Source organism: Atractosteus spatula, chromosome 2 (genome assembly GCF_055471065.1).
Source record: "Atractosteus spatula isolate fAtrSpa1 chromosome 2, fAtrSpa1.hap1, whole genome shotgun sequence".
Classification (NCBI taxonomy): Eukaryota; Metazoa; Chordata; class Actinopteri; order Semionotiformes; family Lepisosteidae; genus Atractosteus; species Atractosteus spatula.
This window is the reverse complement of record NC_142707.1, coordinates 30,338,891-30,399,838: the sequence shown is the minus strand read 5'-3', so window position 1 is coordinate 30,399,838 and position 60,948 is coordinate 30,338,891. Positions and strand designations below refer to the sequence as shown.

Genomic DNA, 60,948 nt, shown 5'->3' with positions numbered 1-60,948 from the left:
GTGATGCATTGAGAAAAAAATCACTTTCATCTCAAGGTTGGATTTATTTTATAATATTAAAGAAATGGGCAGAAAATACCACTTACAGTACCTGTAATTTAAATCCCACTTTAATTAAAAATAGACACCTAATAAAATATAATTTTAACACGAGCAGTGAAAACTAGGCACATTGGCTTTATTTTGGGAAGAGTTCAATGAATCTGGATAATAAAACAATGATGAAGACTGCAGGTCTATCTTTCTGAGGTCCCTCAGATCAGATTAGATTGTTGTTGTTACCATAGAAACAGTGAATAACATGACACAGCTGCCCCAGATTTGATACAGTAAAAATTAAACCTCCAGTAGGATAGATACACACTGGGCATTAGCATTTTTATTTTCTATTTCTTTTCAAGGTACATTTGTCTGCAACTTAAGAATTTTGGATTTTAAAATTATAACTCCAAATCCTTTTCAAAGCACATAAATTATAAACATTGATTTGGTCATGGTTCTAAAAAACAGTATCACCTTAAATCACAAAATGATTCAATCAAACCAAGAGAGTTTCGGCTTCTGGCGTGCAACCAACAACATTTAACAGTTTTCACACAGTGAAACCTAGCTATGGTAAAAATGCAGCTCTTTATAACAGTGAAGGTTAAAATGGTCTTGGTGGTTAATGGGAGACTGGCATGCTTGTACTAAAGCAAAAATTGAAAAGCTGAAAATGGTATATGAACTCCTACTGTATAACGTGTTACAGACTTTTAAAGAACAGCTACAGTACATGTGATGGTACTGTTCTTAGCTCATTCCAAAAATAATCCCAAACTTAGCTGGTTTAGCTGAATACTTGTTACAACTTGTTCAGAAGGTGCACACTTATTAATCAAAATACATTTTTCATTGGATATTTTTTTTTTCTTTTTATGGGAGCTGAACTACTACCCTGACCATTTACAAGTTACAAATACAATATAAAACCTGTGAAATATTCAAATAATATTTACAGTAGGTTGTGTATCTAGGACTTCAGTTGAACCAGCCTCCAGAGAGACAGTTAGGGAAAGGTGCTTATTAATTTTCTTCAGCACATTTATAGTACTTTCTGAATCACACCTTGAGGCATTCAAAATTGCTAGCTATTTTTAAGCACTGTATATCACCACTCAATTTGAAACTGATAATGGTTTCCATTAAGGCTTAGCTCGCAGTGCCCAAGAAGAATAAGAAATTGCAGGAAGGTTCATCCACCAGCCCACTAAATCATTAAATACCAAATTTGTGCGCATTTAAAAACAATATAGTACAGTAAATAAATGAGAATTTCCTGTTCCAGCCATTTTGGATGTGGGCATGACATGTGAATTATACAATACCTTACACTTCACATTGTCACAAACAACATTTTTAAAACATTTCACAAAAGTATGGCACATGCAAGCAACCACCAATATCCTCTAAATCCAATACAGGAAAAAATATACATACTGTACAACCCTACATGCCAACTTCATCACTTACGGGTAGCAAAATCATAACAGAACCACAAACTACAGTATGTACAGTACAGAGCTGGTCCTTGGCATAATGAACTAGGCGACTCAACCTCTAGCCCTTTGTCACTTTCCCAGTGACAGCCACAGGAGCACAGAGGAGCCTTTCAAAGCAAAAAATACAACCTCTTCTTCAAAATGGTTTATTTCAAACTCGAAGCCAGCAACACAGTTGTTATTTATAAGACTGTTTTCCTGATGAGGCCTATAAAAAGAGGCCCTCTACAGTGTACTGTTACGTACGTAAACACAAATGTCAGGGAGGCACCCAAGTGATTTTATTTACTTTGAATGTATTTTGTATTTATGTACAATGTACTGTTCCGTACATAAACACAGAATACATTCAAAGTAAATAAAATCCCTTGGATGCCTCCCTGACATTATTACAATACAGATTACTCCAAAATTTTAAAGAAGAAGCGAAGTTACCAGATATGTGCTAAAGCAAAGTGCGACTGAGTTGTAAAACAGCCCTGGTGGAGACCACATTGTGTTTAATTCAAATTCTTTTTTCGCCACATACTATACTTGCTCCAATGCATGTAACGTAAACTTTTCTTACCTAGACATTTTTATTATGGGGGCCATGGCAGCTTTTTACGTAAAGTGGAATTTGAGTAAGTCGAGTTGAGACTGACATCAAGAGAGGGCTGAGGGCTACAGAATCCAGCAATACCAGATCTCTACCCTTTTTCATAATTATGATGATAAAATTAAGAACACAAGTTTAACATACTGTATAGCTTAATGCATGTGTGCAGTGCCCAAAGGGTCAGCTATAGTTTTCATAATAAAAATTCTTGCTTTAATCATATTCATTTTTTACCATAATGTTTTTAAACGTCACTTAATCAAATTGTCAGACCTTTTATAAAGTTGTGCTTCTGGAAATGTCTTTGATGGAGGTTTTTCTGCTTATGCGAGTGAATGGGGAGCAAGATGAATTAACAGCTCTGTGAAAAGAAAATGCCAGCTATGCTTATTCCGCAATACATTTTTCACCTCAAACACCTTCATTCATATTCTGCAATTTCTCCAAAAACTAGGCAAGGTACTGTACATCTCCACTTCACATGATATATTTAAGTGAATACCACTGCAGATTAGCAGTATGCACTCAAAGTAGAATTTAATATTCTCACAACAGGGGGTGACTCCTATTGCTTAAAATTAAAATATTTCATTTTTATGGTTTGTCAGACTGCCTGATAGCCTTGTTTTTTTCTTTCTACTGCTAGAAGAAAAATACTGTTTTCTTATTAAATTAATATGTGTCTCATGTAGTGAATGTGAGGGAACAGTACATTTCATTTCCTTTTTAGAGAGTGTTAATTCAGAGGTTTGTGTAAATTGATTATTTCTGTGACTTCAAGGTTGAAGCATCTCTCAGAAACCTTTACTCCAAATCATTTCAACTTGTCTTAAATTACAAAGACCTAGAGCACATCCTGTGGGTACATTGCTGTTTTATATTAGTGAAACATACAGTGCAGTATTATCAAAAAATAGTAATACCACACATTTGTTGCCAGTGCTTTATATTATTGCAGACTTAATGCCTTTTAAATTTAGTCACATGTTTAGACTGCATATAGTTGCTGAATATGGATTATCTTTTGAATATTCAATCCAATTTAATTTCTGTACAGTATGCAACAGTAAGGCAAGCCCTATGAACAGGTTGATAATGGAATCAATTTGGAAACTCATCATGTTGAAGGAATTTAGTGAAGTGCAGATTTTACCAGCCTTTTTTGGAGATCGGGATTGGGATTTTTATGAAGATTAACATGCCTTTTCTAATGGAGGTTTTTACAGTTATTCAGAAAATTAATTTTCACAGTAATTCTCACACCTGAAGAAGGCTTAACAACACAATATTAGCATTTACAGCTTAACCTTTTCAACTTTCAAACTTTCAACTTTCTTTTTCAGGGTTGTCCTTACAATACTGCCAAAGCACACAAATACAGCTCTCTGCTCAAATCTCTAGTTTTATTCAGGAATAAAGAATTTCAGTTTTTAAGTTGTTCAACTTTTAAATTAAAAGTTTTCCATATACCTTGCACATAATATTTTTTAAATAAAGGTTAATGTGCAGCTGACATTGTAACTGTATTGCTGCAAAATAAAGAATGCAGAATGAATTACAGATATATCACTAAACATCTGAGGTATGGCTGATCACAAACAGATCTGTTTTTAACATGAATAATGGTGAAAGGGAGATGTTACAGAGATGTACTGTTGGTGTCAAACACTGTTGACACCAACTGTTGAGATGTACTGTTGGTGGTCTTTGTTTGAATAACCAGATGGATCTACTTACTTCAAAAAAATGTGTAAGCCTGTTTTTCAGTTTGGGACACCATTTCATATTTAATTTTTTCAGCAATATGCATGTTTCAGAGTTTTTCAGCAGAGCTGACTTTCAATAAAAATGTTTAAACAGAAATCTTAAACTGAATGATCCAGTTACCTACACCACTGCACATACAAAATACATACAGTAGATGTACTTTATAACACAATTCAAGTTGCATGACTCAGCTCATTTGCAGAATGAAAGGATTTTTAGTACTTTAAGCACAAATTGATCATTTCTTCTGAACTCCATTGATTGGTTTCAGATCTTAACCTTGGCAAACCTACTGAAGCTTAATTTTCTATTGGAAAAAATTAATCAAATCGAGGTAAAAGGAGAAGAAGAGCATCTGTCAAAGCCTTATGCTTCAGTATTTGACAGTGTAAAATCACATTCCCTGTGGGTCTGCCAGAACAGGATTTTGCTGTGCAGGAACAATTTGTAGAGTTTTGCTTTTAAGTCTGCATACAGTCTTCGTTATTTTAAAATAGACATGTACAGTATGACATTTAATATCATAAGCTTTTGCTTCACATGATTGTCATCTACTGTATGTTAAGTATACTTGTTTCCACATCTCAGTCAACATTAGAGTCATTGATGTTTATTTAGTATGATGTGTGACTTGTTTCTGAAGAATGGCAGTTCTTGATAGCTTTTGTTGGCCCACAAAAGAAGGATAATTTGATACAATAATCATTTCTCCAGTGTGCTACTACTGTATACTTAAAATGATCTTCTTCTCCAAGCACAACTGTCAATAGAGTCTGCTAATGCAGGAATGTTAATATGCATTAAATCCTTCCAGAATAGAGGTTTTGTAACCCTCTGTTACATGTTAACATGAAGGCTAATATATTAATAGCATCCAGAAGTAAAAAAAATGTAAAAAACTCCAAAATACTTTAATGAGATTAAATACATTCCTGAAAATTTTTGGGAAAACCTTCAGTCTTTGTAAACAAACTGGATGAACAGAAGGTAAACCGAATGATGCCTATAAACAAGGCTGTTTGACATTCTAAACTACTACTGACTGTTTAAATGAATGATCTTTTTGATGCCAAATTCCAGTTTGATTTACGAATAAAAAATAATATATCACACAATATTTCAGTATAACAAATATTCAGCATTTAGTATGAATAGAAAGGTGTTTAATATCCATAAAAATGGTTTGAAGTTTTAAGGGTAAGTTGTGAACCCTTTGTCCAAATTGTCTACCTTGTTCTGCAGATTTGCATCACTTAATGTGAGATTTTGTGACACATTAAAACTGTTGAAGCCAAGCAGTAACAAATAGCCTTCATGGGGTAGACCAGAAAATCTCAAAAGTGTCATGAGACGTGTGACGGTATGACCACATGCAGATAGCATATCAGAATCCAGTGCAGGCAAGAACTACAGTACAGAGAAGTGGGTGACAGGACACACAGCTGCAGAGAACAGCTGAGGACACAGAAGAGGGAAGTGAAGGGTGGATGATCCTAAGCAGACCTTTTTCAAAGCCTTGTTAACAGAGGGCAGTTATTTACTAATACCAACAATAGAATATAGCCCAGTGTTATATACTGTATGTACTGTAAATGTTCAGGCACAGCATGCTGTTGTATTGTACAGTACTTTGTGCTTTTGTTAAAAAGAATAAATCTGTTTCCATGCAAATACTGTAGGACCAAAAGGGAAGTGGTTTCCCATTATGAAGCTTTTTAATCTTATTCCAACCATCCAGAAGAAATAATATAATGTATTTAATCCTCTCCATCTTGAGGGAAATCAAAGGAGAATTGAAAAGCAAACATTTAGCAGAGTCATGATTTTTGTTAGGTTGCCTGAGGAATAACATCTAGAAAGTGAATAGGATTTTATTATGACATACAGTTTACATTATAGGAATAGTGTGAGCAATATAAATGATTCATTATTTCCTGTCAGTATCCAATATAATTACAATAAATATGCTTTAAAATAAATATTTCGTTTTTACTATATACAGAGAGTCAAAGCAATTTATAACTACAACACATTCACAATGTTATTGGAAAACATAAGAAAACCTTTTTGTAGGAAGTGCACTATCAAATGTATTGAATAGACACGACATAGATAAATTCATTTTCCTGATTAACGTTTGTCATCAATAAGGCTGGACAACTACAGTATGAAAGCCACAAAAGTATGACAAGCTACAGTATACATCTGCAACACATGCTTTGCACTAGGTTGCAGATCCTGTGTTGTGGAGTTCTGTTCTCCTCCTCTTGTAGGGCCTGGACAAGCACGTGTCTGTTACCAGCCTCTGAGACTTTAATGTTACTTACATGGTCCAAGATCATCCTATGAATGCTCAATAGGGTTGTAAGTCTGGGCATCGCATTCTGATCCTGTACGAAAACTGCTGTTACACAAGTAGCAAGAGGTTGTTGATTCTCCTGACAGAATTTGGTAAGGATGTCATTAATGGCAGGACGTAATATCCCAAGGCTTGTTCAATGTAGTGCCATGCAGTCAAGTCACCATGAATCACTACAGATGGACCATCACAGTTGGAGCTCCCTAATGATTTGTCAGCTGTACACAGACCAAAACAGATTTTCTTTTACAAATTTTATATTTCTGCAGGTCTGTGCCACATTTGCTGATATCCATCAGAGCAGTTTAGGTAAACTGTAAAGCCTTTATTCATCACTTAAAAAGACATGGACTCACTGCTGGTGGATCTACCTGAGATTTTGCCACTACATTCTGATGCCACAAAGGAATTTTTTTTTATTTAAAAAAATGGAACATACTGTTTTTGTTTCTTGATCTTCAACAGCCTTGACACGAAGATGTGAAATCATCATCACCTGAGCCCAATCAGCAGTGTCATTAATTATCTGATTAGATGATTATGCAGCAAGCAAAGTCATGAATAATCAATTAATCAAAATCTAACAGCATTTAATCAATATCTATATTCTTGATCCCTCTATACATTTATTTTGATAGTCATCTTATATGTTTTTATTTTTTTTACTTCTAAAATATTTTATTTTACCCATTAACTTTAGACATTTTATTTTCAATGTCTGTGACAGATTATCACACAGTACATGTATGGTTTGTCAGAATTTTTTTTTTGCTATTTTGGATATATATTTTACAGCATTTTCTAATACTAATACTTATCTAAAATAATTTAAAAACCAAAATAAAGTAATAACGTGTATGCATATAATGCAAAAACAGCAAAAGACAAGAAACAAAGTTATTATTGTATCAATAAAGAGACTGTACTCATTATACTGTATGAAAGTTGTTCATGATGAAAATGTTCATCAATATTAAATTATCTTGGAATTGTACTTTTCCGATGGTTTTCTTTTCTTTTCGAATTGTTTTCCATGTTTCCATGATGCTTTCACTTTTCTGTACTCAACCATAGAAATTGCCATGCCATTTCCATAAGCTTCCAATGAAATGTTTGCTACTGTATGGTACTGTCTGACAGTAGCATACCATGAAGACATGTCACCACCATAAGAAACCTGCAATTTCCCTCACGGGATCAATAAAGTATCTATCTAGTAAATGTAAGGTAAAAATGTGAAAATACTGCTATAAATAAACCAAAATATACCTACCTGTACATATGGATTTTAGAAGATGTCATGCGAGAAAATGAAATTTAAATCCATCTATTCAATTCTATAAACCTGTTACATCTAATCAGTTCTATAAAGCATGGGATATATCTTTAATAATGGCATATTCTATAACATAATGTCATTTTCACAATACCTTCATAATATAATTTCACATTTGTACAAGTAAATCCAGCCATTTTAAAAACAATGATGTCTAGATAGAAATGAAATCTGTTTTTATAATAGAAGTGTCCTGGCCTTCAAGGGAGGATTATGACATGACAGCATTAAGTGGTATCTGGGAATTTTAAACCACAGTATGCTATCCTTCTGGACAGTACATTTTGATAAGCTGTCATCTACAAGTCTCTTCAAACCAGATGAGTAATGGAAGAAAAAAAAATAATGTCACAGGTTGTGTTTGCTGATGTTTGCCTGCCTGAGAGTCTTTCAGGGCATGATTTTCCTGGATAATGTGATGTGTTATCATGCAGTCGGATGATAAATGTTGTACTAATATCCTGTATTTAGTCATTATCCTAGTTAACAGAGATTTAAAGCTTTTATTATCAAGTTTCATTGTAAGAAAAAAATATGAAAGTGCTCATGTGTATATAATTCAAACGTATTTTTTATTAAAATCTTGACCATCACAAAAGTAAATAACTGCAAATATATCTCAAAAGATGAATGAACACAAAACTATTTTAAAATTTTGAATAAAATGAAATTTATTTTCTTTCATAAAATGTTTTAACTTCCTATTTCTGTTAGAAAAACAGGACTGTGAGTGCTGAGAGTGTACTACTGAGGTCTTACAGTTTATTCCTTTAAATGTCTCTACAGTATATACAGTATAAGTGCAAATTTTGCTACATTGTGAGAAAGCAAGTGGCTTAGAAATTTACATTTTTGTTTGTCATAAAAACAAGCATATGATTCCTCTGCATTTCACATGCTTGTTAAGGGTATGTAATGTTGTACAGTATGGCTACTCATCTTACTCAGCTTTTGAATTTTTTTGTTTTAATAAAAATACTTTATGAAATGTAATTGATCAATTGTTCAACAGAACCTAAGCAAATGTATTCAATGATATACAAGCGCTTAAATAACACATGAAATAAATGCCCCCGGCCATTTCATTTTTTGAAACATAACACTCCCTGACAGTTTATTTCTTTAACTCCACAAATAAGGGTTGTGCACATTTCAGAGGGCATTAGAAAATGAGCACATGTATTACGTATTAAGTTGATTTTGTCATTTTAATTCCTTTCCTAAGGCTTTCATGATGCATACAATTTGTAGATTAGTAAGGAGAGTAAAGAGACGTGTTTCAAATTATTCTGGCGTTCGCTGACATGCATATGATAAGATTAGTTGAGGCTGACTTGAGTTCGCTGTTGAATCAACAGTGAAACACAAACAAGAGTACACAAGTGGAAACTGGAAGTGAATTTAAACCAAGAACAAGAGGCTCTTCTTTACGCATAGGGTTGTGGAAGAATGGAACAAGCTATCCAATCATACTCTGACTTATTTCAAGAAACAGCTGAATGAGATGCTGAGATTAATAGGCTACTTAACTACTTAATGAACTAGACCGGCCAGATGGCTTCAGCTTGTTAGTAATATTTCTTATGTTCTGATAAAATATCAGAAAGACCAAGGGAAAATCTAGGTCCTTCAATTTAAAAAAATACTGTTTGGAACCTGATTTTATTTTGCTGAAATGTGGGAATTATGCAACCCTAGATTTATTATATTTTTGTTTGTTAGTTTGGAAAAGCAGAAAAGCAATCACTCTGGCATCCAATTGACAGTATAACAGAATATGTAGCCTAAAAAAGGACACCTAGCATTAGGACAGGCTTTAGGAAGTTGTGTCTGAGTGTTAAATACTATTTGTAGAAAATTAAGTAACAAAAAACAAATAATAGCAATGCACCTGGAAAGCCAGAGAATGGAAAGATAAGTATAGAAATAATATAAGACATTTGTCAAAACGTGAAGTCAGGTTGTGAGTCAGAGGGTCAGATTGTGGTCCCTGGTCCACATGTTGCTATAAACAATTGTGTAAACTGTGTAAAATGTTGCTATAATAAACAAAATACAAGTGTGTGTGCACACACACAAAAAAACAGAGCATGCCTGGCTATAAGTATCATTGTTTGGTTTGGGAATTGTAAGGTCTCAGACCGCAAGTCCCAGCAACAAATTGTCAATACAGCAGAAAACATCATTGGAGCCTCCCTTCCATCCATTTAGGACATATACCACAAACACTGCACACACAAAGCCTCCAGTATTGTGGACGATCCCTCACACTCCTCCTGCAACCTCTTTGCCCTCCTACCATCTGGTAAAAGGTATCGCAGTATATTGGTCAGCTCCACCACACTCAGTAACAGCTTTTTTCCACAGGCTGTCGGGCTCCTCAATACTCTGGTACCTACTGCACCTACTCCAAATCTGGAAACCTAGTTCTTTTTTGCCTAATGTCAGTCATACTGTCTGATGTATTCTTTGAACAATTCTTTGCACAATCCTGTAAAGTAAATTGCACTGTGCACATTGCACTTTATGTACCCTGTACCCTGTACCCTGTCAGAAATGTCTGTGTCTACATTGTCTATAGCATTGTCTTGTCAGTGTCTGTCTGTATTCGCACCGTAGACCTGGAGAACAATATCTTGCTCCTCTGTATACTTGTATATGGCTGGACTGACAAATGAGCTTGAACTTGAACTTGAAAAATCAGCACAGAATGTAAACAAATTTGAAAACTCACATGTAAGTAAAGATATTTGTTTGCTTTTTTGCTTTCTAACTGTAAAATGCAGAGAACTGAATATGCTTAAATATCATATTATATACAGTATCATACTGTATATCAAATATAATATCATATAGATATCATACTGTTAGATTAAGATGAAAATGGACACCCGCAATATTGTGTGGGGTAGGGTCTTAACACTATACACTGGAGTGCAGCACACAGGTATGAGCAGCACAACAGAGACTTGGCGCACCACAGATTACATTGCTCCATTTCTACAGCTGTAAAACTGCACTTTACTCAGCTTTCCTTAACAGTTGTATGTAAAATCTAAGAGACTGATGCTGTTGTCTGTCTAGGTTCTCAGATACTTTGTTAGCATTGTAAGCAGTTAAAGCTGAGATATATTAATCTTAATGAGGTACAGTAGGTTTCTGGTCTTCATTTGGGGTTCTGTTTCATTATAAAGTATTGTACAGTACATACAGTATACAGATTTTAAGATTGATAGCCTCCAATGATTTTAATACATATTCCCTTCAGGTGATAATGGTGATTGCTGTGATTAAATGATAGTCAATACTGAAAAAAAAATTAAAAACCCACACACATATGTGTACAAACTATTTTCCTAGCTTGTCATAATTGATTAATTAATATGCTTTTTGTTGTTTTAGTTGTCTAATTATTATATGATGAGTCTAGTGAAAGTACAGTACATGAAATATCCAATAGTTTTATTCGTGTGTAAAAAGAGTGAGAAAATATGGTAGGAATTTTTATGATAATACTCCATAAATTCATAAAACCTTGTTAATTCATGAAATTGTTAATCCTGTCTCCTGAGTTTACTAAGCAGTTTGCCTTTGAAATGACTAAAATGCCCCACAAGGTAAATTAACATACTAACATAAACTATGTAGTGGGAGATCAAAGGCTGGGAGAGAGGAGGAGCGAGAGGCGGGAGCAGGGGACAGAAAGAGAGGCCAATCAAGAGGTGTGAAGTCAGAATAGATATAGAGAGGTATGAAATGAAACCTCCAATGAATGGAGAAAATTTAGAAGAAAAGTAGTCTGTCGTTAACAGAAGGGGGAAGGTGTGATCCTAGCTGTAGTATAATTTTGGTTTCGGTGGTCTTTCTGATGTATGAGTTTGGAAAACCGTCTTTGAGAACACAGATGGAGAGATGAGAGTGGTCATCGCTGTCAGAGGTGAAATGAGAAACAATGGGCTTGGAGAGATCTTTAATCTTTTTAGCTTCACAGTGTATTGCAACAGAGCTCGCTTTATCACCTGCAAGTACACATCTAACACCACACTCATTCAAGGCCCCCCAGGACAATTCCGGATCACCCAGATGGCATCTTGTACCTCCAGCAACCTTATTTACTGTATCTCTTGCAGTAAATGCCCAGCCATCTACATTGGAGAAACAGGAAAGAGACTCGGAGACCGCTTCAGAGAACATGTTAGGTCTGTGAAGATTAAAGATCAGCCTACGCATACTGACGCAGCTACCCACCTGAACTACTACATACTAACATAAATATTTGTGTTCCATTAGGAACCTTCCAGAACAGTACCCTGTGCATATTTGGATATAAAATTCTTCTGGACTGGTTTTGCTAAAAAAGCTTATTATTTAATAGCTTTGACCATAACCCACCTTCTGCAGTGTGTTTTTTGCAGGATTGTGCTGGTGAAGCACTTTCCTATGCTAGGTCTTTGTTGCTTAGCAACATTAAGCAAACATTTAGAGCTGGTAACAGCAGTGTGGATTGGGTCTGTATAGAAACTCCACCTACAATGTACCATAGTTCATTTTTTGCATTAAATGTACAATAATTAACATTTATACAGTCATATAGTATGTGAATCCCAATCACCTGAAAAGCATCACCTTTTTAGTAAATTAGTATATTTGTAGTATGAAATGTTGTACTTACTGTACACTAGTGCAATTTATTATACAGTATTTATTAGCAATGGTTTTCACAACTGTTATTTTTAACATCAGTGTTTGTATACATTGATGAATGCTGAAATAACTTGATTTGGACAAAACTACAGTAATAGATTAATAGGGTATTTCACAAAATACTAACACTTTTCAGAGATTTTCCATTGTCATATTTTCACTTTCCCTGAGGTTGTGTTGTTGCCAGCCACCATCTTCACTTTTTACTACCTACTGTAGATATTTTTAAGCTACTGCTTCAATGGCATAAAAGTAGTTTAGAAACAGCCCAATGACCAAATAAATTTGCTGAAGGAAAAAAAAAATTCTGGCTTCTAGAGGTGTTTTTTTAATAACAGCCTCACCCTTTGTTCTTATTCACTGACCAATGAAGGGTTTCTTTCCAACTAAACAACTGAATTCCTCCTTTTATTCTAGACGTACAGTTTATACAGGCACCTCAACACTATATTTTTCAGACAGCATCTACACAGTATATGAATCTTTTCTGTTTCGACCTAGTTTTAACCACATCTGTCACAGAAGCTTAATACTTGCTTTACAAATACAGTGGTGCTCAGCCAGCAGTTTAAGGAGCCATTAAACTGGTTCCTTAATGAGGGGTGTCACTGACTATCCAGGGTGTATTTATAAAAATCATCCAGAGAAATTGGGGTACTTTTTGGATTCTGAAATGTGTAAAATCCAATATACTACACAATAAGACTGAATCAAATCCAACTGTCAAGGTACTCAGAACTACAGTAGTTCTGCGGTTCAGACATTCTGTTTTTAATATTGTTATAATAGTATCAGGGGCAGCACAGTGGCACAGTGGTTAGCATTCCTCCTGTACAGGCTCTGAGGCCATGGGTTCAATGCTGGACCTGGAGCACTGCCTGAGTGGAGTTAGTATGTTCCCCCTGTGTTTGAGTGGGTTCTCCAGTTGCTGTCCACAGTCCAAAGACACACTGGTAGATTAATTGACTTGGCCCTGGTGTGACATCAGGATATGCTTCAGGAAGTAGTTTCTGAATGTTCAGTGCTGTTTATGGTGCTATGTGTGTGCATTTCTGTGTCTGTGTGTGTCCTGTGATGGACTGGCATCCTCTCCAGGGTGTATCCTGCCTTGTGTCCCTTGTTTGTCAGGATAGGCTGTATCTCCCCTGTGATCCTGAAAGCAATTAGATGACGGATGGAAATAATCTGTACGTACAAGAATGACATACTTCAAGCTAGTCATTTTAATTGGACGGCCCTTGTCAAGAGATTCCCTGAAGTTGTTTAGCAAACTGGAAAAGAACTGAGATTTCCTGCTCTAGGACAGAATGATTTTTTGTAGGTTGACTGAATATGTGCAAGTTCAAGATTGTGTGATGTAGGTTGAACTACAGTGTACACATAATTGACGGATTGAAAGAAAGTTTAAATGATTAAAATCATCTGTTTCATGGCATTTTAGGAAAAAGTCATTAATTGTGTTGAATGTCATTTCTTTCAGTTTACATTTCTTTAAGTAAAAGCTCCCTTTCCCTTTACAAGTATAAATACAGTACATACAGGCTTTTGTCTGTATGTATCATATTAAAGATTACAAGCAAATGCAAAAAGGTAGAAACCAGTGAATATTTATTGTACTGTACTGTATGTAGCAGGATTATCTCCAAGGGCTTCCTTCACTTCTTCCAAACTATCAAGGACCGTATAGTATACTATAGAGTATATTTCTATAAAACTAAAATATTTCATAAACTCTGTACAATGTCCTGGTGGTTTAAATAGTGGTGACCTACTGTGGAAACATTTTTATGTTTATGTTAAAAGCACTTTTGATTTTTTAGAAATTATTTTGCAATTACTACTGCAAAGATAGATTGCTCTTTTTAAACATCCATCCTCCTGTGGATGATAACACCATTTCATTAAATTAAATTAAATCTGCTATTTATTTTAAATTTTGCACTTTGAAATTTTATTTTGCAATTTGGATAATTTAAGTAGAATGGTTTGTTCTCATTAAAGTCATGATATTGAAATTGGAAGGTTGGACATTCAAATCCTAGGTGTAGTATTGCTATTGTGCCTTTACTTAAACCTTTACTTTACTTTAAAGATACTTTACTCCTTTGCTATAAAGAAACTTTACTCAGTTGAATAAAATGTTCTACCATATAAATTAATAGTAATTAAAACATAACACACTGTATATAAATTCTAAATTCATGCCAACTATACATGTATGAACTAATTCATTTTTCTTTTACTTGTGTTTCGTTATACATTGCTTACATCAAGGAACATACCAACTTGAATTGCTAACTTTACAAATAATAAAAAAAAACAATTGTTACTCTTTTATACATACAGCACCTAGATTGAGAATTTGTTCTTGATTTTCCATTTCCAAAGTAATTTTGTACAGAAGTAAAACTAATTAGTTCTTTTATGTGTTGGTGTTGCAGCTCAAAACTTAGATGCAGTGAAGTTAATCAAAAAGGTCACTGCAGCAACCTGAAAACAATGCAGTGTTGAGATCTTTGTCCCTGTGATTTTGCAGTTTTTTGTGCAGTTGTCAGCAACTTTGTTTAATAATTACCCTAAAGATAGGCGATAACTCTCTGTTACAAACCTTCCATTTTCAAGGTCCACTGTTCTGCAGTTCAGGGTGGAGAGATTGTTTGCTCTTGCTGGTGCGCTCCTCTTCAGCCTGTGAAATGTTCCAGTTTGTGAAAAGAAGCACATTGCCTCACATTGCCCTCGAGGACTATGGCTCTGTTCTCTTCTCTGACTCCAGTGTTTGTGGCCATTTTATGTGTTGTTGTCCTTTTCGTGCTGAGAGGGTCACAGAAAAAAAATAAAGTCGCAAAGAAGAAGTCCAAACCCCCTGCTACAGCCAAACCCTGGGTAGATGAAGATCTCCAAGACAACACAGAGATAAACCCCAGAGATGAAGGTAATCATTAAAACATTTTGATTGACATTTCCAGAAAGATGTTACTCCTGCTGTGGCAACAAAAGGTGAAATATGTTTTTAAATGTATGGACTTACTATAGTACATTATTTCTTTTGCTGATTATTTTCTTAATTTGTTATCAACACATACAAGATGATAGCAGTCATCATAGAAATTACAATGGTGCCTGTAGTCAAATAATTTTAAAGAAGGAATGGCAAAGATTGAAATGGAAATCAAAGGTAACTGAGAAATTTGTCACGCTGGATCATAATCTGGAAATCCAAATCTTTAACTTCAAGAAAACTCGGAAGATTTTTCATTTTAACTTTTAACTTTTAAGCAAATTAATGGGTATCTGCAACCTCTGAACATTTTCTGTACATAACTCTTGTTACAAAATTCATGTTAGAATTCGATAAGAGCCTGCTCAGTCATACTTTGACCTTACTTCAACTCAGAAAACTGTTCCGTTAAATATTTAGACAGGAAGAAACATGAACTGAAGAGATGTCAACCAAGGAAGGCAAAAGACAAACTAAAAATATATTGAATGTTTTTCTAGTGTTAGACTAAAGATTAATGTCACTTAATTCTGAATCAATTAGTAAACCATAGCAAAACGCTTTGACTGTGCAAGTACAGTATACTATACCATATTCTTAATACACTGTTTATATGAACATTATCAGGTGGTATAGACTGTAAATATGTTTATGTTCAGATTCTGCCAATCCTTACCCTCTTCCTCTTTTGTCTTCAAAGTACATTTTTGGGGATTTTTTTGAAGTTAACTTTTTTTGTTCTAAAAGATGGAGTAATGATTTTTGTCTACTGATCACCACACAGCTCATTTTTACATCATCTTTATTAAAATGCTATTTTTGCATTGACTTCAAAACGTTTGCACTTATGTTGCAGAGATATTGAACTGAATTGAACAGTAAAAGTCAGCCATTTAATTTATTTTTTCCTTTGCATGGAAACCACTTGCAGTGAGTCATATCACAAAAGAAAATACAAAAACTACAGTAAGAAGGTATATATTAAAAAAACACAACCTGAAATGACAAGGGCTTAATTGCTATAATTGTACCTCTAACATTTACCCGCACTGAGATAAAAGACTCACTTAAAAGGTGAACGTTTCAATGTATGCAATTTCATGCTGCTACTCAAACTTTTTATAGCCTTAGTAGTGTGGAATCAAGCAAATTCTTTGTATGGTTGAGAAAGAAAATGGGGACTCACTACATTAAATTGAAAGTCAGCTGTGTTTCCAACTTTAAAAGCCAAACTCTAAGTGCCTCAAACATCAAGGTTATAAATATCTACTTTTCATCCATCCATCCATTTTTTAACTGCTTTGTGTCTGGGGGAGCCAGAGCCTTTCCCGGCAAGCAATAGGCACAAGGCAGGATATGCCCTGGACTGGACAACAGTCCATTGCAGGACTCACACAGACACAGACACAGAACCCAGTTAACTACAAGTATTTTGTTGGATTGTGTGAGGAATCCAGAGCACCAGGAGGAAACCCATGCAATCAATGGGAGAACACATGAACTCCATGCGGTTAGATCCCCAGGAATTGAACCCAAGGTTCAATGCTAACCACTGCAGCACATCTTACTAATATATTAAAACAATATGATTTCTGTAAAAACAGCACCCAGCCCTTACATATTAGAAAAGGAACAAAAAGTAACATCTTTTTTGTGGAAAATGCAGTTATTATTTAGGCATTATTACACCTGAAATCCCTACAAATAGAACTAATTGTCTAACTTGGGAACACAAGCAGAATTATAGATAATGTGCATTAAGCACTGAAAATAAGAGACATTCCTCTTCAACGTTTCTACATAAAGCTTCATGTGTAGCAATGTGTTGAACCGGAATCCTTGAGAGTCTTCTCGAGTGATCAGATGAGATTCATGAATCAGTGAGCTCTTTTGCTATTTACTGTAATCACTCTGTGCAAAAGAAAATACAGAGGATCGATGATTTCTTATTTACATTCACTTTGATTTTTTAAAATAAATGTTTTAAACTTGGCTTAGTGTTTGAATTGACTTAGGGAGGAAAAATGTTGGAAGACAAATCTGGAAAGTCAATTTTTTCATTTTTCTAGTTGATTATATATTGACCATAAATTTCTAATTAAATGTGGTATCAGTTTATATTGCATGGTCATTAATTTTCTCCAAGAAAAAAAAATAGATTTCAATCAGAAAAAAAGTACAAGTAATCTGGTTGACAAGACTGTATGGTGATATCCTTCCCAGAATTACAGAGACGAGTGTAAAGAGGAATATACAGTAGAAGTGCCAAATATAGCCAGGTGTCAATGAATCACGGAAGAACACATTTTTCAATCATTTCCATTACAACCATTCTTCTCTGAGTACTTAGGAAGCAGCAAGAGGAAAAGGATTAATTTAAGTCACTGATTTTCATTATTAATCTTATGTCAGTTATCTCAGAATGTACAATCGCGACAAATAAATTAAATTGATACTGCAGTATCATGAATGTTTTTGATTAACTCAGGGCTGTTAATCACCAGAAATCTTCAACACAGTGCAGTTGATCATATGCATAAAAACATTTTGTTCTGTCTTTTGTTTTGTCTTCTTTGAAGCAGAATTTTGTCAACAGATCTTCTTGACTTTTATCTCTTCAATATTTATGGCTGGTTAATGGGCTGCATTAGAGCTTGCACTAAATCAGAAGTGGCACTTATTGCAATGTGGAACAGCAAATAATACAAGAGGTTTACTGGTACTTGGGAGATGTTTTCAATAGAAATGTGAAATTTAAAATTAAAATACGAGCTCTGCAGCTTTACAGCATTTTCATTTGAACTGTTCATAACAAGAGCCCTTCCATATTGAAGTAAGCATTCTTTACATAAAATATTATATGGACAACCCTACGCACAGAAGAGAGCTGAAACAATCACATCAGGACATTAGCTTTGATTATTATGCAGTGCCTGATGCAGACACCTCACGCAAAAGACTCAAATACTCATCAAAGGTACACAAGAGCTGTGGGAACATCTGACAATTCCAGTATGTTTTGTGGTATTGTGTTAATAACAAGACACTGTCACGATCGCAACCCCTCCTCTTAAGGGCGCTCCAGCCCTTCCTTGTTAGTTTCATCTCCCGCACCTGTTCCATGTTCCAGCCCCTTTTCAGTTCCCCCTTAAAAAGTCAGACGCAGATGCTAATCCGGGCTCTGCATTGGTTCCCACATCATGCGAGCCCGGGACCTGGATGTGCCTGGCTGCGTTATGGTTTTAGTTTCTGTTCCCATTCCCATTTCCCCTGCCGGTCCCGACCCGGTTCTGGATTTTAATCGTCGTTCTCAGATGGATTGCCTGGCCTTGGACTTTTTGTGCAGTTTTGGATTTCCCATTTGACTCATTCATGGATTGTTTGCCTTGGTCACACCTCCCCCAACCACCAGCACTCCATGGACACGCTCCCCTGTTCTCATCCCTGTATCCTGCATGCTTTTTTCCTCGTGTTTTCTCACTTTACTCCGGATTGTGTCGTCTGCATAGGGTCTGGAAAGAACTCTTCCTGACAGGCACATATATAGTTCGTATGAACATCATTGACAGAAAATAGACCATTTCATTTTATTACTTGTGAAATGTACTTAGGAAAAAACTAATAGCCAGCTCTCATTTATAACTGTTATTTTCAGTCAGCAGAACCAGACTGGAAACTTAACAAATGCTAAAGGTTTTGTAAAATGACCATTCTGTGTGTCTTGGGACAGGATCTTTACAAAATTTTATTTTGCATTCTGACAACACATATCTTTGTGCTTCTTTATTTCCTCAGAGTAATATAATAAAACAACCTTAATAATTTTCAAAGGATGCCCTTTGAGTCCAACAGGTCCATAAACAATGTAGTGTTGGAATGACATTTAAGTTGTAAAAAAAAGCCTCCAAATCTATAGATCACAACACTTTTACTGTAACTCCAATCCACATTTAGTATATACAATAGATTAAAATCTCCTAACTAAAATTGAATAGATTAAATGTTTCCAAATGCATGTATTTAAAATAGACAATTGGCTAATCCAAGTAAAGTTGAAGCTACAAATTATGACCTACTCGGGGGCAGGGTGCCTTTAGGATCTTTAAGTAAGCAAGTCTCTGAGAAACACACCGTCACGCCCTGTACACCTAGAGGGCGCTCTACTTCTGTCCTGTTCCTTGTTCCCTGTTATTGTTCATGTCTTTCTAGGGTGTCTTGTCGTGTAGCCTATTTATGTCCTGTGTCTGCTCTGCTCCTGGCTCAGCATTGAGGGTATGGATGTCCTGAAACCCGCCTAGCACCAGGTCGCCCCACGTCCATGGCCTGAGGGCATAGGTTTCTATTCCAACATCATCTAAATCCCCTGAGCCTGGGCAAACCTCCATGTTGCCCCTTTTACCACTACGCATAGGGTCTCTTTTGTCTTTCCACGGCTAGCCCTTCAGACATCCGTGACACACACACATACAGATGTACAGTAAGGTAAAAAAATCCTTTACTTACAGTGCAAAAACATATTCAAAACAAAACTCTAAGTTTCTTTTTGAACTTTACCTAAACATCTTCTAATATCCTTCTATATAGGTAGAGCAAAGCAGCTAAGCTGCTTACCATCTTCAAAGTTAATTTCTGAAAGTTCTCAAAAACCCACAAAGTTCACAAAGTGAACAAATGTTCACATGAGTCCATGGTCGCACAGCTGGTTGGTCCATCAGAAATAAGTACACTTCTCTCCTTCTGGTCCTCTGGTTCAGTGCAAAGCAGAGGAGCTGACATATTTCTCAGACATCAGGCACAGATCAGCACCCAAAGCATCTGCATGCTGATTTTAAATGTCCATTGAGCAATCATCTTCCTCTGTCCGGTCAGGTGAATGACGATGGCAGATTTTCCATTGCTCTGTGTGAAATGTGGTTCAGTCAAGAGCCTTCATCTTGTTTCAACCTGCCTCCTTCGTTCAAAATGAACATACTATTTTTTCAAAAGGCACAGAATAGTTTCAGGATGCCAAATAACATAGCTGGCAAAATACAATACAAGAACACAAATGGACCAGACGTTGACCAGAAGTTCATTTATCTGATCCTGTGTTCACCTTTCTTTGACACACCCTTTTTATACCAAAAACCACAATGTCCACACTCCAAAACAATCACACACTTACAACCAAGTGAACCCTTCACATACTCTGTCAAAACTGTAAGTCCAGTTAGGTTCTTGCCAAGTGGTGACCCTTTTGAAACTGCTACAGCCACCTACTGTTCTATCAACCACAGGAGGTCAAAAGAGAGAATTTTAAACTTGAATTCTTAAATGCCTGCAAGCTGATCCCCGTTAAATTTCCGTAGGCGGGCTGTTGTAAGGATACCCACCCATTGAATACTTTCATATTTGCAGCTCCATGTTTTATAACTATAGTACTGGTAGATGGAGGTTAAGGAAAACAGGCCCAGAATTTTAGAATTTAGACCATGTCAGGGATACAGTGTATTCCAAATCACTGTATATTCCAGCTGTATATGAACATGTTTAAAGTGAAGTAGAAGACTCTGATAAAATAGTTAATCACTTTGTGCTGCAAATGTGTCATCTGAAACTAATTTGCTGTTAATTTCTGTTTTGTTTAGCTGACAACGAATGGGCTGACAGTGAGAGCAATGTTGCTCATGTCCCATATTCCCCCCTGAGGTTCTCCGAAGATGAAATGTTGCAGCGCTCTCAGCAGTTTTACCAGCTCATGAACAAGAGAAGGTCTGTCAGATTCATCAGTTCCAAGCCAGTGCCAAGGGAGGTTATCGACAATGTCATCAGAACAGCAGGTGCATTAGGACACACCTTCTCCTTATATTCTAAATATTGGAATTGGAACATTCTGATCTGAAGCATGACAGACTCTTGACATGACTTGACATGACTCTTGTTAGCTTGTCCTTGGTGAGATACAAAGACTTGTGCAGATTGATTTAATTGATTTCATACAAGATGTTTGATAGAATTCTTGCAAAGTTTATCTGATGTATCATTTGATTGATAACAATGAAATTAAATGAAACCAGTTCGTTTTGTTTTATCTGTCTTCTCTTTAAAAGACTGCAGTGTGTAGTAATCAAGACAGAATGCAGACCATGGTGCTCTCTGCAATCAGGCACAGTGCCAGCAAGCAGCCTGAAAACTTTCTCTAACAGCTATGCAAACACAATTCAGGGCTGAACTAAATATCTCCTGCAAATCTGTTCATGGCCTCTGAGGCAGAAGACTGATGAATGTTCTCAGACTGCCACTTCTGTCTAATTAGGTCTAAGGTGAAAACACCAAAGTGTTCCACAGCATTCATTAACAACTCTATTACAAAATTTGGACAAGCCCCCTTTGTGTGGTAAAAGATAGCCATGAGAGACATGTTCTATTTAGAAGGATAGTGTGTTATACTTTATATACAGTATACTATATATATACTGTATTACAATAAGCAACATTTCATGAACACATGATTAAGATGACTTGCTTTAGCAAACATGGTAAAGAATTTGAATGGATCCCTTTTTGTTTGTAAAGGTTTAGTGACATTTTGAAACAACTCTAAACCACTGCAGAGATCAACCTCTTGAATGTGTGGCTACTTTAAATAACATGAGTCACAGCTGGAAAGATTTCTCATATTTGCATCCAGAGCTACATTGTACCTTGAGGTGATTGGATATAAATCACTAGAAACAAGTTACCTTTTTTTTACCCCAGAAGATTAATACGATTGTTGGCTAATTTCTCCTAGATCAGCTGTTTTCACATTTCTGCCAGACAATATATTTACTATAAAATATCCAGCTCACCCTATGTAATATATCTTTTGAAAACAGCCCATAAGTTATCACAAAATTAGCCAAATCAAGCTTTATGAGGTTGACAAAGACATATTAATTGGCTAAAATTGTAAAAGTTGAAATGTGCAACAATTAGATATCTTGCTATCTGTAATTTACTGTATAAACTGAACTATGCGCTCTTGCAAAATATATGTACTGTACATAAATGTTTGTGCATTACTAGATGATTGATAAGCACAGTTTGTTGACGAATATGTTAGAATTTTTTTTTAAATAGGAACATAATATGCTTCCATGTACAGTATCTTCTAACTGCTTCACCCAGTTCAGGGTTGTGGAGGAGCTGGAGTCTGTCATTGCAAACAACTGGTGCAAAGCAGGTGCTTAATATATACAGTAGTACCTGCAATTATGTATTTTGCTGTGAGCTTAATTTTTTCAACTTTAGGGTTAATATTTGCTCTTTAATTAGATGTGTAAAAGATATAAAAAGTGGAGAATTGTCTAATGGTTTGTTATATAATTTCAGTGCTGTTGAAAGTCAACATTCTATAACATCTATTGACACCATCCTTAATTACACATTTTGTAGATTTTAAAGTACATGGAGCAACAGTTTACGATAATTTCATCATAAACAAAATTTGCGTTACTTTGGTAGTAATTGCAAAGTATGACATGTCTCCCCAGTTGATTCCAAAATGCTCAGTAAATGGCAGAAACACAATATTAACACTGGTTAATATTGTATGATTGGTGCTAGTACTGTTCTCAAGGGTTTAGGTAAAATGGGAATTTAGGCTTGTTAACCTGTATCTGTATATTGCGACTAAAGAAGATTGACTGCAATGGGATAAACCAAAACATCTGCTGTTTTTTTTTTCTCTGATTAATCAAAATTTAAATCTAGTTATGCATCTGTTGCACATCATTGATCATAATGTTTGTGCTCTTAGAAATCTCAAACCCCAGTAGCAGAAGCTCACTAGAACGTGGAATACAATTGTCCTACAATATAGGACATATTAGAACTTTGATTAGGTCCAAATGTGGCCAAATAGTTATTGTTTTGAAATGTGACTTTTTTTATCTGACAACATCTAGTCAAGAGGTACTCAATCTTCAAAATCTATCAAAGGCCAGAGAAAGTGACAATTTAGAATAACAAATCAGATTTATCCCATGATAAAGGTATGTGCCTTCTGGGAGGCGAATAAGTTGGAGTAGACAAAACTCATGGGTTTCGAATGAAATTAATTCTACATATTTATGCTATTAAATTATGGGGATGAATTAACATTACATAATTACAGATTAATATTGAAAAACACCATGCACTATATATACCTCTACTATATATCAAGTGTACATTTTCTTCTTGATGGAAAATGTATTGATGTTTAGCAGTTGATTCTCATCTCTTAGAAATGCATTTTTTTCACAGTGCATTATATTCAGTTGTTCCATGTGATTGCTCTTGCCAGTAAGAAAAAAGTACTACTTCTGCATTAAATCTAAAATCAGGTTATAATTTAATTTATCCAATGATCTTTATTCAGAGAAGAGATGGTTTTAGCACTAATCTAAAGATATCAGTAGAACAGACATTCATGTATCTGATCAGCAGTGACAGTTCAGATTGAAAACAGGAGTCTGGCACTTCACTAAACAGACGCTTTTAGCATTAAATGCCTATAGTGTATTTTATTAACAATATAAAGATATTAATGTAAACCAATGATGGTTGAGACCTATTTAATATGTATTTTTGTTGAAGGACAAATTTATTTATTAAACTTTGTTGAAGTTTCACAGAACAAAAATGACTGGGGCACAATGTAAGAAATGTATAATTACCTTGTAAAATTAAAAAATTAATTGAACTCACAAGAATGTGAAACATAAGCCAACGGACTTTAAAAAGACAGTATTCAGGCAGTACATATCCATCCTGCTACCTGACTAATACCTCTGCTCAGATCTCTGTATGGTGGCTGACAGAGATAAGGGACAAGACTATGATTTCTCTGTTGAATGTATGACAGGCACAGCTCCAAGCGGCGCTCACACAGAGCCTTGGACGTATGTGGTAGTGGCAGATCCAGAAACAAAGCACATGATCCGCGAGATTGTCGAGGAGGAGGAAGAGGTTAACTACAAACAGCGGATGGGGGAGAAATGGGTCGGCGATTTGCAGAGACTAAGGTGAGAAGAACATGAGTAACAGAAGTCACCTGGATCTGTAGTTATTACTGCTGTTGCCTTTTCACACATTAGAGCTATGGTTTCATGTACTGTACTTTTAAAAATTATATTCTAAGACATTCTACTGGGAAATATACAGTGCCTTGCGAAAGTATTCGGCCCCCTTGAACTTTTCAACCTTTTGCCACATTTCAGGCTTCAAACATAAAGATATAAATTTTTTATTTTATGTGAAGAATCACCAACAAGTGGGACACAATTGTGAAGTGGAACGAAATCTATTGGATTTTTGAAACTTTTTTAACTAATAAAAAAATGAAAAGTGGGGCGTGCAAAAGTATTCGGCCCCCTTGCGTTAATACTTTGTAGAGCCACCTTTTGCTGCGATTACAGCTGCAAGTCGCTTGGGGTATGTCTCTATCAGTTTTGCACATCGAGAGACTGAAATTCTTGCCCATTCTTCCTTGCAAAACAGCTCGAGCTCAGTGAGGTTGGATGGAGAGCGTTTGTGAACAGCAGTTTTCAGCTCTTTCCACAGATTCTCGATTGGATTCAGGTCTGGACTTTGACTTGGCCATTCAAACACCTGGATACGTTTATTTGTGAACCATTCCTTTGTAGATTTTGCTGTATGTTTGGGATCATTGTCTTGTTGGAAGATAAATCTCCGTCCCAGTTTCAGGTCTTTTGCAGACTCCAACAGGTTTTCATCCAGAATGGTCCTGTATTTGGCTGCATCCATCTTCCCCTCAATTTTAACCATCTTCCCTGTCCCTGCTGAAGAAAAGCAGGCCCAAACCATGATGCTGCCACCACCATGTTTGACAGTGGGGATGGTGTGTTGAGGGTGATGAGCGGTGTTGCTTTTACGCCAAACATATCGTTTTGCATTGTGGCCAAAAAGTTCGATTTTGGTTTCATCTGACCAGAGCACCTTCTTCCACATGTTTGGGGTGTCTCCCAGGTGGCTTGTGGCAAACTTTAGACGAGACTTTTTATGGATATCTTTGAGAAATGGCTTTCTTCTTGCCACTCTTCCATAAAGGCCAGATTTGTGCAGTGTAAGACTGATTGTTGTCCTATGGACAGACTCTCCCACCTCAGCTGTAGTTCTCTGCAGTTCATCCAGAGTGATCATGGGCCTCTTGGCTGCATCTCTGATCAGTCTTCTCCTTGTCTGAGCTGAAAGTTTAGAGGGACGGCCAGGTCTTGGTAGATTTGCAGTGGTCTGATACTCCTTCCATTTCAAGATGATCGCTTGCACATGCTCCTTGGGATGTTTGAAGCTTGGGAAATCTTTTTGTATCCAAATCCGGCTTTAAACTTCTCCACAACAGTATTACGGACCTGCCTGGTGTGTTCCTTGGTCTTCATGATGCTCTCTGCGCTTTCAACAGAACCTTGAGACTATCACAGAGCAGGTGCATTTATACAGAGACTTGATTACACACAGGTGGATTCTATTTATCACCATCAGTCATTTAGGACAACATTGGATCATTCAGAGATCCTCGCTGAACTTCTGGAGTGAGTTTGCTGCACTGAAAGTAAAGGGGCCGAATACTTTTGCACGCCCCACTTTTCATTTTTTTATTAGTTAAAAAAGTTTCAAAAATCCAATAGATTTCGTTCCACTTCACAATTGTGTCCCACTTGTTGGTGATTCTTCACATAAAATAAAAAATTTATATCTTTATGTTTGAAGCCTGAAATGTGGCAAAAGGTTGAAAAGTTCAAGGGGGCCGAATACTTTCGCAAGGCACTGTATATCTAATTCTGTCTGTGTTTTTCAGATCACTGCTTTACTGGAGTGTAATGACATTGTTCCAGCATTTCCAGGCAAATAGGGGTCAAAATCCCTCTTCTGACCAATGATAGTTTATCAGCACTGAATTAATAATCAAAGGTTATACCTAAACTTATGTGAAACAGAAGACCCTTTTGATTTCTAAGCTGTTTTCACCAATGACATTTAATTATTTGTTTCTCAAGATTTTGTTTACATAAAAACAGATTGAGAAACAATTCAGAAAAGTATGGTTACCTGGACATGCAAAGAAATAAGCTGCAGTATATTACAATAATGTTAGTAAATGATTTGGACTTCCTTCCTGCTTATTAAAATGTTATTTACTTCCTTCCTGCTTATTAAAATGTTATTTACTTTGTTTTTCGGGATTGGTGTGGTTTGAATTTCATTTACTGATAGCTTTAATGATCATTAAAAAAACATTTTCTGTATTTTGAGGATGAGATCAGTTTCACCAGTTCCTTATTTGGAATTACATAAGACATTGGTTATGTTACAATTTCAGAAAAAAAGTTGTGAGTTTTGTCTACATTGGATGGTTAGCGTAACTAGCTTCACATTCCCAGCAGCCGAAGCGATTTCCTAAAGAAACTGTGTTTTGCTGCAATATGTTTTCAGCTTTTGTATAGTAAACCCTTTGATGGATTGAAACTGAATCAAAGTAAACCCTTTGAACAGGAGTTATTGAGGGGGGGTGGCTCAAGATGGTCTCTGCTCAAACTTTGCTACAGTACCTTCAATTTATTGCATAAAACCCTTTTGTGAATGGAGCCCTTTAACATAAATCCTGGAGCTGAATCACAGTACGGATATAAACCACAGTAGCTCCTCCTTGTGGATTACAAAGCCTGCAAATTTGTTTTTATTAATATAAAACAAATAGAAGTTAAGCATCCATCAAAGGTGGTGTGGCTTAAAACACCTTTCTCATTCTGTATACTGGGTATAAGTAAAACATCCCAGGTGCTACTTCAGTTGAAGGTGTGCTTGATCCAAAAGAGACTATTTTTCTTAATAAAGGTGTTTTATTTTCATTATAGTTATTAAGCTAAGTTAGTGGTGAAAAGTATAAGTAAATTGTCATGTTTGACAGGATTTTTCCATAGTATTTTGTAATATATTATGTTGTTCCCTGTAGATACTGTATAAGCAGTACCATAGAATGCTGAAGTAATAATAAAACAATAATACAATTTGAGGCATGAATGAATTAGGAGATTAAAGTTTTTGTGTGTGCATTTACAACAGATTTTCCCAGACCTGGTCCCACTGACCTCAGTATATTCTGACACTAGCTCACATCAAGCTAGAATCTTTAATTATTTTTCTAATGATGGTGATTACTATTGTAATTATTATTGTATTATTATTGCTGTTGTTGTTTCAGAACAAACTGGGTTAAAGAGTATCTTGACACTGCTCCTTACCTCATCCTCATATTCAAGCAAATATATGGAATTCACTCCAGTGGAAAAAAGAAAACCCATTACTACAATGAAATCAGTGTTTCTATCTCCTGTGGGATGCTTCTTGCTGCACTGCAGGTATTTTAAATACAGTACATCAGCACAATGCTGCTCGTGCCCCATTGTTCCAAAATGTCATGCTCCTACTCGTGTGAGATGCTAAGGTATCACACGACAGAACTTTGCAAGATTATAGGCTGTTGTGCTATCTTTTGCATGATATATAAAATCAATGTCCTAGTTATTATCGAAAGTTTCTTTGCTGAAGACAATATGTAAAACCTTTACATGTCTCATTTTTTACTATTCTGAAGAAAATACAGTAGGTAAATGCTCCCTCTTTTTAAAAAATACATTGTGTCTGTGTTTTGTTCCTCAGAATGCAGGTCTGGTAACAGTGACGTCTACACCTTTAAACTGTGGCCCAAAACTGCGTGTTCTCCTCCAGCGTCCAGCGAATGAAAAGCTGTTGTTGCTGCTGCCGGTGGGTTATCCCACAGAAGACGCTACGGTTCCTGACCTAAAACGCAAGAACCTGGAAGAAATCATGGTATTTGTGTAATAAACCCAGGAAGATGTGTGGAACTCACCTTATACAACTTCTGTTCAGACCTAAGCCTAAAGCACTGATGAAGTTAATCATTAAATAACATTACAGATGTTTACTGCAAGACGCTTTACATAATTGCACCCAAACCTCAGACTTCACTGTGTTTTTAGTTCGAATCTACTGTATGTTTGCCCAGTGTGAGGAATAATTGGTCAGGTAAGCTGTAGTATACCTGCACATTATTTACGGTATAGCACTTAATTCTTCTTAGATGGTCATGGACTTTAAGTAGGATGACTTTGCACAGTAAACTCATAATACTGATCGGCTGTTTACTGTTCTCACTTCTGTCTGGCCAAGTGGATAGCTGATTATGTCATTCATTTGTTCAGAAGAGCCATAGTGAATTAGTTCTTGTGTACAACCTAAAACCCAGAAAAAAACATGCAATACTTTCATACTTCATTACTTTTTATTTATGTGAGGTCATGAAGCAACTGTACTGAGGTATAATTCTGAATTTTAAATTTAATATAATTTGTTTTCATAGCTAATATGTAATCATACCCTAATTGTAAATCAATACAAGAACAAAAAAGTTAAAGTGGAGGCCTTTTGGTGCATATAGCCTATTTTGTAGTAGGTAATATTACTTGTAGTACATCAGGTAGAAAGAATCTCATCCAACTTTTTATTGATAGAAGCCAGGGTATCAGCTATAATAACATGACTGGATAGCTTATTCCCACAACATTTTGAGTGAATACCTCCTGTTCTCAGTTTTACACTGCCATGCAAAAGTTCCACAGTTTTCACACTTGTTTGCTTTAAAGCTTGCAGTTCTGACACTTTGAAATAGCACTTATGTTTGTTACACTATATACACAATGTACTCCACACATTTACAGCTAACACCAAGAAGAAATATGTAAGTATATGACTAATATGAAAAAATTATGAATGCCTAAATATTCAAACCATTTGCCGTAGCAAGCGAAAATTAATTTACTGTAGGCACACAAATTTACCTTAATGAGTCACACAATTAGCTGAGTGGCTTCTGTGTGTAATAATGGTTTTTCTCATAATGTCTTTTTCTGTTATTATCTTTGGCTATGTAGTGAACTTCAAGCAAAGACTCAACAATTGAAGACAAAGAAACTTTAAAAGTAAGCAGGGATACATTTTTTGAAAAACAGATCAGGCAAAGGGTACAAAGCTTCTTTTAGTCTCTGAATATCCCCATGAGCACAATCTACCCAGTTATACAGTAGGTGTATCATTCCATTCAGATGCCTAGATCAGGTTTGGGATGCTATTGTAGGGCAACAACAACTATGAAAGAGTTACAGAATTCAGAGACTGTGTTGGGAGAAAATTTGTATCACTCAACAATATCCAGATCAATTGACATGACTAACCTGTATGGCAGGGTGGCAGGAAGAAAGTTATCACTAAAAATAAGCCATTTCGAAGACCACATGGATTTTGCGACAGGTGTGATCTTGCACAAATGTGGTAAAGGTATTGGCAGATCCTAGAAGAAATCCTTCTGTCTGCTTAAGACTTAAAACTGTGAAAAAGTGTCTTTCACCTGGGCAATAATCCAAAGCAGAACACCAAAGCTACACTGTAGTGGCTTAACAAAAAGAATGTGAGTGTTCAGTGAATGAAGGTACAGTAAAGTTCTGACTTGAGTCTTATTGTGAATCTGTAGCAAGCTTGACAACTGCTGCCCATAAGTATTCCCCAAGCAACCTGAGAGAGTTTGAGTAAATCCACATAAGAGCACAAGCAAAAATGCACCAAAGTGTGAAAAATTGGTAGAGATTCACCCACTTGCAGCTGTAATTACTGCTTTGGTGCTTCCACCAAATATTTACAGGTCTGCATACTTATGCAACTAACATTTCAGTTTTTCCTCTTGCTGTCTTTTACTGCAATATATCTTACCCTTAGAAGTCTTCAGTTTAAGCATTCATGTTTTGAATAAATTATTAAATTTAAAAAATGTGTGTGTATCATTTTGTCATTTCACACAATGGAACACCATAGAATGGGTCTGAATATTTTTCAAGGCACCCTCTGTACTTCTACATACTGTAGTTTCCTCTTGAGTCCTCTGGTTTGTGTTCCCTATACAGGTATCACTGTTTTTTCCTTGTCATTGTTGCGTGATATAAACAAATATTTAAGAATTTGGCATAATGAGTCAAATTAATCATATGTTTTATGTATTCTGAAAACGTGTTAATGTGACATGACTGGGTTAATGTTGAATGTATTAACCTTAATGTTATTTTAAAAACATTTCTTGGTGGTTGAAACAAAAACTTATTTTTCATCAAACCTGTTTTTTACATTGTATTTTAGAGTTTCCAGGAGACTTGTAAATCTGTTCGATAGATTGAAGTACAATATGTGAATCTATCTTATTGTCCACCTTTTCATACTGGGGAAAAAATATATTAACAAGTTATTAGACAACTTGAATGTATATTTTGGTTTATAAAACTGTTTTAAAATAAGAATAGTTATATTTGTGGTAATGAAGCTTACATCTAAACACTTCTGTCTGTTGTGCAATGACATCCAACTCCCTGTTTTAAATGAATTACATCTGCAATATTCATTCTACCTGTAGGTGGAGCCTTTACTCTTCCTCTAAAACAATGTTGAGCCCACAGACCACTGAAGATAGCTCAGAACATCACTCTGCATTTAAGCAGAAAGGCTTAAATTAGTTCTGTATCTTACTAAATTGCATTAAGTGTTACTTCCTAACATGTTAACACCTACACAGTGAAGAGACATTTATAAGCATATAGTAATACTTTAAAATAAAAACTAAACATGGTACAGTAGAAAAATGCACAGCATATTCTAGAGGTACAGTACTTATGATTTGAAGTACAACATGTGACAGTGCTCAGTAGACCTTGCCCTGTGACAAGATAGTAAATAAAGTTTATGTGAAAAGCTATGTTTCTAAATGTTCTAAAAACTCTCTGTGCTAGTAAGCCTCTTTTTTCAGTATTGCAAATATGATATTTTTCAGCTTTTTGATGGTCACATAAACACAGATGTATATCAAAATCCTTGCAGATTTGTGACATTAGAACCATATATTTGTGAGAGGAAGTTACAGGGAGTAAGAGTAATTTTTTAGCCTTGATACAGATATTTTTCCTCCATCTGAGATTCTAACCAGCCATTCATTTCATTATTGTAGATGTCCCCAGCCATGACAGTGTAAAAAAACATACACACATATTATTCCTGCAGGACAGAGATAAGCATAGAGGATTTCAAGAGGACAGCATAACTGTTGGAAAAAATTCATGAGTCTGTACTTTACAAGGTCATATCTTAACTGAGACGAACGCAAAGATTATTTTAGATGCCTTGCACAATTTACAGAACACTGCTCCCATCTGAAGGTAGAACACAGCATACAGGTAAAAGTCAAAATCAAAATCAGCCTCATGTTAACTAAAGAATATTTGTTTGCACAGTACATTTAACATATACTAGAGAAAAATAGTGCCTCTCTATTGCTATGCTTAATTGCCTTGTTTGAGTAGTATTAAGACACAACCACAACAGAATTGTGCAGTTTTATCTAGTTCTGCATTTGTCCAGTTACATGTAGTTTAATAGAGCTTTTCATGTGTACAGTGAGAGTTGATTTTATTGTTTTTTTTGCCAAATTCCTCCATCAATATTAAGAAGTTAAGGCCAGAAAAAAAACAAAGAATGTTTAAAAATGAGAGGAGGCCATTCAGCAGCTAGTGGTTAGGTGACCAGAAGATCTCATCCAGCTGTCTCTTGAAAGAAGCCAGGGTATCTGCTCAAACAACACGACTGGTAGTTGATCCATAATATCTCAACACCTTGTGTAAAGAAGTGCCTCCTGTTTGTCAGAGCTATGTCCTTGGAAAGCATTAATTTACCCTTTTACTTGCTTTACAGCCTGTAATTTCACAACAGTGTAAAACTGCAATATTTAAAGTAGTTTCTTAATAAGAAGAATTATTGAGCGGAGGTGTGAACTATAAATAGAGGCAGTATCAGTGCAAAATGAGAGAGCAATCTTTACACACTGCTATTGGTTTCATTGAAGTCTTCATAGTCATCAGAATTTCTACACTAAAGCCATCTGTCGAATAGTTCTGTGCTTCACTAGTACTTTTATGTAAGAAAGGGAAAATGACAAAGCGCCATGTTACATCATGCCTGAATTGCAATTATAGTATCAAACTACCACAATTCTGAGGGCCGTCTAGACATTAGCCATTTCCATCTACTTGTTGAACCGTATGTTGTGATTATGAGGAGTCTCACATTTAGCAGAGAAAGCCCTTATTGGTTATAGTTATGAAGATATCACATCAAATTATTAATTTTAAATTACTTTATATCATTTAGAAATGTTCTTACTAATCGAAGAATGTGGTTCCTTTTATGTTTGGGTGGCTACCATTTTATACCATGTTGCACTTCAGTATTTCTTATGGTTAGCTTAAGAAAAAAGTGTCTTTAGTTACCATACAGAGTATTGCATTTAGGAAACATGACCTTGGTGAAATAATTTCTTTAATAGTATCATTACATATACAGTAGTATACCATTAATTTATAGTCTGTTTTCAACTGCTGTCCTATTTTCTATCTAGAGCAATTTAAACCTGTTCTCTTTTAACTTCAGCATCGGAACAGCAGTTAATAGTTTAAAGCTTCTTTTGATATTATATTTACTTGCATCAATGTAACATGATACCAGTACCAGTATATTGTACTTATTTACAGGTTAATATTAAAATCTCCATGATCTGAGGTAAAGTGTGAATCAATTTATCATTCAAAAGTTAAAAGCGTATGGTTTAAGTCCTATTATAAGAATTTTGTCTGTACATGTAAGTAATAAATGAGAAATAATTGGCATACACAGAACATCCCAGGCCTTTAGTTTCTGTGATGCTTTGCCTCGTTTGTACCACCAGATCCTCAAATACAAAGTCCAAGTGATTGAGAGGAAACCTGGTGTATAAATTGTCGGGGGAATTTGCACTGTGGCTAACAGTGGGTCATGACTACACTTACTGTACTAGTGCATCATCTATCCCCTGTCTTTGTCATTCATAATTGCTTGATGATTTAACATAGCACTAATTTTGTCTAAGGAGCCTGTTCCATTCCTCCCACAGCAAAATTCTATGATAAAAGTGATAGTCCCTTATTTTAACTAGGTTAAGCTCTTAAAGAAATATTATGCAATACTAACTTCAGGGCATGAGATTATGAATTATAACACTCCTTTATGTCTTTTGAGGAATGCTTAAAACTGTCCTATACCTGAACTCAGAGGTCTCTTAAATTAACTCATTCCACTTCTTAAACCAACACTGAGTTCAAAGATATCTTCTCAGAGCACTCTGTATCCATTATGGAAAAAGATTAATTAACATATGATCTACACTTGGTCCCCTTCTTTTTACATTGTACATGCTGACACTTGGTCAAATTATTAATGAGCATGCTGTCAACTTCCATAGTCATGCAGATGATACACAGCTATATAGTATATACAATATACAGTATCTGTAGAACCAGATAACACCAATGCTCTGAATACCTTGATAAACTGTATATCCAGAGAAACAGGTTGGATGAATAATAAATTCCTAAAATTTATTAAACAGAATTTTGTATTGTTTAGCACAAATATTAAAAGAGAAAAATATTGAGTTATTTAGGCAATTAAGATTAAACCTGAAGGTATTATTCTGGATTCAGAGTTGAGTTTTAAACCTCACATTGACAAGACCACTTTCTTTCACCTGAAAAATATTGCACGAGATAGACTTTACCTTAGTCTGCAAGATGCTACAAAATTGACGCACGCTTTTATTTTCTCTTTATTAGTCTATTGTAATTCACTTTTTACTGGACTACCCCCCTCCAAAAATGACAGATAGACTGCAGCTTCACCCATCTCGGTATCATTATACTGGCTACCTGTGTCATTTAGAATAGATAATTCCATATAATATACTGTATAATATTATATATTATATTATATTATATTATATCTATATTCTATTCTATATACCTGTGATATTAATATTCTGTTGTTGTTTTTTAAAGCTCTAAACAGATTAGTACCATCATATGTGATTGCTTCTCCATCTATGTTCCAAACCATTCACTCAGATCATTTAGTGATGCTTGCTTAATGTGCCTAGAACGAAATGCAAAACTAAAGTGTGAAACAGCGCTTTGTTTTGATGCACCTAAGGTTTGGAATGCACTGTCACTGCTGTACACATTTGACAGGCAACTTCAGCGAGAAGGTTTAAGGAGCAGCTCGAAACACCCTTTTTTTATAATTTCGTTTTTAGATAATATTTGTCAAATTTTTGTTTTGGGTTTTTTTTCCCTTTATGTTGACATTTTTATAGTGAAATTTCATTTTCATTATCTTTTGACATTTTATTTTGTATCATTAAATGTTTTACTTTAATTCCTTATTACTCTTTATTTTTTGTATTTTCTATTGCTATTATTATTGTCATTAATTTTTTATGTGTCTGTTATGTTATTATATTTTCCCTCTGTGAAGCACTTTAAGCTGCATTTTAATGCATGAAAGGTGCTATATAAATACAGTTATTATTATTATTATTATTATTATTATTAGTTGTATAGTAGTAGTATATTAGTACTAATAAAAGCTTAATAGTTCATCTTTGCAAAAGAATAGTTATTAATTTTATAACAATGCAAGTTTCTATAAGGTGCAAATTTTCCAGACTGTGAGAGAGACTACATTAAATAATATAAAGATTAGGTTTTGATGCCTTAATCAATATCAATGACTTTTTCTGCCATTTCTTTTAAATAACATTGTGTGCAACCTTATGGTGTGATTACAAGTCTTTCCAGTGACTTTGAATTGTCACCAAAAAACACAAAAAAAGCACAAAGTATAATTTTATTTCTCCAAAATGCATGTCTAGTTATAATTAGTTTACACTGATTTGGTGGAAAGCTGGTGAGTATTAGTTGGTTGTATATTTATATACTGTATTTGAAACCCAAATGAAATAAGGCCTTACTGTAACTCCTAAACTAGAAATTTTGTATGAAGAAAATAGTTAGAGTGCCATGCAAAAGTATTCAGACTCTTGCACAGTTTGCATAATTTATTGATTTAAAGCTTGCAGTCATAGAAGGAGCAATTAATATTTGTAATGTACACAACCTACTCTACATTTTCAAAGCAACAAACAAGAAAGAAGTGAATAAATAAGTGATTTGAAACAAAAATAGAAAAGTAATGATTGCATCAGTATTCAAACTCTTCGTTTTAGCAAACTACACTAATTGATGTGTCTGAGTGACCTCAGACAGCATGAAATAATTTCAAAATAAATAAAAAAAATCCCTGTAAAGTCCCTTATTCAGGTTGTGAATTTAAAGAGTCAACCAATGAGCTGTCTGTGCAACTCCATTGAACTGTGAGGAGGCATACATCTGGGGGGGTGGGGATATAAAAACCTACTTAGGGTGATGAAAGTTCCCAGGAGCACAGTCAGGTTCATCACTAGGAAATGGAAAGAACAGGGAACCATGCAGAGTCTTCCTAGAGCAGGCCAACCTTCCAAACTGAGCAACCAGACAAAGACCTTGGACAAGAACACTGTCCACCCTGTCAGAACTACAGAGCTCCATGGCTGAGATGGGAGAACCTTGTCCAGAGGACAACAATCTTCGCAGTGCTATACAGGTTTAGCTTCTATGTGAGACTGGCTAGACAGAAGCCACTACTGAGAATTTTTTTGCAACAAGGCATGTGGCAGACTCTGAGACCATGCGGAAAAACATTCTCTGTTCTGATAAAGCAAAATTTGAAACGTGTGGCCTGAACACAAGGTGCTGTGTCTGGTGCAAGCCAAACAGCTCATTACCTACGTAATGCCAGCCCTGTCATGAATCATGGTGGTGGTAGCATCATCGATTCTACACCTAACCAATCACTGATTTCTGTCTTTATAACAGTAGTAAACTAGTCATTTTGTTGGTTAACTCACTGGCCTCTTCTCTCTCCAACTAAACTGGCAATTCTGAATTTACCAACCACATCACTGCAGTCAGTTTGCATTAGGACTTTTTTCCAGGATGTCAGTTCTGTATAGTGAGTCATTAATCAACAGATACTCTTTCTGCAACAGAAGAAATCTTGTGTTTCATGGACCAATTGTTATTTTCACCTAACCAACAAAATAAAGACATTTATTAATCAGTAAAAAGCTATAGCAGATACAAACTGAGTTTCTCCCACTCATCTTACCTGTGGCTGGACCCATGCAGACCACTGTACACAGACTCCTTTAAAGACCAAAGTTAAGGGCTAACGTAACTTCTCATACAGTACTCTGTTTCAAGATATACATTATTTTGCTAGTGCCACCATTTTATCTACAGTATGTATATTCATTTTATAAATGATTTATCCTGTGCAGGGTCATAGGGAAGCGCAATCCTGGCAAACCCACGCACATCACGGACAGTTTTGCCAGAAGGTCAATCAAGGTTTACTTATCAATGCACAAACAGCACAGCATACAGCGGTGTTGTCGGCAATTAAATGCTTTATCCGTGAGCTTGTTAAGAGGCATAGAAGAGTAGAAAGACAGAAGTGTATCGGGATTGGGTTAAGATTCAAAAAATTTTACAATTGCTATTTACAATACAATTACAAATTGTGCGAAAGTAACACAAGGATAGGAGGTAATTAGCGCTGTTCATACAGTATGTGTCCTGAGGGTGCAAAGTGACAGGAGGGCGCCGATGCACCCTATCAGTTCAAGTTGGTTGCCTATTCTCCAGTAGCTGTTTGGGTAATTGAAGAAGACAATTAGATAGATAATAGAAGACAATCAACCTACCAGTACTTTATGTCTTTGGGCTGTGAGAGGAAACCTTCATGAACATGGGAAGAACATACAAACTCCATACAGGAATTAAATTCAGGGCCCCGGTGTAGCCAGGCAGCTATACTAACCACTGCACCACCGTGCTGCTCCCACCAAAACACGCTGAAGCCTAACTGTAAAGGTTTTTTAATTAGTATACAATAGAACAGATATTGTATTGTTTAGGATGAAAATTTGTATTAAAACAGCATCATTGGCTGTTAGAGAAATTATAATGTTGATTATGCGATTCATACATGCACATTGAATTGCAGAAAGAAAATAGCTCTTTCAAATGTTCAAATTACAATTCTTATTGGAATTCAACACTAGTAAATTTAAAATACTACCTTGTTTTCAAAAGCTTCTTATCTGAGACTGACATTTGACAATACCACTTATTAAAATGGTGAAATAAATACAGAAATTAAATCACATTTTTTATTTTAACATGTAGACTATACAGTACATCTTAGTTCATTAAATTATTATTTTTTTAATTACAATCCATATACTGAACTGAACAACAAATACAGAGCAACATATTTTGAGAACTTTCAAATCTCCTGTAGGTCTGCTGTAATTTAGACTAAACACACAGGGAGAGATCCTGGGTCTCTAAACTAGAGAAACACAGGGAGTGGGATCTCCCCAACAACCTCACTTTACACCCAGTTAGCTTATTTTTTTTCATTTTCACCAACCTAATGAACTTCCATCCAAAGCCAGTTAATGTGAAAATTACAGCCTTTATTGAAAAGCTGAAGGTGTGACAACTCAAGAATATGGAAATCCAATGTGAGTGTTAACCTTTTAAGCTCTCCATGAGACAGTGGTGTGAAGTAGTGACTGTGAGGCTGGGCTGGAAGGCCATCGGGTCAAATCCTGAGTGGAATTGCTCTTGACTAAGGTTCTAAGCTCATATTCTTGCAGTAACATGTGCTGCAGCATAAATAGCCACTCTCTGTCGTCATTTTAAACAAATTTGTTCTCGGCTGACAATGAGGTTAAAAGAAATCAATAATATACCACACAGAGCACTGCATATAAAGAATAAAAATGTTAACAGGAAAAAATAAGTATACTGTATTTTTAAAGGTCTATTCCTGTCCTTTAAAGTTGGACCAATGCCTACTAAGAAAGTGTCACCAGATTTTTGAAAATGGGGACCCAACAGCCCTGCTAGAACTGAAATGTGAAATGAAAGCTTCCTCAAAGGAACTGAGCTGCCACCTCCATGCACCCTCATTAATCTTTATCAAGGGATAGCAGGCACTTAAGTCCAAGGATATTCTATTTTCAGCATGTTCCCTGACCTTTTTAAATTGTGAGGAAATTAGAGCATGTGGGATAACGAAGACAGCCTCTTGTTTATCCCCAAGTTTGCCTTTTGTTATCAGAAGTAGGCTTTCCTGCTTCACCCAAGGCAGGTTTATGTTTGCTTGTCACATGGTGGATGAGAAATTAGAGAGTGTCTCCTCTCACATCAGCAGATGCTGAGGAAAAGGAAACAGCTGGGGGTGACATGGGCTTTGTGTTGCAGGCCTCAGGGTTAAGGAGGAGCTAAAAAGGCTGACCGCTCTCCTAAACGTGCAATCAATGCTCGTCGGGCTCTGAGACAGCAGCTCTGGCCTCGGAGGTTTCGTTCTGCGTGACTCACCTGGCAGGCCGCTCATTCAATTTGATCGATGACACAGCAAGGTTTTGTTGCTGTTGTCGTCGCTGGAGCTCTGAGCGGTCACTCCCTCCCTCTTGCACTCTCTGGCAGACCCATCAGGAACAAAAGAGATCAGGGGTATAGAAAGGGAGCCTGGACTGGCTTTGTTTTCCACCGCAGAGGCCGTTTACCGTGGTATAAATCAAGGGGAGGGAGTCTTGAGCAAAGAGGCAGAAGAATTAAGGCTTCTGTGGGGGTGGGTGACCATAAGGGAGCTGGGGGGATTAATCAGACCAAGGTGGAACTTAGAAAGGCAAGCCATGCATGAAGGAGAATAAAAGGGCAATTGTTGTGAGTCAGATGAATGTCGAAGGTGGTTTATAAAATGAGTCACCCATGGGACTTTAAAAAAAAAATGGAGAGAGGCCTTGAGTGCAATATAATAAAACCTGTGATGGTTTGTGAATTAAAAAGTGTTTCTTCTAATAATTAAGCTTTCATGACTGCTAAAACAGCAGCTCAATTGCAATTTGATACATGCATTTCTATCTTTTACTGTATATTTATTTTTTACAAGGTTTTTTTTCTCAGTCTCAGACAATTTAAAAATCCAGTGGATGTTTTTTTTTTTAATTTCTGGATGAGTTTAAAAGATACATTTAACAGTTGTGAATGCCTCCATGCAGCACTGAGGCAGATAAATGATGGTTGATGTCTTTGGCCTCTTTATTTATTCACTTTCTTTTCAAATTGATTATTATCTGTATTTTTGGTATTCTTTGTCATAGTTTAATTGAACAAAGGCTCACTGAGGTGAACTTATTTCAAATGACACGTGTGTGTGTCATACTGTATATATGTGCTCTATGCAAGCAGTTTCCCAGGCGTCACTGCCCAATGTCTCACCAATGGCCCGTTGTGATCATTTATTTTCTCACATTTTCATTCTGCACTGATGAAACTTTGGAAAAGTAATTTTGTCAGGTTGACATGTCCAGTAGTTATTTTGATAAATAATCTTTGCAAAACCAGATCAAAGAAAAGAAAATATTTACACAAATTCTAGCATGATAGTGAGAGATGAACAGGTAGATAGTATATGTGAACAACAATTATATATTTTTATAGAGGACATTTAAGAGCTCCAGCAAACTTTGACAGAATCATGCTGCTGTCGGCTCGCGTACAATGCTAAATGCTGTTTTTCATGTATCTTTCGTGATGAAAGACATAGAACAAAGTGTCCTGAATGTCAGTGAAAAGGAGCAACACTTCAGGAATTATGCAATGCTAGAAACACAGCTGAACGCTGCAGGGAATTACACTCCCTTCCACTGATTTCCCTGGCACAACTACAGCAGCTACAAATCAGAAGACATGAAAATCTTCAGATAGCATACTGTACTTAACTTTAAAGTTGTTTTTCACTGGCTTTCACATCTCATTTGTTCAGGCAGACTTCATACTGTAGCTACATTGTATGTATTTTTTATATTTAGTTATTCATATTATTCTGTTCTTACTTATTCACGTTTCAAAGTGGTGTTTGCCACATTTACTTGTAACCTGTAATCATATTTACATAATGTATATAATTTATTAAATAAAGTATAGTATTCTTCAATATTCTTCAATATGAAAGTCATTCATTGCAATCATGAATATACAATATAATCTGTATATTCTTGTACTTTGAGAGATCACATGGCACTGTTAATGCTCAATTGTTTTTATGTGGTTTGTTATTTCCCATGCAAACTATTCCAGCAAAAGCACCTTAAAAAACATCCTCAGAGAGTGAGGCTCAGAACATAATAAAACTAGTGTTGCACAATGTTGTGAAACCTGCTGAAATTTTGTTCCACACCTCTATACTCCCTTCTCCTGCCTGGAGGAACATTGTCAGATGCAGTCACTTGCTTGAATAACTACTGTAACTAGATTGGCAAACAACCATCTAAGCTCAAACAACATCACAGCAAGACTTGCAGTAGGATTAATAGCAAAGAAAGAAATTAATTAACAGGAAAAAACATTTCTCTGCCTTATAATTAACTTGGTGAGGCTTAAACATTCTTTGGAATATTTCATGCGGTTTTTTATTTAGCTGCTTCTAATTATTTTTAGCCAATTTTCTCAGTCTAAAATGTTTACCTTTTCTTAGCATTCTGCAATACAGGTTTCTAAGATTTCAAAATAAATAAGCATCTAAATTTGCGTTTGTACTACGTGAGACTAATTGCCCCAGCCAATCTATGAAGCCCCATCTGCTTTTTTTAATTTGTATGTGTTTCAATATCCTATTGTGCATGTATTGAAATTAATTCATATGTCCATCCATCTATTTTCCAACTGCTTCATTAAATTTGGTATTGCAAGGGAGACGCAACCTATCCCTACAAGCAATGGACATAAGGCGGGATGCACCAGGAACGGGATGCCACTACATCACAGGGCACACACAGGCACACACATTCACACTAGGGACAATTTTCCCAGAAGCCAGTTAATCTACAGTACCAGTATGTCTTTACAATGTAGAATCAAAATGGAGCACCCAGAGGCAAAACCCACCCAAACACAGACAAAACATGAAAGCGCCATACAGATACTGTAGCACTGCACATCCAGAATTGAACCCAGGTTCCCAGTGCTCCAAGGCAGCAGTACTGACCACTGTGACATCTTTGTGCCCATTAATTCATGCTTCATATAGTACATTGAAAATATGATTTACTGCTGGACTCCTTCTATGTGTTTAATTAGAAATTGTGAGCAAGTTTGTTTTTATATCTAGTGGTTGAGCTTAATAATGTAAAATGATTAGGACACTCCCTTCCACTGTTTTCACTGGCAACTAAAGCAGCTACAAATCAGAAGACATGGAAATCTTCATAAATGCTGTTTTTGTCAGGTTTCTACATCTCGTGTTTTCAGACAGTCTTTGTTAGGTACATTGATGATATGTATTTGCTATTCAGTTATTCATATTGTATGCTGTTATGCTGTTCTGAGGTCTCCTAATTTTAAAGTGTCATTTGCCAAATTTACTTTGAAACCTGTATTATTTCAAGCATGTTAAACATATTTACATGCTGTATATAATTTATTAAATAAAGAAAAGCATAAATAAGACAAAACTCATTCATTAGAATCATGAATATTCAGCATAATCCGCACTGTACAGTACAGTATGTTCTTGTTCTTTGAGAGGTCACACTGTTTATGCTCAACTGTTTTTATGTGGTTTGTTATTTCTTAAGCAAGCAATTGCATACATTAATGATGTATGCCTTTATAAAATTTTATAAAAGGACTTTATAAAAGGACTAACAGTGTTCATAGAAATTTAAAGATATATTCAGACACTTCATAACATATCCAAATAAACTATTATAACATTATTAGTGGAAACTCTGAACTGCAACAAAACAATTAACTAAGTGTCTTTAAATCTTTAAATAATTATTTTTGCTGTTTCTAACTATTTTAACATGGAGGATCTGTTTCTTTCTTTGCAAGCCAGTTCCCGTCATGAAAACAAAGCAAAAATGAAAGCATTTACTACAATTGTAATTACATGTTTATGTTTTTCTGTTTCAGAAAGATCTTCAGAATATTAAGATACATCACTAAATTGAAAATAAAACAAAAGAAAAGCTTTTACTTTGTTCCCCTGTCTCCTCAGACAGGTGGAATATTTTCTTGGTGTCATAATGTGTTTGTCCTCATTTTCTGGTGAGCAAAAAATTAAACTAAAAATTTAAAGTCTGACTAAAACTTAACTAAAAAATCTTTAGTTTATTCACTAAGGATAGGTTTGTTTTTCCTACTTTAATTAGGTGTTATCATAGCTGTAGTCCATGAAAAATTAAGTTAGATGAAACAGATTAATTAGGTATCATTTTCCCTCAAACTACAGTGTACAGTTTAAGAAATTAATTAAGCTTTGTCGTAAAAGATGCTCTCTATGACTCCTCCTGAGAATAAATCCCATGATGTAGATTGCATTGTTCAATGTAGTATAACTGTTTCTCTGTACGTTCTTCTCTAACATAATCAGACATACAGTATAGTAGATATAGAAGAACACAACTACAGTACATTTGTTTAAACATGAGTTTTAAATGGAATGCTGAAAATGAATCTCATAGAGCACTTACTGTAGTACATGTATGTAATATCAATGTGACTACAGATTTGGAAAGAGTTCATGAGTTAATGAGCGGAAGTCAACTGACGTGACTGGGTTCCGGTTCTGTTGCCTTCTCATAGGCAATTACAGGAAGAGCCTTTTCTACTTCCTCTGAGGTCTGCAGCTCTGGCCCCTTACATGTCCTTGATCCCTAAAGTGTATTCAGTCAAGGCTAGTCTGTTGGCCTTCCAAGAATATCTGAGATTATGAAAACTGGCAGAGAATAACCTGAATAATATTCAGTGCAGTGATTTAGAAGCTCAAGACTTCTCAAAGTCTCCAGCAGAGTTTATTTTTTTGTTAATTAATAGCAGTTTCTTAGTTAGAGGAGATATTTTTACAATATATGTAAAATAATATTGAAGTATTTATGGATATATTGGCTAATTTCTTGTTTTAAATTCTGACTCCAAAAAGCAAGGATGTTTTAGGATTTAGCTTACACCAGAATGTAAAATTGTGCCACCAATTTAAATAATATTGAGCAGTCTATTATTTAATTTTGAGCATGCTGGTATTCATTTACATTGGAATACCAGTAAATGAATGTGTCCAGAATATAAGAAAAATTGAAGAATTATCTGGGGAAAAACATCAGCTAATTATTGATTCAGTTCACATCCTATTTCAAATATTTATTTATAGTGGTCTCTGAGTTTTTTTTCCATTTTAGGACCATGATTGAAAGTATAGAAACAAAGAAGGCAGAAGAAACTTTTAACTTCTAACTGGGTTGTACGGGTTTATATGAAGTATTGGTTATTGCAATGTATGGCTCCAACTGTTAATATGTTGTTTCTTCTATTTTAATAAGTTGATAAAAATAACTTTAAAAGTGAACAATACTTGGAATCCTCACAGTGAGACAGGCAGACAGCAGTTCCTCCACATTGTGTTGAGCACTGCCATGCCAACACACCTAATTCTTATCTGGAAAGCTTCGTTTTGGGCAGGGAGCTGTCAATCCCAATCTAAACCATGTTGTGGCACCTTCAAAATGCAATAATTATACTCAAGAATGTGAAAATATGTAAAATATGGTTTTGCAACATGGAAAAACATGCAGTGAAGAGTAATTTGAGATGAAGTTGAACTTCTGACAATCATCACAGGTAGGCCTTGATAAGTGAAGATCTGAAAAGCAAGTTATTCACTGAATTTTAATTTACATTTTTCTCTCTTAATAGATTTAGGAGAGAAAAAAAATAAGTTAGGTGATCTTGACAGAAAAGAGGTGCCACACCAACATCTGTTAAATAAGGAGACAAGCTGGTGGGGTACATATAACACAGAATTGTGAAGACCTTTGCCATAATAGTAGTTTTCTCATGGTTAGGTCAAATAGCGTCAGATAAGAATTGCACATAATAATGGTGTTCACAAAACCCAATTGTTTTACAGTCAAATGTGGAAAACTGAATTACTCGAAATGCTCTTTATTAAAGTGCCTGTGCAAAGGCTTCTGCACTCCGTCCAACAAAACTGACATGAGCCAATGGCAAAGTGTGCTCCATAAACTCACACAGCCCCAACTCACTCAAAGATAAATGGGGCAAGAGACGTTTCCACCCGACACGTCCGACTTGTGATATGTCATTTATCTGGACTGGGGAACATAGTTATAATTATAATAATAATAATTGCTTACACTTATATAGTGCTTTTCTGGACACTCCACTCAATGCGCTTTACAGGTTATGGGGACTCCCCTCCACCACCACCAATGTGCAGCTTCCACCTGGATGACCAGGTTAAGAGACCACTGCAAAAACAGCAATACATGAACATTAAACTATTTACTGCTTTTATTTCCTTACAGAATCTAAGTACTCAGCAACTGAAATTAGCAACATTATACCAGTTTTCCATATTGCTCCTACTCAAAGCTCTACAAGTAGCTCTATAATACTCCAGCACCAGCAGCTCTACAAAACTTTCTTTCCTCTTCCTGATGCTTTTACTTTCAGATATCTGTTAAGAGTGTGCAGTTTCCATAACTACTCCACACAGTTGCCAGGATCATTAAAACATTGAATAATAATAAATAATACACTGAAGAAATATAAAAAGTGAAATACAAACAACAAACCATGAGGAAATATAATATGACTCTGTTACAATTAATAAAATCAAAGCATGAGGTTAGTGACCTTATTAGAATATTTCTGAGCTTTAAACTTTCCACGAAAATTAACTTTTTTAGACATCCAGAATCTTGCCTGATACAGGCTTTTCTTCCAAACTACACTGATGGAGTTCAGCAGGTGAACGACAAATGTACCAGAAGGCCCACAGTACTATTATTCTGTGCCAGGGATTCTAGGCAGCAATGTTTATTTTTCAGGGACATTTTCAGGGTGATACACTGGGAATGTTTTCTTGTTTTAAAGATGAAGAGAACAAATGTTGAAGGGTATCAGCCACAATATTTTCAATCTGATCCTTAGTTACAAGCAGTCAATCACAAATTCAGGAGAACGTTAAAAGTAATTTGACATCCGGTAGCTACAACCTATTATTGTTTTTTTTTACCATTTCTGGTGTACGTAGTTGTGTATGTATATACAACATCAATGTCTTTAAAATTGCACAACACCTTATTGAGGTTCATGGCTGTTTCTGTTGTATATCTAATAAACAACTTTAAAAACTCTACTAAGCATAATCTTCTGCACTAAATCGCACATCAGTGTAATCCACACAATAGAAAAAAGCTCCTCATACTGTAAACCCAATGCCTAATGAATTATGAAGTCTGTTATAGTGGCACCACATTCTCAAGAAGTGGGATGGGAAAATGCTAAGACAAATTTGTACTGAGCTGCTGTTTACTCGGCCCATTCATGACTCCCAGATAGCAGGGAAGATCTTTTTCAGATGTAGATGGAAATGTATTACATTCAACGTTTTCTAGAAATCAGTCATTTAACTGGGGACTAGGAATGGTGTTTTTTACTTGCCGGGCCACCTATTCAATCATTGACTATACTGTTAATAATGTATTGTAGTGTGACATATTTACTGTACAATTTACACTATAGAGCACCATGAATGCAACCTAAGCCAAGATTGAATGAAGCTCCAACAAAATGGACTCTCCATCCATCTTCTAATCCACATGTCCAGTCATGGGGGGAACTGGAACCAGGGACACAGACAGAAACACAGACACAACAGAACCAATTTTTTTCAAAAGCCCAATCAGAATGTCCTTGGACTGTGGGACGAAACCTGAGCATACAAACTGGTGGAAAACCAAGCAAACACGAGGAAAGCGTACAGACTCCATGCGGATACTGTAGCACCCCAGCAATTGAAACCAGTGCTCCAAAACTATGAGGCAACCATGCTAACCACTGTGCCACCATGCCACCCAGACATTGAGTCTCTGAATAGTGAAATGTACTTATACTGTCAAAGAGTTCCTGTGCTTTGCCATAAAGTGCAAAGGTTGCCTTTAAAATTTCAACTTTATTGAAGCATAATCATTTGCACTAAATTGTCCACAGATACAACCAGCCATTCAATAATGCTGCATTATGAAAAAGCTCAAGGGTTAAAATTTTGACTTCTTTAAAAACCAGAGGATTTATTATCATGTAAAAGTACTGTAGGAAGCTAAAAAATGCCACTGTTAAACTGTATAACAGTTACCAAAACTGCATGTTGGTTGTGGAAAATTACAGATCTTACTGACCCAAAATGTTGTTTCTAATATTTATTCAATTCAATATGTTCCCTCTTGTGGTTTCCATCTGGTTAATGTTTCTAGGATTCACTCTACAGGGTACATTCTGTGATGATTTTTTTATTCACTTTCCATTTCGGTTCTCATCTAAGGTTGGCCTTGGTCCTAGATTTATGCACCAGAGACAGCTGGCCTTCTTCTGTGGAATGAACAGCTAATTGGGACATGAACTAATTGCTTTTCTAAGTTTAGAAGATAAAATAATTAATTTAATCGATTTTTCTTTTAAAATAGAGTGATGTGAATTCACTCCAATGGTATCACATTCTGTGCCTGTATAAAGATCTTTCTCAATTCCCCTGTTGTCCTGAGGGAAACCACTGGCTATGTTTTCTTTAATAAAGTTAAAATGATACATGAGAAATGTGTTAAAACAACAAGTTGGAAGTCATGTGATATGAGTAGAAAGTCTCGGACTACTTGCAAACAATGCCTATTATTCAAAAGTAGTTAGGAGCTGAATTTTACAAAGAAAAAATAATCCATCTGCTCATTATCCGATAGACACTTATTCCTGGTATGGATATTGGCAACAGTTACCATAGCACAGGGCATAGGTCTTAAGATTGGACTGTCTCCTTGGTGGTACAGTATTTTAGTGTTGAAGAACACACATACAATTGATAGACACCAATTAACCTAGCCAGTATGTTTTTGGAAGCTCATAGAAAAATGGAGTACCTGGAGAGAACTAACACAGACACTGGGAGAACATCCAAACTCCACACAGAAGGTAGCTCAGGTGAACCCAAGACCCAAGACCCAAGAGCTGTCTACAATCAGTAGTGTTTACCGCTGTACCACTGTACAACGTAAAATAAGTATTAATAATAATTATTTGCCCCCTTGCCATACAGCACCTTTCATTCCAAAGGATCTCCAAGTGCCTTATATTCAGTAGGGGACCAAATTCAAGCACCATTGAAGTGCAGCACCCAATTGTGTGATACATAATCCTCATTATGCACTGGGAGTTCCACTACACAACAAACCAAGTGAAGAACAGAGGAATTGCTTCATTGGTTTTATTAAGAAAGACATGTAGGGAGGACAGACCATCAGGCTTTAAACCCCAGCTTTTACAAGAGGAGCCTTGGGATCTTAATGACCAATTAGTCAGAACTTAGGTTTAGTGTCTCGTGCAAAGAGTGACATTCCGTAAACAAGACGTGTTATGTGAAGTTGAATCAAAGTGTGTATCATAAACAGCAGAGGGAAGATGGAAGAACTTATTGCAAAACAATAGCATGACCTTGAGAAAAAGATCAGTGTAACGTTGATTATAATATCATTGTAACAACTAGTTTAATGTTTTTTAAAAGCCACAGACTGGCAAATGTTATTTTTAAATGTGAGTTCAAAACAAATGTTCCAAACAAAAGTTAAAATCAAGGTTTTATCAAGCAGGATTGGAAAACTTTCAGGTCTCTAATTGCAGAGGCCAAAACCGTGCCCAAGCTGGAAGCATTCCTGGGAATAAGGCAGCAAGACATAACATTCTTAATTTGAATCTCCACACTTTTATCCAGGCCTATTTTGTAAGTCATTGTTCAGCTATGCTATGCATTTCCCAACTTGGGAATTTTAAAATGTCCTTTATTGTTCCATATGACATTTGCAGTTGTTGTTTTATTTTTACTAAATCTACTTTCTGTGTTGTTTTTTTTTTCGGTCAGCTAGGAACACATAGATCATGTTGCCATGTAGCCCAACAGAACCTGCCATGTTCCTAGAAGCAAATTCCAGAACTATGCATTGTTCTTACAGGATTTTTCTGTGGCACAGTTGTTTCCTCTGATGTGATAGATCAGAATATATTTTTTTCTTGCTCTGGCTGTCTCCTCTATTGAAGACATATACAGCACACTTCAATGAACCTCACAGTTATTATAATGACTCACACTTTAATATCACCCTAAGAAATACCATTTACACCATGGGTCTCAAACTAATTTCCCTCAGGACCTTGTGGTTTTTTTTTTATTTTGTTCCAGTTTGAGTAGTCTATTAAATAATTGACCTATTCATCCATTTTGTGTCTTCCAATTCAGGTTTTGTTGAGGAGCTGGAGCCTATCACGGCAACCAACAGGCACAAGCCACGATACACCCTGGCCAGGATGCCAGTCCATCACAGGGAACACACAGATACTCAACAACACTCACAAATTCACACCAGGTCCAATTTTCCCAGAAACCAATTAACATACCAGTATATTTTTAAACTGTGGGAGGAAACTGGAACATTCAGGGAACTCCCATGTGAACACGGGGAGAACATACAAGACACACAGACAACACCCCAGGAACTGAACCTAGAGCCCCAGCAGGGGCAACAATGCTAATCACTGTGCCACTGTGCCCATAAATATCTTGTTTATTATAAAAATTAGACATCCATCAGATGTTTAAAGGTACACTTATCTATTGGTCATGTCAGATAATTAGTTAGTGTAATGGACAGTTCTTTCCGGACCCTATGCAGACGACACAATCCGGGGTTGAGTGAGAAACACAGGGGAAAAAGCCATGCAGGAATCGGGAATGAATACGGGGGGGCGTGTCCAAAGTGTGCAGGTGTCCAGGGGGGTGAGTTCAGGGCAAATAATCCAGAGGTAATCCAAAGGGGGTTCCAAAAACAGGCAAAGTCCAAAGCCGGGGGGTCCATCTGAGAACAGACAGGTTAAAAACAGGAACCAGGTCGGAACCAGCTGGGGGAACGGAAACAGGAACAGAAACTTAAAAACCATGACGGAGCCAGGAGAATACAGGTCCTGGGCTCGCACGATATGGGAATCAATGCAGAGCCCTGAATAAAGTGAGTGCCTGGCTTTTAAGGGGGACAGGAAGGAAGCTGGAACAAGGGGCAGGTACACAAAATCAGGTCCGAAGTGAAAGAGCCGGAGTGCCCTTACGGAGGAGGGACTACAATGGTGACATTTAGTCTGACTGTATAACTAAGAATGTGAGTAGAACAAAAAACAGAAGACAACAGGCCCACCAGGAACTAAACCCTAATTTACTAAAGATACAGTCTGAAAAAGAGTAGAACCTTTTAAGTTGTTTCTTAAAACACAACAATGATGTCATATAAATTTAGAGCTATGAAAAAACAGATGAATTATATGGATGAAACAAATAAATGAGACTAGATCATACCTGGTATATGTATCCAGGGCGCTTTAATCTTGTCCCAGTTATCAATTGTCAAATGTAAATCTGAGATGATGTGATCCTTTGTGTTTTCTTCACAGACTAAGCACTGCATCAATGCCTCAGTAAGATACACATGATGATCATGCATGTGTTTGCATGTGTGGCAGGGCACCAAAAAAAAGACTAAAGAAATATACAGTATAGAAGCTGTTGAAACAGAGTGAGGTGATCTCATGGGCCACATTTTCTGATCTTTTCTATGTACGGTAAAAGCTGTAAGCAAGAGTGACCCCTCCTCTGAGAAGCAAAGACTGCTCATTAACACACTCATAAGTGTTGTTCTGAGAGACTTTTAAGTACTGAGATATAACTTAGAGAAAGCCTTATAATGTGATACCCTCATGACAGGCAGGAACTGGCAGGGCTAGGCAGAGAAAGTGCTAATGTAGATCTGGCAGGTGTTATCCATGCTTCAAGAAAACAGCCACCTAACAGCATCATCATTGGTGAAAAGCTTGGGTAGGGCCTAAGCACAAAGCTCTAAAATTATAATACTTTTACTTACATTTGGATTTCAGGAAGGACAGGGGGTATGTTAACCTAAGCACAGGTGTTTTGATATCAAGCCAAAACCCCCACAACAATGTTTTGGTCAAGTTTATTGCTTTTTGTTTATGGGATGTTGCTTTCAATCTCAGCTCTGAACTTATTCATTTGTGATGGCTCCATGGAACATAACCTCAGCTTTAATTTTTTTTTAATTACCTTGAGCAATGGCACTGCTTTTCCAGCTGGAGTTATGCATTTTGCAGACTATATTGATTGAACTTGAACTTTATTGCCATATGTGACCGGTACATGTACTGGTACAATGGAATTCTTACTTACAGAAAGTCTCTCAATTGTTAAAACAAGTGTAAAAACACAAAGTGCAGACAGTGCATCAAGACAATATACAAACAAACAGTAGACAACTTACAAGTAAACAAGTAAACAGTTTGAATGTAAACAATACAGACGTTTAAACAATGACTAGAGATGTGCAATAAATAAGAAATCATAATGAGGTAGATGGTGTAGGTGTGGTCCGAGGGGCATGGCTAAATGTGTTCGCCAATCACACTGCTTGTGGATAGAAGCTATTGAAGAATCTAGTGATAAGTGTCCATATGCTCTTGTATCTCTTGCCTGAGGGCAGTGGGGTGAAGAGCTCATGCCCGGGGTGGTGACTGTCTTCAGTGATGCCCAGAATTCTACCACGGCAGCAGTCCACATAGTGCTGTTTAATCTCGGTGAGACCACAGCCGATGATCTTCTGGGCCATATTGACCATTCTCTGCAGTGTCTTTCTTTCTCGAGAAGATGTGTTGCCGTACCACACGGTGATCCCGTTGGTGAGGATGCTCTCGATGGTGCAGCGGAAGTTCACCAACACAGGTACTGGCATCCCCCATCGCTTGAGGCACCTCAAGAAATAAAGGCGCTGCTGAGCCTTCTTCAAGATAGAGTCAGTGTTCACAGTCCAGGTTAGATCTTTAGAGATGTGAATTCCCAAAAACCTAAAGCTGGTGACTGTTTCCACTTCTGTTCCATCAATACTGAGTGGGCTGTGAGTGTGTGGCCTGTGTCTCCTAATCTCTGATTGCACTGTGCAATCTCTGACTGCACTGTGAAGGTCTTAGCCTTAGATGATATGATCGTGTAGGACACAAGTGCAGACAATTTTTTCACAGAGGATCTGCAGGCTGCTTGTCTCCCTTTTATCTCCCTTTACTCTCTGAGCCACAACTGAATGGACTAGTGAAGTTACACCTACAGTATTTATCTCTGTACAATTGTGTAATTGTGTAACCTTGTGTAATTGGAAATTGTTATGTGAAACAACTTTTTTTTTGTTTTGTTTGAAGTTTCCGACTAAACTACCCATTAGGCATTGATCACAGATAGCTAAAAGACTGATGAGGAGAAATTATAAATTTTAAATTTAGCATACAGTAGATGTACATTAGCAGTTACAACTGACATAAGGTAGAGTTACAGTATATATATAAAAATGGATATGAGATAAGAGTGCTTAACTTGTTAAGTGGAAGGCAAGATGCTGTGTTCAGAACAGTGGTTGTCATTCTTCTCCATTACATTCTTCAAATAAGTTTATATTATAGGATAAATATGCTTAAGATGTTTAGTATATTGATTTTAAAAATGACAAAAGCTAGATTTTTTTTCTTTTCTTCCCCTTGACCATACTAAACCATAATATTTTAACTTCCCTTGAGTTTGTTGTCTTTCATAAAAGATCAAAATACTATTATTGATTTACTAAGGAAAGAAAATATACCTTTCTAAATTGTGTAAAGAAAACATATTTATTATTTCCACAACTATTAGACTGTTTATGTATATTGAGAATATTTTCTTTACTTGTCCAATAAAATCAAAAGGAAATGATTTAATCAATTTTACCACTGACAGTCAAATACCTGCTGTTATTTGTACAGCAGAGTCATGGTTAAACTAAGTTCATTGAGGAACTTAGAGTTTTCAATGAGTCTTAAAAACCATTTTAGAGGGTTGACCTTTTCAACATCATTCCTTTACACCTAGGATACTTTGACTAACTCATGTCACAACAGTACAAAAGATGTTCTGGTGCAGGTCAGGAAAGGGCAACATCATTGAACTCAGGCTTAAAAGGTTTGAACACTGCTAGGTGCTGGAAGAAGACTGCTAAAAGAGATTAAACTCAAATGCTTTTTAATAGATTAGTGTCAGACCAGCAACTCTGAAATTCAAGTGAATGGTATACAGAGATAGGTAGGGGAAATGAAAATTATTTAAATTCAATTGTATTTTTTATTTCATTTAGGTTGTTTTCTTTTCAAGACTGTGAAAAGGTTATTGAATGCGTATTCATATACTGTAGTACATGCACATTGCTGAACAAATGTTCATGGATGCATTTTCCATAAGGCCCTATTTCTGGGTGAAGCAAATTTAGTTTCTTCAGAAACTAAATGACACAGTTGTCAAAGCTGGACAACCTATTTTAAAAGCTCATATTGACTGTACACTGGACAGCCATTAGTAAATGCAGAAGATTTTTCTAACTGATGGGTTAAAAAACTGAAATGTATTAATGTAAAAAGCTTGGATAGGGAACACAATATTTTCTCATGCTCCACCTCTTCTGAGAGAGCAGAAGCAGTCAGCTGGAGCATCTGAAAGTAAAAATGGAGCAGAGTCTAATGAAGAAGTGATAGCATCAGGTACTGCTACCACAGTTTTTGACTTTCTGGGTCTTGCCTCGATTTTCATTTTGATTTACTTTATAAACTGACTTTCTATCTATTTTTTAGTTATCCCATTACACAGCTTTTTACTTTGAGTGAAAATGTGGGGTGGGGGAATACATTTACCATTGGCACACTCTTCTATTTGTCCTAGAGGCTGCCACGGTTCTATAAAGAAAGTACTTTGCTCATGGCAGATAACCCCTATAGATTGGGTCAGGCTTCAATGGCAGTGTGTTAAAGGGGAACTGCAACACTATTTTAATATTTTGAGGATAGAAAGTATCGGCATTGATGAGTGCATTTCAAACCAAAATGAAATTAAACCGTACACAGTAATGTTTAAAACCTCCAATTTACATCACCAAATAACATTTTCAGGTATGCTTAATGCTGCATAGCCTGTTCTTATGCACTCATACTTCCCATTACATTTGTCATTACAGTGACTAATGAGCAGGAAGGACCACTTCATGTTGTAATTCCCACAAACTCTCGCTCTCACTCAATGAGACCTGAGATTTGCAGCAAAATGGTGACTGCTGTATACAGTCCTTTCGCAAAGTTGTACTTAATATCGGAAATTTGTAAAATGTTACGATACCTTCAATTAATTTCTTTTGTTACTTAAATTTAATGACTGATCTGAGAAATTGGGACTGTAGTTCCTCTGCTATCGAAGCTCAGTTCTGCCCATTAATTTAGAGAAAAGTAAAGTAATAAATAGAATTCTAAAAAGTCTTTATAAAAACCCACTAAAGGCACCTTCCTATTAGAAGAATTATACCAATGCCTTCCATAAAAGGAATTAATATGTCAAGCTATAGATGCTGTAATCATCATACGGAAGAATAGCATTAGTATCTGACAACAGCTGCATTCTGAACGCTCACAGTAAATGAAAGGTTTTAGTAACATGATCAATGGGAAAAATGGATTTGCTCCAAGTTTTAAGTAACATATAAGAGAGTAAAAAAGGCATATTTGAAAATACATTACCTTTTTATCTTTTCTTTCATGTTTTAATTTTTCATCTGTTTTTTATCGGTGTAATACACTTGTATTACTTGTACATTTTATTTAAATGTACCCTCTCACTGTTCCTTCAGTTTCAAAGAAGACAATCATGTCTTACACAGACTCTGTACTTGTAATTACACTGCGATCTTTTTAAAGGGGTGAGTCAAGAACATACAGTAGTCTAAATATCAGGAACATGATCTTGAAATTGGATAACAAAATTGAAAATAAAATGGCTTGTTTTTTAGGTTGTTTGATTAAACGTTTTTGGGTAAATTTCAAGCTTTTCAGTTTCATTTCAGTTCCACTGCTTTTATCCTTAGAAGTGAATCAAAGCAGAATCACACAGATATTTAGAAGAAAAGCATTCTTTTCCTGAAACTGTTGCAGCGGGTTTATGTTCTTCACAGTGATCAAAAGGAGTGCAGGAATTATTTTAAAAATAATTTTAGATTCTTTCCCAGCAGCTACCAGATTGCTTTTGATTATAATTTGGACTGAAATGTAGCCAGCCCCCTGGGGAGAGACCTAATATTATCAAGCTGTCTGACTCCTTAAGAGCTTCTTCTCTTGTCAAATAAAGGAAATAAAGGAAATACTGTACCATTTGCCAGTCCCACTAGCATTAGCATACTGTGTAGAATCAGTCCTTTTTTATTCCCTTAGTGAGCCACATGATTTCCCGAACACTTTCCTCCCCAGAAATATTTCTATGAAGCCATAAAAAGGATTATGAAATTAAACATTACTGTTAGTACTGTCTGTCTTCTCAAAACACAAGCCAAGAGAGTCGTGTTTATTTGATCACAAATGGTGGATGATTCACTCACTTTTCATTACAAACTTGAGATTGTTAGTGATCAACACCATTTCTTACACAGTGTCTTCATACATCAGAGGGAGTACCTGAGATGCTATTTCTGCAGTAGTCACTCAAACAGAATTCATTAGCAATTCTCCACTGGCATTTTATATTGTTACAATCGTGTATTTGCTTTGCTTTTTTTATGCTTTGAGGAGAGAGAGTTTATACTAAGGTTCTTGATCACTAAATAAAATATATACAGTAAAACTGCGCCCCCTCCTCTAAAAATAATTCAGTTACTTTACCATCGAACTAGATAAGATACTATAAGAACAGTGTTTATGTACTAAAAGGAACAACATTGTGAGATGAATCGAGTAAGCTACTGTATCTACTGTATAGATCAAAGAGATTAGAAACAAGATTAGTAACAGGTTTATTGAACTCTTCATGTTCCTGACTTTAAAGGAGAGCACATATAGATAATCACATTGGCCCCACAATTCCAACAAGTAAGGAAGGAGAGATTTGTCCCTGCACAGAGAAAGCCCCATCTTATTTTGAGTATGACTGGATGGCAAGATTATAAGCAAGTATATCAATCTTCACCCTTTCTTGCTGGTGTGTGGGGGTCATTGAGGTGTGTTGGTAAAGGGTACACTTCAAGTAAAAACAAAATACACTCTGTATTGCACTAAGAAGATGAATCTTTTGCAAGTAGTAAATTATTTTCCTCTTGGAAAGCTTAGAAAAATGTGCAGGAATGTAAATTGCAATATTTAAAATTCTTTGAGAGCATCTACCCTAACTCCATGTGACATCCCTTGCTGTTTGTCTTACAATTTTATTGTGTAATGTCTCTTACAACCACAACTTATATGCATTATGAATCTTAAATGCTAGCAGAAAACAAGTCAATTGAATTGTTTCATCGGAGCACTGCAGTCAGCTGGATGACAGATGCCACTAACTGTGGGTCTCACTGGAGTCAAGATGTCGAGAGCTGTAGACAGTTGTAGATTCTTTAAAGTCCGTGGGCACTTACAAAGTAATTGTGAAGTTAACCTTGAGGGGAAAATAGGTTTTGGTCTCTTCTATCCATTTTTACTTCACATTTATGCAAGAATTGCAATCCCGATTATTCAGGTTACATCATGGAGAAAGATATTCAAAGTAGCAGTTTCAAGTCAACAGACCATTATAAGGATCGCATAAGTATGGCAACGTCTGTTCATGAGCAAACCATATCTTGTGTGGGGTCTATCTGGCATTTTGTACGATGGCTGTAAAAACATACTGTAAATAAAATTAAAAAAGGTTGTTTTTCTGTCTGACTCAATGTCCAGAAACACAGATACAGTATACAATATTGTGAAAACATATTTTGCAAAGGACCTACAATATTTTTAAAAACCTACAGTATGTGACACAAAGTGCCTGAAACAGAGTTTCCTTTATCCCACACAGGAGGGTCTCAGTCGGGTCGACAGTCTGAACAGAGCAGATGCTGTGTGTGAAGCGGAACTGCTGACAGGCAGGCTGCCATTATCCATCTTCACTTTGGCTGTGTGCAGTTGTTGTCTTACTTCCCTTCCTCAGATGGAGAAGGAGATCACAACAGCACCCAGTGGCTTGCACTGTAAATATGCTGTTTTTTAATGGTTTGGCTATTTCATTACTTTTGGGTATTTTATTTACCCCCTACACTATATTTATGAAGGCAGGTACAGTAGAATACTCAAGCTAACTGGTGACAGCAATGCTCTATGAATATTAGCTACAGTCTTTCTCCATGTTTCTGAAGGTACTATTTGCCATTTTTTCTTATTCATTTTCAAATTATTTTGATTTTCCATGTGCTTTACCATGAACCAGATAGCCTGTAACAGGAAGCTCAAAGCAGAATATCCTCTCCTGTTTAAAGAGAAAGATTTTGAAAGTTGCCTTATTATTGTTCATTACAATTTTCTGAGATTGGAGTGGTGTTAGGATGCAGATTCAAAGCAATCTATTTTGAACAGAGATTACATTGAGGAATTTTGTTTACCACATGAAGTAATGGAAAAAAACTTCTTGAGTTTTCCCTAACAATGCATTTAAAACATACTTAGGAGTTTACATTTTAAAATACAGGCTGTTTTCCATAGTCTTGCAGTAAATTAGCTCCTAACCCTCTAAGGGTTAATTCAAATCTCCAGTAACATAAAATGCTATTGAGGAATTGCCAAAAATATATTATGTGACATTTTAAGTCCTAACTGTACCAAAACTAAGATTAGATACTGAAATCGTTCAAATTATTGTTCCCCTCAAAGTCATTTTGTTCTAGGGTATTTTAGTTTCCATGCCTCTGACCTTTCTCATAATGTCTTGTGCCAAAAGCAGACAACCACATTAAAGAAAAGGAGTTGGATACATGAGTTTTTGTTTTGCCAAAGGGATACCTTTACTGTGAAAGGTCATAAAATGCATGTAAATGTCAGACACCTCCTGAAAGTGTGACTAAAGCTCAGTTTAACATTAAATGAAAAAACAATAAAAGTTTAAGTGAAGTCTCTTGGATAGTCCCTTTGATATTTCTAATATCTAATTTCTTCATGTTCTTTAAGGTCTTGTTCTGTAATTTTTAAAAGGTCAAAACAATTTTAGATCATCACATTTTTTGTTTCCCTATTTGCTTTCTTTTTTATTGTTCATTAGATTTGGAAATGCCTTTAGAACAACACCTATATTTTATCAGATTCTGAAGAGCTTTAATTGACATACTGTAGCTCCCAGAAGCCAGAATGCTGAAACTCTATGTTCCTTGGCTCTGTTCCACACAGTGTGCAGTCCAACAGGTCACCCTCTACAATTCTTATCCACGCCTATCGAGAATAGTTGCTTCCATTCCCCCGGATCTTGTTTTATTGCTGCAAGAACTGCTCTGACATGTTCCTCTCAAGTGCCTGAAATGGACCAGGTGTCCAGAGAAGTGCAGACATTTCTCCTTCACCAGTTAAGGCTCAGGCGTCTGCGCTGGTGGTAGACTTTGATAACTTGATAAAAAGTGCAGTCTCTTTCACAGACACCACAGGTCCAACACGTTCCATGACATACAATAAGAGGCTGATTTGTATTGACCCACATAGTTGAGTGCCAAATATTTCTATCCAGTAATAATAATTAAAAATTCCTTGCATTTATAGATTGCCTTTCATCCCACTTTACATGTATGAGGAGATCCACTTCATTTGCTACTGATGCCTACCCATCATACACCAGTAGGTCCAGTGCAGAGGTGTGTAATTGCACTGCAGTAATAATTTTACAGACAACAAGGAATATTTTTTCTTAATGTAAGCACCTTTTGCAGCAGATAGCAGCCCCGTCATGCTTTCGTCCTCATCGTAGATAAGACCTTAAGTGGGTTAGTGAAACTGGCTCTGGTGACCAAAGAGGAGGTCAAGAGGGAAAATCCAAATTCTCAAAACGTGGTGTCAAGTTCTCCAGGAATCAAACTCTAATGATCCAGTACAGATCTTAATGTTCGCTTTGTTTCAAGTACAGAAGTTAACATTTTGTCAAGAACAGTTTGATAAATATGAATAGTCATGCATCCTCTGGGAAACCTTTTCTTTGTCCAGAAAAAAGCAAAAAGATGACTACTTGTTAATGTCCTGTAACAATGAAGATGTGAATGATTCTTAGGTTTTGTTCCAGTAACAGAAAGTCAATATAACTTCAGCGTTAACAGTCCAAAAAGTGTTCATAAAAGAGAATTTCCAAAAGGGTCCATGCTGTAGTATTACATAATTTTACATTTTTTACAGCAGCATTCAATAGATCACATGCATTTCATTACACGACCCCTGTTTGTTGGATTCTGTACCCTGGAACTTTATCTCTCAGAAGTTGAAAACTGCTTTTAAACTTACCCCTTTCTACTTGTCATGTCATCTGACAGTAGTGAAAGCCCAGCATTACAGCCCCCTGAGGGGAAGATATACCTTTTAAAACTGTTATATAACTATTTGGAAAACGTTCAAAGCCTGAAAGACCTGCAGCACAGAGGGAAAACACATTCCATTCTTCCCTTTAGTTGGGAACATCTGTAAATGAACTTTTTTTAAAACCCACCAAATTGTATAAGACAGCGATAATCGTATTTATACAAGACATACATAGAAAACGTACAAATATAAAAACAATGGATTAATGGTTTTATTAATTCTGAAAAGGTCCTGATTCTTTTTTTATTTGAATATAATAATAATAATAATAATTGTGACAGCAGCCAAAGAGTAATGAAGCCAATACATACTGCAGAAGGGGATTATTAGGAGGCCAGGATTGGTAAAAACCAATATACCAGGGTAAACCCCTACTCTTTTTGCAAAATGCCCTGGGATTTTTAATGAATCAGGTCTTTGCTTTTACATCTCACCCAAAGGACTACGTCTAAAGGGGCCACTTACACCTCTTCCAGCTACAAACTTAGCTTTCCCAAGACACATCCCATCCAGGTACTGGCCAGGTTCACACCTGCTGAGCTTTAGTGGGTTGCCAGTTGTGAGATGCAGGGTAATATAGCTGGTGGCTGATATATAGTGGTTTTGTCCTAGTTGATGGTAACAGATCACCCATTGTAATAATAATCTGGTGAAAACTACAATGACTGGTGAAGCAACAGGACTGTGTTACTATGCAGTGCTGACCTGAAAAATCCTGCATTTAGGAACCTATGGAGACGGTATAATCCGGAAGTAAGTGGAGAAGGAGGGAAAAGATGTAGAGGATCAGGACAGGTTGACAGACAGGGGGGCGTGACGACAGTGGTCCGGTGCTCGGGGGGTGTGGCAATAGCAAACAAGTCCAAACAGTCCAGGGGGGAAATTCAGGGCGCAGTCCAGGGTCCAGGAACCAGGAGAACCATCAGAGACAGACGAGGTTAAAATCGGGAACGGGATCCGGAACAGGAACCGGGAGTTAAAAAACAAGATAAAGAGGCCAGACGCTCTGAGCCCTGGTCTCAGATGGTCAGGACGCCGTGGTGAAGCCTATGCCATCGGGTCTCTTCTGGATCTGCTGGTAGGTGGGCTTCCGAGCGTCCATCTCCCAATGCTGAGCCAGGAATAGCGGGAGCGCCAGGCTTAAACAATGGCAGACTAAACAGGGGGCAGGTGCACATAATGAACTAAAATACAAAAGGGTCGGAGCGTCCTTAAGAGAGGGGATGACGTTCGTGACAATAGGTCCTGGTGAAGTCAAGGCTGACAAGTGAGAGCTGGGGCTGTGCTGGGCTGACTAGCAGAACAAGGGATGAGCTAGGCTGGCAGACAGATGGTGCACAGAACAGGGAAGCTACACAGCCATGCAGGTCAGGTTGATTGCTAAGGACGTCCACTGCAATGTGCAGCAACTAGGAGACAGACGGGGATCCGGCTGACCTGGCTCTTTGAGTTTAGGATCGAGGAGTCTGGCTGATTCAGGCATAGTATTAAGGGTATTACTGGAAGGCTGATTTGAGCAAGGAAGTACAAGTACTGTAGGAAGCTCAATGAAGAGAGCCTGCTGTGCACAGGGCAGGGCTTAAGTATCCAGCGTTGACGAGGTATTGACCCATTAAGTGGAGGCAGGTGGCACGAACATTTTTCCAGATTGCATTCTCACAGAGCTGGAAGGCGTTTGACTCCATGTGCAAATACAGCCGGTTGGTGAGAGACTGGGGGCTGCAAGCTCTGACTCGCCCAGGCCTAACAAACCATTTTTCTTTTCCAAAGAAAGCTCTACAGTTACCATTGAAAGTGCTAGTGATCAGCTTTCAGAAAACTAAGAAGTATTGTTCATATTGTAAATTGCTCTTATTTGCATGCTTATATGGAGGAATATTCAGTGTTGTACTGAGCCTGAACTGAAATGGTAAATTTGTATAATTTGTATTAATTTATTCCAATAAAT

At 36.3% G+C, this 60,948-nt stretch overlaps 1 protein-coding gene across 2 annotated transcripts; it reads left to right on the top strand.

The window, feature by feature from the left end:
- The first annotated feature begins 15,035 nt into the window (after positions 1 to 15,035).
- iyd (iodotyrosine deiodinase) lies at positions 15,036 to 30,127 on the top strand. 2 transcript variants are annotated; one of them, XM_088907357.1, is made up of 6 exons: positions 15,036 to 15,237; positions 20,931 to 21,122; positions 24,173 to 24,332; positions 27,530 to 27,686; positions 27,988 to 28,158; positions 29,280 to 30,127. In XM_088907357.1, the coding sequence occupies exons 1-6, from the start codon at positions 15,051 to 15,053 to the stop codon at positions 29,280 to 29,282; spliced, it is 870 nt and encodes a 289-aa protein (XP_088763483.1). In that variant the 5' UTR covers positions 15,036 to 15,050; the 3' UTR covers positions 29,283 to 30,127. The 2 variants fall into 2 exon arrangements, with proteins under 2 accessions (XP_088763483.1, XP_088763476.1); XM_088907350.1 differs by having other exon boundaries at positions 27,988 to 30,127.
- Positions 30,128 to 60,948: the final 30,821 nt, after the last annotated feature.

What these genes read in the sequence shown, in the direction of transcription:
- iyd (XM_088907350.1), top strand. Translation starts at nt 15,051, where the DNA reads ATGGCTCTGTTCTCTTCTCTGACTCCAGTGTTTGTGGCCATTTTATGT. An exon ending in GATAAACCCCAGAGATGAAG is followed by an intron (nt 15,238 to 20,930) that starts GTAATCATTAAA and finishes TGTTTTGTTTAG; the next exon opens with CTGACAACGAATGGGCTGAC. An exon ending in CAATGTCATCAGAACAGCAG is followed by an intron (nt 21,123 to 24,172) that starts GTGCATTAGGAC and finishes AATGTATGACAG; the next exon opens with GCACAGCTCCAAGCGGCGCT.